This window comes from Euprymna scolopes, chromosome 19 (assembly GCF_053919585.1).
Source record: "Euprymna scolopes isolate OS-2025 chromosome 19, ASM5391958v1, whole genome shotgun sequence".
In the NCBI taxonomy this organism is placed as follows: Eukaryota; Metazoa; Mollusca; class Cephalopoda; order Sepiida; family Sepiolidae; genus Euprymna; species Euprymna scolopes.
The window spans coordinates 112,123,848-112,195,936 of record NC_136500.1 but is presented as its reverse complement, the minus strand read 5'-3'; positions in this window follow the sequence as shown (position 1 = coordinate 112,195,936).

Sequence of the window (72,089 nt, the reverse complement as noted above, 5' to 3'; positions counted from 1 at the left end):
CGTAATTAGTATTAAACGGGATCCTTTAGTCTTTGACAGACTATGGATACCAACGTAGGGGTGGCTGCGCATCAAGTACAGTTCAAACATTGATCTCTTCAATTTCTATTTTTCTGGATTATTTTACTTTAAGTTACTTTATACTATTAGTTTTGCTCTCTTATTATTTTTCTGTTCTTTTCTGATTAATGAAAAAAAAAAAAACAACGAATTACGACATACGTGTAAAATACTTGCAGTGTTGATCGAACATGGTTTCTCGACAACAACGAAACTGTTACATTTCACCATGTAACCACAAAATATAACGTTACATTTAATGTAATGTAATGTTACATTTCACCATGCAACCTCCTCACAAAAACATGCAGAAAAGACATATAAAATCACGAGAGGGTGACAGGGCATACACAATTTTTTTCATATTCAACTTTACATCTAAAATAGAGACACGACAGCTTGATACTGTCATGAGCCAGTATGGCGACTTTAATGCAATTTTATCTGTGTGTGGTTCCCATAATATCATGATGAAGAACTACGTCGACAGAATCAGGCTTGACCGCCTCACATTTGATTCAATTATGTTTTGGCTTAAATATGAGTTTTGGAACCTTTCAGTCATGACGGAATGACAGCGGTCGCATTATTTGCACTGTCAGCAGTAGAATTAAATAGCAAAACTTTACCCATAAGAACACCACTTCAGTGAAGTTCCCTTTTGCTGTTCCAATAGGAAAAAGCAGCAGAAGCTCCTCAGCTTTAAAATCAGAGAAGGAAGGAACCATCAAAGAGGACTGGAATGCATTCTTGAAATGCTTTTTCTTCGACACTGAAAGCCTAAGTAAAGAGCCAGCAATCCCAGGTCAACATGTTCACTTTGACTTATAAATTTCATCATGAGAGGCTGTTTAATTCTCTCCCACTGCAAGGAATTAGATACCAGGGTCGAAAAGTAGGATTGAGAAGCCAGCGCCCTCAGAGAGGGACACTCTGACCTGCAAAAACACTGCCTAGGTAGCCTAGTCGGTATTCTCCGATGAGGGCACCTCAAGCGATTAGCAATAAACTACCCCCTTCTCAAAGAGAGAAGGCAAATTCTGGGAAGGTGGACATCTTAGAACTGCACGGAACTACACTCCCACTGCAAAATCAACAGGAACTAGATCATTACAGGAATGATTTACTCTCTATTGATTTTGGGAGACCAGAATAAAAATCCCGGCAGTCATCATGAGAATGAGTCGAATAGAAGCTGTAGCATATAACATGAACAGCCACAATGAGGAGAAAACATTCAGTTATTTCTTTAGAATCTGAAGGTTTGTTCAAAAGTAAAGGTAAGGAACATTTGTTGTTATTAAAGACTCCGGCTCAGTCGAAGAAGAAGAAGAGAACAAGGTAAATAAATAAATAAAAAGTCAAAGAAAAACAAAAACGAAGGTTGAGCCTTACTCTCCTCGCGATGTTAATACGACAGAGAACTCTCTCCAGCCATCTAGACATTAAACACCGAATCCAGCCCTACCTGAAAAATTAACTTTTCCCCATTAGGGCCTCCTTACTTTGCATCGCTTTCAATTCTTAGACAGAGAAGTTGACAAAACCATACAAGACAATAAATTAATCGCCTAAAACGACAGCAAGAACTAAAAAAAACAAACGAAACTCCTATTTCTCTCTGGGGAATGGATGTGTGTATCAGACATTACTGACGCAATTGACTTATTAGTATAACGGAAAAGACATTTGAAGTCATTGCAGCTTCTGAGCCAAGTCAGACAAAGATTTGAAGTTGACAACATGATAAACTCTCTCAACGTTCGTTTACTAAGAACTTTAGTTCGATTTAAGAAATGCGACCGACATAAAGTGCATGTGGAAAATGACAGACTCGTTTAAAGGCGGGGAGTACCCTTCACTGTGAAAACCGGAAGTCATGTGAGAAGAGTGGATCTCCTTATGTGGCCATCCTCCTTTATAGGGACTTAAAACTAACGTTCCGTCTGTATGCCAAGAGTGTTGCTCAAGATCGATGGATTAACCCCTTACTTCTGATAGACTATCGATTATACCTGCGGTGTCCAGACCCCAGATGAATTTAGGTCAGATATACTTCGTATATTTAATGATTATGGCCTTGTAGAGGGCGAATTTGAATGTAAGAAGCATGAGGTTTCAAAGTCGTGCTGTTCGTGTTCGGTGAGATCTCATATTCCTTAAAGTAAATGTAACCGCGATCAACGAGATTCTCTATATATTTCATCTGATTTTGACTGGAAATTGATGCTTTTTAAGGTATATAGATTCCCGGAGTGGAGATACGAAATACGTTCTGTCTGTGACGGTGAATGTTGTTGTCATACATATCATAGTGAAGACCAATGGTCGTTGCCAGCAAGACATGTTGTCCGTATGTATGTGAACGCAGGCTGATTGTGACCGATGTTTCTATAAAATACTGATAGCTTCGGGTGATCGCGGTTCTTGCGCCCAACTCAGTTCGGGACGGAAATTTAATTTTTTAGCGGTTGGATGTGTTCGTCACGCTTCTGAAGTTTTATTTAATTATTGGAATACCATTTTTTGATCTCAAAATAGATAAGGCCGGAGGAACTAAAGGATCAGATAAGTGTGAGAGCAACTTCTAACTTGATCAGAAATGGGAGATTTAAGCATGTCTTCTTAAATACTTATTTGGATATGGCATGTAGATTTTATATCGTATCCAATGTTCCTCTGGTTATGGCAATTAGACCATAGGTTAGAACTTGGTTTAATTCAAGCAATACGCCTGGATTAGCTGAGTGGTGGAAGGTGATTACTTCTATGCTGGAAGTACACAACTTATGAGGAAAACTAAAAACCCTTATTCAGCGGGATCTAGTGAGATGGTTAGCAACCGTAATTAGTATTAAACGGGATTCTTCAGTCTTTGACAGACTATGGATACCAACGTAGGGGTGGCTGCGCATCAAGTACAGTTCAAACATTGATCTCTTCAATTTCTATTTTTCTGGATTATTTTACTTTTCTGTTCTTTTCTGATTAATGAAAAAGAAAACAACCTACGATACCTACGTAGGGATGCATGCGTGTGAAATTTCTGTGGCAGGAGGTGCGCAATTCCTAACCACGCCTCTCCTGAGTCAATATCGTTAAATACCAGTGACAAGTGAAGTGTATGTACAGGACAAGTGGAAACAAACGCCGAGATAAGCGGAGAACACATACAGCGCCTAGAATTTCCAAATGGCCACCCATCTGTTACTAATCAGACTTAACGTCGCTTTTCTTCGGTGATCTGACGAGAACCGGTGTGTCAACGCCATTATACCGTACATTAGTATTAAGACTTATGTAAAAACAAATAGAAAGTATATCTTGCTCTTCTTTTGTATTGAGCACTCTTGTATTAACCTTGTTAAACTTCATTGGTTACTTTACCTCTGGAAAATATTCACCTGGAATTAGATTAGCTTAAAAACAAAATTTACATATCTCCGTCAAGTATCACCGACATCTTGCATAAAAAGCTCAGAACACACAATAAAAAACGTTTGGAAGATAAACGTGTATAAGCGATGACTACGGTGAATTTGAGCCATAGAACTAGCAAAAAGAAGCCTTGCAACACGATGGTAGGGAGCGTTAATCGGCCGAAGTAGTATGTATCTATCGAAGCCGTGAACTTCGACGCATAGGAAGAGAGCTCTGTCACAGTTCGGCACGATGATGGTCTGCTCAACAAATTGTTCTTGAGAACAATTTGATTATACCGGTTCTGAAGGATGTGTTCAGTCATTTTTTTTTTTTATCAGGGATAGAACTATCATCATATGACGAAGGGTGTGATCACATTATTGAAGAAGTGAGACAGATCTGGTGTTCAGGAAATAGATAACTGTGATAAACGCAGAGTAAAAGATTTTGGCTAAGCTCCTACCAAACCGGTTTCAGGTTGTTGGTAAATTAGTCCATCCTGATAAGGAACTCAATTTAGCACAATTTGAATCAATTCAAATGGTTCGATACTGTCTATCATCGCTTTTTTCATCTGTTTTTAGAAACCGCCGGTTTTAATCCGAATTTCCGTAAATGCATCTTCACTCTGTATCACTCAACCGATGGCATTGATGCAGGAAAATGGAAAGCGTCCAAAGGTTTCGGCTGTCACTCCTATGCTACATTCCTATGTTGGAGCAGTTCTTTCGGATACTGGAAGACAACTTTGATCCTACGCAGAATCATCCTACCTTACTGTTTTTATGTCGTACTTTAGAGAAATGGAGGCAGTGACGAAGGTGCGGACACGTTACGGAATGATTACAAAATCCACCGTAGCAAGCCGATCACCCGATTGTTAGGTGCTTGGAGCGGTAATGCTTCACTTCCGGGCCATTTCTGCTGGATAGACAATCGAATTCAACTCCTCAGTGTGTAGTTTGGGTTTGATTGCCACTTTAAGAAGAATAACAAGCAGTCATTTTTTACCAATTATTATTATTATTATTATTATTATTATTATTATTATTATTACTATTACTATTATTATTATTATTACTATTACTATTATTATTATTATTATTATTACTATTACTATTATTATTATTATTATTATTACTATTACTATTATTATTATTATTATTATTACTATTATTACTATTACTATTATTATTATTATTACTATTATTATTACTATTATTATTATTATTATTATTATTATTATTATTATTATTATTATTATTATTGTTATTTATTTATTTATTTATTTATTCATTTATTTATTTATTAAGCCCGATAGCCAAATGTGACGCCATTTTAGATAGAATGAGACGGACATGCGCACGAAAATAATCATTTTCCAAAGAACAATAAGAAAAGAAAATATACTGCTACAGTAATTTGTATACATGTATTTTGATTGATTAGTTACCTTCTGCTTCAGAAGACAATGGCCACTTTCTGAAAGAATTCCTGCGCGATGGTATGTTCATAGTAAAACAATCGCTTTTATTCTATTTTACTAATTTATTCGATTTATTATTTTTTAAAATTTTTTCTGAGGCTCCGTTTTATTCTTCGCCATATCTTTTGAAAAGATGAAAATTTTACAAGTAAATTTAATGATTTTTCTTAAAATATACTTTAAAAAGAGATCCGTATAATTTATTTTGCAAAAAAATAAATAAATAAATAAATAAATAAAAACGAAGTAAAAAAGAAAAGAAATTATGGCAGCTCTAAAAAAAGAGCAAACAAATTTGAGAGAATTAATGATGTCATCAGAAAATGTTTAACTCAGGAAAACCAATTTCTCGGCGTGTTGATGACCTGCTAGGTCAGGCGTCCATCCAATTCCGCGCGTGGACGTTTAATGTCGATCTATCTGGGAATTCACACCTTTACTCAAATCCAAATAAGAGAGAAGAAAGAAAGACTATTAAACTACTCGCAGACAGAGTAAGTACAAAATTTTAAAACATAGGTTTTCCGATATGCTGAAAACGAATATTTAAATTTAAATTTTTACGCAAATAAGTAGTTTTCCGGATATTAAGCAATAGCATTTCTTATGTTAAACGCAACCCTGATAAACTATGAGCGCGCTCGCACGTACCAAGATGGCCACCAGCAATGTTTAGGCAAAGAACACAGGTCTGAATCAGTATATCCCCATAATTTTAGGTTGGTCGAATTCGGTAGAAGAGATACGTGCAAAATGAATGCCGATGCTCAAAATATATAAATATTTAGATCCTTTCATTAAAAATCTACCAAAAATCAAAAAATTAACCAATTTTAATGAAATTTTCAATATTTATCAAATAATGATCACGGAATATAATGAACTCATTAGGTTTATTTAAATCCTAGTAAAATGTATTATTTTTTAAACAAAAAATACCTTTACTAAAGTTATGGCTTTCAGTAGTAAAAACAAATGCATGAATTTTTTTTGAGGGGGGGGGGTTATGAAAATGAAGCATCGTAAATTATAAAAATTAAAAAAAAAAAAAAAATTTTTACAGAAACATTACGAAAAATGCCCCTAAAGTCCGTATTAACGAAATCGATATAACTCTAAGAAAAATTAATTTCTCGAACTACCGATATTATCATTGAATTAAGCATTGTTTATTTAATATTTTCACACACAAAAATTTTAATTGCAAAAAGTATTTCTTATTTTTTATGGTTACATTTTTTATATAATCTTTATATATAAGATTCTAATATTTTCATTGCACGCATCAACGTATAATCATCAATGTAAGATAATTTTTATATAATCTTGGGAGATAAGGTAAAACATTAAATTGAAAAACATACAAAAATAATTAAATTAAAAAATGGTAAAAATTATACGAACGTTCCATGTTGGTAAGTACGGATGCGCAGCCCTGAAAAGAAAAATGTTTTGCCCACTCACCCCCTTTCTCCAACTACCCGGCGTCACTTTCAGATACGCCCGTTTGTGTCAGTCAACTTCTCGTAAATATCCCGATAACTTAAAACGTAAGTTTGTACTTTTTTAAGTGTGTAATTTTTTCAATAATTATACATTTTCTTTCAACTTTGAATTCTGAATAAATATTAATAAATACTGGTGTTAACTTTTTTTCAATGAATTAATTGTCAATTAATGAATTTAATTAACATTTATGCAGTTTGTATTTCAAGTTTAAATTCTATTAATTGTTTAAAAAAAATTTAATGAATAAATTGTCATTCTAACTTAGTGAATTTGATTGACCTTTCAACACTTGAAATAAATTATGTTTTTATGCGCATCCATACTTTTTTGAATTTTGCCGCCATGATTTTTTTTGACACGATAAATAAACTTCGTGGCTACCACGGCCACATTTTTGGATAATTATGAGCTTTCTTAGCAAAAGTAAAGTACATTTATTGTATTAATTCATTACTTTAAGACTTTAACTTAATATTTCACTTGGAAATAATTCCAGAAGACTTATATTTCTCTTGACATAAAAATCTAAATACGATCTTTGTCATAATGAATTTTCACGTGAAATGTACGGTTTTTAAGATTTGAGATAAAATTATGCCATGTATTTTTAATTTCACACTCTATTTTTTCTTTGAGAAATTAACTTTAAGCTGTAATCTTTCAAACACAATAAAAAAATAATCGAAATTTTTAAAAATATTATGATTAGCCGACGTTCAAAAGCATGTCTCCTACCCAGTCAGCCATTCATTTTGCACGTAGCTAGAAAATATATACAGTAAACCTCCTTTAATTTGAACTTCCTCTCATTTGACTTCTCATTTGGACTTCTTCTAAACCTGGACTCTCTCTACTCTTGAACTGTCTCGTCATTGAAATTGTATCAGCATATTTGATGCGGAGTTGCAGTAAAACTGTTTACATGGTTTAGTCAGATATTGCGCAGAAATGTTAATATTGGTGCTATGTAATTAATGTAGATTAGCTAATTTTTTTTTTTAGATTGCTATATTTAAAATAGTGTAAAACAACCCATCACAATTGCTTGCAACTCTAAAGAAAACAAGTGACACTCACTTTACTCGAAAAACGTCAAATTATAGAAAAATTAGATGCTGGAGTTGAAAATAGCGTTATATTGAGAGATTATAAGATTGGAAGAAGTAAACTGTTTTACATCAAAAAGAAAAAGGAGGAAATATTGAAGGTGCTCCTTTCTCTCCAGATAAAAGACATGTCAAAAGAAGGACAGACACAAGCAAGTTGAATTCGATCGAATATTGCATAAGTGGTTTGTAGCAAAACGGAATGAAGGTGTATCTGGGCCCATGTTAATTGCTAAAGGAAGAGTTTAATGTCGCAGAAGATATCAAATTCAGTGAAGGCTGGTTTAGGAGCTTTAAGAGTAGACATGCTACAAGTGAACAACGGTCTGCTGATACACACGCAGCATCAAATTATTGTGACAAATTCAAGACGATAATTTCCGATTATGGTTTAACACCAGAGGATGCTTACAACACTGATGAAAATGGCGTAAATTGAAAGTGCTTACCTACAAAAACATTAGCCGGATCCGAGGAGCAAAAAATAAAAGGATTCAAATTAAATAAAGAAAGACAAACAGTGATGGTATGCGCCAATGTTTCTGGAACTCATAAACTTAACCTTCTTGGCATCGGCAAATCACAGTGTCCCCGAGCATTGTAAAGGAGTTCACCTTTGCCAGTATCCTATTATTCTTCACGAAATGGGTGGATGAATCAACAATTGTTCAAAAAATGTTTTTTGCAAGAATTTGTGCCAGTTGTCCAGGGGCGTTATCTTGAATTAGGTAAACCTGATTCAAAGTGCTTGCTTCTGTTGGACAATTGTAGAGCACATCCTCCTGAGTCAGAACTAGTGTCATCTTGCGGGAATATTTTTGTGTGCTACTTACCATCTAATGTGACTTCTCTCATCCAACCTATGGATCAAGGGATTATTTGGAACTTAAAATGTTTCTGCAGAAATGATTTCATGATGAATATGATAAATAGTACCGTGAGTATAAGCGATTTTCAGCGCCATTTTATTATCAAAGATGCTAAATTTTATCTCGCAAAAGCATGGAATCAAGTTCGAGCAAGCACATTGACAAAAGCATGGAGTAAATTATGCCTAGCGCCAAAGACTTCTGAACTGAAAGAATCAGAGAATACATCTGGTCTAGAAAAAATTCTTGAAATCAAACGGTTATCGATTAACCACGATGTTCTTAAATCACTTAATGCAAATGATGTTGAAATGTGGGTGCAACAAGATGAGGAAACTACTAATCAATATCCTGAAGGCAGTAATAGTGATGAAAATAGCGACAACTCCCATTCTCTTGACTTTAATGTAAATAATCAAGAACACTCTGATGAAGCAATATCATGGGATGACGCAGAAAAGCCTATGGAGAGTGTTATAAAATTTCTAGAAAAAGTCCTTACTTTAGTGACAACTATGTTTTGCAAGCAATGTCACTACGAAGAGATATAATCATAAAGAAGCTACAGAACCAAGAAATTGTAGATTTTCGTGATCGCTTAATTTACTATTTCTTAAGTCTTAGAAAATTAAAGTTAACTGCAGCACATTTTTTTATCACGGAACTTGAACAGCATCCTCTAATTTGAACGAAGGGGATGTTCAAATTATAGGAGTTATAGTATATATATATATATATATATATATATATATATATATATATATATATATATATATATATGACATATATATACATGACATATATATGATATATATATATATATATGATATATATATATATATATATATATATATATATATATATATATAATAACACACAGATACACAGACACGTTGTCTTTTATATATCTATGTGATTGGTTTTCGGCTAGAAATTTGTCGATTAAGGGGTCAAAATTCAACGATTTGACCTTTGAGAACTCTACCAAACTCCTCCGACAATTTTGGGTCTTAACACTTGAAAGTTTAGATATGGGTTCCTTGGACATGGATCTATCTTAATAACTTGATTTAGGCCCTAAACAATAAATTTTAAGGGGCATAATAGGGGTCAAAGTTAAAAAAATTGACCGCTTCTTTTTTTGCTCAACATTCACCTCCAAATACCCGGGCAACGCCGGGCACCCATGCTAGTATATCTATAAAAGTGAACGTGTTTGTGTGTCTGTCTGTGTGTTTGCGTGTCTGTCTGTGTACATTTCCCTACGCAATAACTCTGTCAATTTTCAGCCTACAGACTCGAAGTTTTATATACACGGTACTGAGATTTGGAAAAATCTATGTGATAGGTTTTCGCCCAGAAAGTTGGCTGTTAAGGGGTCAAAGTTCAACGATTTGACCTTTGAGAATTCTTCCAAACTCCTCCGACAATTTAGGGTCTAAACACTTGAAATTTTAGATATAGGTTCCTTGGACATGGATCTTACTTAATAACTTGATTTGAGCCCAAAATAATAAATGTTAAGAGGATATAATAGGGGTCAAAGTAAAAACAAATTGACCTTTTTTTTTCTTTTTTTTTTTTTTTTTTGCTCAGCATACACCTCCCTCCAAACACCTGAGCAATGCCGGGCACCCATGCTAGTATATATATATATATATATATATATATATATATATATATATATATATATATATATATATATATATATATATATATATATATATATATGACAGCGACAGTCATCTTATTGTTCTTTGAAAAATGGTTATTTTCGTGCACAGGTCGTCTCATTCTTTCTAAAATGGCGTCGCATTTGACTACCGGCTTTAAAAGTAAATAAATAAATAAATAAATAATAATAATAATAATAATAATAATAATAATAATAATAATAATAATAAATGGGTTGAGCAGCGGAGTTTGGGGTCGCACGGTATTGTCCAAGCGTGTAAATGTTTGGTTCAACTTTCAGTATCGGGATACCAGCACCCCCAGGGAGGGCACCTGTGTGTTAGGTTTGTGGCGACAGAAGGAGGGGGCAAGCAGACGTCGAAAATGACTAGCCAGAAAGGTTTGGCTTTTTTTTTTCTTTTGTTATTACATTTTGTTTTTAACATTATTATTTATATTTTGATTTTTTGTTTGGTGAGTTACCAGCCAGGAAAAAAAAAACAGTTAAATTGTAGATGTCTTTGATGGAGTTGATGGTTAGTGAGTGTCTGGGGGTTTGGCATGACTTGAGGCAGGGACAGGGAAGCAATCACTTCTGGTATGTTTATGAAAAGAGACTTACTTTTGGTGGAAGGACGAGAACAGGGGGCGGGGAAGAAGGAAATTAAAGGAGAGGGAGTGATAAGGGGAACGGGAGAAAGTAAAGATGACAAAGGAGAGGAAAGGGTGACGAATAAAAGAAAAAGGCGTGAATCAGTGAGAAGAAGAAGAAGAAGAAGAACAACAACAACAACAACCGTATCAAAGGAGAAAATAGTAGAGTAGCCATAGGTAAACTAGATGTTAGAATAGGTGGGGAGGTTAAATGGAGGGAGGGTCAAGGAGAGGGATAAAAGTCATAAAAAATCTCACAGTTTGCCTCTGATTTGAAAATGATTTGGGAGGAAAGAAGAAAGTAAACCATTTCAAAAGAATAAAAAAAAAAAAGATAACAAAAGAATTAAATAATCTCAAATATTTCAATAATGATATCGAGATGGAGACGCGTCTTTCCGTCTGATTACGATCCATATGACGTAACAGGTGACTTTGAAGGACTAATATGACGAAAAGTGGCGGGATGAAGGGAATAACGAGTAGTATTAAAGACAAATATAGACTAATGTAGTGAGATCGAGATTCGATTCGATTCAATTCAGACAAACGCAAAAATACAACTGGCTTGAATAGCCACCCTCTTTCTTTCTCCACTATTGCAATGTACTCTACTCTTCAAAAAAGCCTGTGCGTACATGGAAGCTCCTATAAAAAGAACGATGAAATAGTCAAAGTTCTGGCGAATATACCCGGCGCACAGGAACGTACGCCATTGAACGTATGTATAGTAAATAATTTTTTGGATTAGTATAGAAATGAGCATCTGTTGCCAATGAATTTGTACAATATATATATATATATATATATATATATATATATATATATATATATATATACAGAGGGGGACAGAGAGAGAGGGAGAGAGAGAGGGAGAGAGGGGGGTTAACTCACTGCACCATATAAATTATTAAATATAATAACACTAGCCAACTAAAAAATGGTCATGGTGCCTAAGATATTTCAACAGTTTTTATTTAAGTTGAGGGCGCTAATTGAAGAAATGCTCACTTTTTTTCTATTAGGTCTAGTTTTTCTGCTATGGTATACCCTCCCTCTATAGGAAACCGATAGCTACAATAAAAACAGGCAAATCAGAGAAACAATATTTTTATGTAAATTGAAGGCACATATTCATGAAATCACAACAAAATATTCACAATTAAAGTTTAAAGTTGTAAAAACTGCTAAGCATAGACATCATAATCCATGAATTGACGTTTTACTGAATGAGTGGCTCCAGCATCATCGCACTTGATAGACCAACAGTAGTCTGCAAGCATGGTTGCATCCCAACGAACTTGATAGCGAACTTCCGTGTCGCTGATGTCTTGATGGGAATGTCCACCTTGCTTGTCGCTCACATCACCTCTGGAAAACGATCAAGATGGCTGTGCATAAAATGTAAATTAATGCTCATATCTGCACCCAGTTGATGGAGACTTATGAGTAATGTTTGAACAAGCATTTTGTAGTTGGGCAACTTTTTTTCCCCCCCAAGAAGAATTTTACTACATTCGTAAACACCATCCGGGCACAATTCTGCAGGATTCATAAAATTACAGAAATTTGCGTCATTCATTAAATTTGGAATCTGGAGCCCATCAAAAAATTCCAGCTCTTAATTTAGCTATGGTTAGGCCTAGAAATTCCATGCAAATATATTGGAAACAGTTGCCATCTTTCTCAAGAGCCTTCACAAACTGTTTCATGATGCAAAGCTTTATGTGAAACACAATTTTGGAACGCTCCACCAAAGGAGAAGCCAGAACATTGACAGAATCAGTTCACTGCTCACAGGTCAATCTTTTTTTTTTGTGTGCTATTATTTAGTGCTCTGTTCTAAAAACACAAGAAGCAAGGAAATTTTGTGTAGCCACCTTGTAGCCCGACTAGAAATCCAACCATTTTTAAATCGACACATATGATCCATTGATGCTGTCCGTATGAAATCTTTTCCAGAAGAAATTTGATGTAATCATATTTTTCTTTGAGGGTCCTTGAATAGCCTAGAGGAACTGGTCCATATAAATTGCCATTCTGAAGAAAAACACATTTAAAACTTATTTTGGAACTGTCTATGAAAGGCGCCAATCTTGAGAATAATGCTGTTCGACACCAAACTGCTACAGCCGGCAATATCGTTGCAATATAGTGTGTTGTTTTACTGAATGAAATATGGCAAGAATTCAATATGGCGTTTTCTATAGAAGGTTTTGAGAGTTCAAGGTTGAAGTAAATTTTTTCTTTGAATATTGAAGCTAAAAGTTCAGAAGATTCTTTGGAAAAGTTGAGATTGCTAGTAAAATTATTAAGTTCTCCTTGAGAAAAAGCCGTGATAGTGAAGAAGGAGGAAAACCAACATCTGAAACAGTAGCTTCACTGCTGTCAGTGGACAAAAAAGGGCTTGGTCTTTTTCAGAACAAGACAATTCCAATTCGGGCAAGCCTTTAAACACTGGAACAGGAATTTCATTGCAGTGTGGAATTAATCTAATTGTAGACTTGAGATTTGGATAAACCAACTAATTCTTGTTCTTCCTGTTGATCCTCTTCGTTTTGACTGCACAGAAATAGCAGACATCGAAATTTTTTTTTTTTTTTGGTTCACGCCAGACCATTGGAATACCAAAGCGCAGTGACTTTCTACCCTTTCTTTGTCCACTGTCAAAGATGATCAACACATTGCTTGCATGTTTTATCTTGATCAGCCAGCATTACTTTGAAGTAAACAAGATAAGCACACTTCACAAATTCACTGATCTGTGTCCTGTTGGACTGCAATGCATATCCCCGCAAAGATAGCAAAACATATTTAGATTGTTTAAACAACGTCGCCTAGGAGATGATGTAGCCATGCTTAATTTTTGCTCCAAAAATATGCAACGAAAGTAAAATAATGCAGCTTAATTATTTCCTGTATAACTTATAAATCAATTCCTAACATTAAGAACATCTTACTTGGACCCAATAATAAAAATAAGGAGTCTGCGACTAGTACATAATCCACACGTACATATATTTAAATAGAAAAAGTAAAAACTGAAGGAGAAAAGATGACAGGTATGAGAAAGTAGAAACAATAACAACAAACAAGTTGAATAAGTTCATAAAAAAGCTGAATAAGTTCATAAAAAAATGGAACATGAAATGTCACATTGTATAAAGAGTAAACAAACACATTGTCCAGAAGTAGGAATAGGTAAAACATACCGTTGATGCCGGGGATGGGGACGTATAAAAAAGAAAGTGGTCACAAAAACGAAGTAAAGATCAACCGGAAGAGGAAATAAAGAAAAAAGTAATTTTTTTAGTAAAGAGTAACTTAAATGGAGTTCCAAATAGGGAGGCAGAACAACTAATTTTAAGTTAAAAATAGGTATAAAAAAGCAAATATCTCAACAAATGACCTGATGATGAAACATTAATATGATTTTCGGAATCAGCACCCCCAAATTAGTCTAATTCAGCTTATAACCTTGAGCGCCAAAAATCTGTTTTCCAGCATAATTAATACATCAAATCAATCATAAAGAACAAAACAAAGATGCACTTATTTCATTTTGATTACACACCACATTTGAATTATAACGTCTATATTTATTCCAAATAGAACATAAAATGCATCATATCTTTTAAAATATCGAAACGGCTACATGACGTAAAAACCCCCACTTCACAACATTATACACATTTTGAAATGCCAACGACTTTTAGTTGCTGAAATAGAACAAGGACATTCTTTTCACGGCACATATATTTTCAAATATTGTACTGTTATTTATTTTCTTGAATTTAATTACCTCGATGAAGTCTTGAAATAAAGATGAAACGTTGATGAACTTGGTTCGTTCCTTTTTCATCTCTCTCTCTCTCTCTCTCTCTCTCTCTCTCTCTCTCTCTATATATATATATATATATATATATATATATATATATATATATATATATATGTGTGTGTGTGTGTGTGTGTGTGTGTGTGTGTGTAGAGGACTACTATTGGGAACATAAGTTGCAAGGATGTTATGAAGGGAGATGAGCAGCAAGATGTCTGTTCACATTACACTTGGACTTCCGCATGTAAGTACAGCTGGGAAAGCGGAATCCTGTAAGGAAGTTCCAAAGTCTAGCAGTTCTGGAGAAGAAACTATTGGAGTAGAAGCAGGGCTATACATTGCGAGTGAAACAGTCGCATTTGCGAGTGATTTTTCAAAGTGGCGACTAGAAATAATTAAACGCTTATCTTTTGGCGATTGTATTTTTTTCACTGACAATCTTCCAAAGTTAACTACTGAGTGAAAAATATATTTTTAACTTTCTCTCTCTCTCTCTCTCTCTCTCTCTCTATATATATATATATATATATATATATATATATATATATATATATATATATATATATATATATAATGAACAAAGTTAAATTATTTAAACAATAAGAATTTAATAGGAACTATTTTTTAACGAAGGCTTTTTAAAAAAATATCTGAAGAAATTAGAATGTTTATACCTTCAAGTATCAACATAAAATTTGTTGTATATTTAGAATTACACTTATTAAAAAATACAGAAAAATAGTTATAATGTACATACTCGTCACAGAACGAAGATGTCATATTCTAAATTATTGAAGGGAACAAGCTTAGTCTTAACAGCATTGAATGTGACCATCCATTTATGTCCTCATTCCACTACAGATTGGAGTCTTCCTCTAGTGTTTCTGCCATTTCTTTAGATATGTGTTCATTTGTTTTTCCCACGTGTCTGTTATAGAACGTGATGTCATCAGCAAATATACCAATCTCATATATATATATATATATATATATATATATATATATATATATATATATATATATATATATATATATATATATATATTGATAAGTGTTTTCAGCTAGGTCTTCATTAAGTTTCCAGACTTTTTCGTGTGGGCACTTTTATAGATAGTACACACATGACACTCTGGTCTCCTTCAAAGTAATCTCCTCCGGTTGCAATGCTATTGTTGTTTTCATTAATCGCAGAAAGATATGCATTGTTCATTGGCATAGGAAAGTCCTCCGATAAGATCACTGCAGTACATGGTGTCCTTGAGAGATAGAGATGGTTTACTTTCCGACAGAAATATACATCTTGGATGGTTGATATACCATCAATTTCAAACCGAATACGGGTAGAGCCAAGACAGTGTAACTTAGAACCGCCAACAGTAATACGCTGCTTGCTACATGGCGATAATAATGAGATACTAAGTTTCAAAATCAGTAGATGACTCACGCGCAATGCAAATGAAGGCATCACTGTCTGGAAACAGTGTTATCATGAATGATTCTGTATCAGCGTGAGAATGACTGAGCTTAGCGTTGATCAGGCCCAATTTTCGTGAAAGTCCAGTGTTTTGGGGTTATACCTAATGTGGGCTACGAGTAGAACACTACCGATTATGGATGTCTTTCTCCTTCTCACCTTCATCAAACAGTACCGTTCAAAGTGTTTAGGAATACCACAATAATTACAGTTCGTTTCCCATGCTGGACACTTCTTCTCACGTTCATGTGTATGATGTTCAGCACTGTCACAGCCGAGACAGGGCTGCTTGGTACGATTGTTCTAACAACTTCTGGAAGGTCCCATGGAAGTTCTCTCGCGTGAGCGTGTCAATGACCCTCGTCAAAGCCTCTTTCATTTCTTCAATTGTCTTATAACGACAGCATCTAAGGTTTTCCAGAGAGCAAGGCCTGGTCTATAGGGTAAGGGTGAGGAACTGTCTTGATGCCCATCTTGGTCAAATAGTCTGTGATAAAGATGGAGTTGTGGACTGGCGCATACGCGCAAATCTTCTGCATCTTCAGTTCACGCGAATAATTGTGAGTACAGTTACTAAACTGACATCAAACGGCGCACTTATTATCTCTATAAATACACGATTATCCTTATCCATGAAATTCTCTATTTGGCTAATCAACTCTGGTGTTCTGATTGAAAAACTGATGCTCAATTCATGCAAGATGGTCCAAAAGCAGCCTGAAGCATTCCATACATTTCTGTGGTGTTTTTCCAAGTTTAAAACAGAATTTCATTGCATATCGTTCTTCTAAAGTGTCCTCACGTCCAGATTGCATTTTTGAAATTCACCAGCTGTGACAGTCAGGCTTTAGTAGGATGTAATCCAATTCCTGCTGTAGCTGTTCTTTTGAACCTGAAATCATAAAATTTGATCAGTCATCTCATAAGATGTATAGGAATAACATACTGCATTTTCGAGAGTCTACGACAATTTTAAGTCTGCACAATAAAAGTCTGGAAACTTATTGAAGGCACCTCGTATGTATATATATACGTTATTTGGCTGTTGAAATAATTACACACATACACCCACCCACCCACACACACACACACACACACACACACACACACATATATATATATATATATATATATATATATATATATAAGTCTTATTATTAAAAATTTATTCAAATTTTCCAAAACCATTATAAACCTGTAAAGAAGGTATACAAAATTTTAATTATCCAACAATAGTACAAATAAAGAAGAAAGACCTTTTTCCGCTTCGAAAAAATGCAATTCTTCTCATCAGAGGAAAGAGATTTGCAAAATATACAATAAATTTTGCAAGTTAATGCATTGAGAGAAACTACAAATATGAAATTAATCATATTTGCATAAAAAGTTTTTAAACAATTAATGACAGTTTATAGGGATTCAAAATGATTAAGAAACAGGAAACTGGAAAAAGGGAGAAAAGGGATATGGTAAAAAATCCATTTAATAAGAAGGGAAAATGCAGAACAGGATAAATCCAAAATGAGCCCATGTAAAATCCATTGGTAATCCATAAGGAACGGGAAAACAGAATTATAGATGTCCAGGGTAAATTAAAGTTTCTAGGAAAAAAACCATCAGATCATGGAGAAGTGAAGTTCCAGTTTTTATATTCACTGACACTCATCAGTATTGAATTTATAACTTGTTTATGTTCGCTATTTTACCTGCTATTTGGTAAATAATACTTTGTAAAGTTATTTTAATTGCATGTAGAATAAAAAGTAATAACTGATGCAAACGTACTGTATACGAAACACTTTTTTTCAAATTTCCAATCAAAACTTTGTATAATAATTCTTTTTTTTAAATATTCAAAGTTTCCATATATTGGAATATTATCGTTGTTAAGTAATTTTTTAGATTTTAATGCATTTTTGTTTTCAGTGTCATATATAGGTCTTGGTTCAGTTTTCTATCATATATAAGCCGTAAATATTTGATTTGCTGAACTGTTGGTATATTATTGGTTGCGGGTAGAATGTAGTGTTTTCTGTTACAGAGACGAATGCAAATTTTATTTAAATATATCTGAATCTATCTAGGTTTGCTCTTTTTTATTGTATCAATACAGTTTTGCATTTGTCATTATTTCAGCCTGGATATATGTGAGGTTGATTAGGCAGTAGAATAGTCATTCACGAATAATGATTTTTTTTTCGAATTTAGAATTAACAACTTTGGTAATATTGTTTATTTTTTATATAGAAAATGTTAGTGATAAAATACTACTTTGGGTATTTTCATCCCTTGTTAGTGACATTTAGACAGTGTCCATATATTTCTAACGTTGAAAGTACGATTTAAGAGAAATTTTTGTATAAATGTTGTTAGTCTGTCTTCTAGGCTTTATATGCTTTATGATTACATACTTTCATATAGTGTCGCAGGAAACTGCAATAGTGCGTACAGATGTGTGTATTTATATATTTAATAATCCAACCTATTGATATATAGATTTTACTAATGCTGCTGGGCGACTTTGACGCGAGAGTAAGGAAAGATCATAGACTCTAGAACGGTATAATTGGGAAGCATGAACTAGGTAAATGCAACGCAAACGGTCTCCTGCTGTTAGATCTTTGCTCAGAATATGAACTATTCATTACCAACACTTGGTTCCAGCTCCCAAATAGATTTAAAATTACGTGGAAACATTATCGCTCTGAGCATTAGTACCTTTTTGACTATGCCATCGTTTGCCAGAAGGATATCTACATTACTAAATCAGCACTATATGCAAATTACAGTTGGACTGACTACCGTCTGGTCATCACATGTGCTAAATATACCACCAGAAAGAAGCCCAATTTTGTGTCAATCAAGATTACGGGAGCTAGAAAACAAATGGTGGCTTATGAAAGCTTTAAAATTGGAAGGTTTTGCCGAAGCCTACGACCTTAGAAATTTTCATACTTGTGTAAAACATATTTTTGGCTCCATCAGATCCTCAACTGGAACACACCTTGCAGCAAACAATGCCACCACTCTTAACGATCTACAATCAATTCTGGATCGTTGGAAGGAACATTTCGCCATCTTACTCAATGAAAACTCTACTGCAGATGTGGATTTTCTCAGAATGGTCCCACAGTATCCAATTATGGGTGAATGCATCACTATCCTTTCTGGAATTCTAGATTGCCAAGAAGCAAATGAAAGTTGATAAAGCCCCCGGACCTGATAATATCCCTTTCCAGCTTATCTACAATGACGGACAACATCTGCAAACAAGACTGTTCACTCTCATCCTTAAAATGTGGGGAGAACGTCAAGTACCAAAAATCATAAAGATGCAGTAATAGCAATTATCTTCAAAAAGGATGACCAAAAATTATGTGGTAATTACCGTGGGGTTGCCCGTTTTTCCCTCATGGGAAAACTCTTTACCCGCATCCCTTGCTGCATGTCACTGAGTCGATTCTCCAAAATCTCGGCGCGGCTTCTGTGCCTCTCTCAGGTAACAATAATGAGTTTCTGCGCTAGACAGCTGCAGGAGAAAAGCAGGTAACAACAGAAACCTCCTTTCTCGTATTTTATAATCCACAAAAAGTATACGATAGTGTTCCAAAGGACACAACGTGGAAAGTTTTCAAGCAATTTGGGTGCACAGATCATTTTGTATCACTCATCAGACATTTCATAATGGTATGTTAGATTATGTGCAAATAATCAAGAGTGTTTCCAGTCACATGTGGACTAAAACAAAGATGTGTCCTTGCACCTATTTTTTCCTTATATCTTGCTGCGATCCGACGATGGATATCAAGTACCAATACGATGGAGGAGTCTTCAAGCCTGCCAAATTAAAATCTCAAAGTCTTGTGAACTTCGAACACATCGTAGATCTCCAATCCGTAGATGAGAACTCAGCCCTTTGCCACCCCAAGAAAGACATCCAGAGATCCGTAAACAATTTTCCAGCAGCCAACCACCGCTTCGGACTCACTATTAATATCGAGAAAACAAGAGTGCTAGTACAGCCAACACTTAGCACTATCTTACAAGACATAAATATTCACATAAATGTCACCCTCGTGGGCAAGTGCATCATTTTCCATATCAGAAAAGTGTCCAATTGAGAATGAAATTGAACGCCGAATATGCTTCACCTACAGATCATTCGGCAAACTAATAAAGAGCATATATTGTTTTTAATTGCAATTCATTATTGAGATGAGTATTATTTATTAACTTATTTATTGCGGACTATTATCCTCATCTTTTTAGTCGTTGTTTCACGACGTTTCGGTCAACTATACCTTTGGCATTCTTCAGGTGGTAACCGTGACGTGATAGGGACTCCGAATCTTCTAACTACATTCTCAGCAATTACTGTCATCTATAGTTGTTGTCGTCTCACCACGTTTATTGGGATGAAACGTCGTGAAACAACAACTAAGAAAGATGAGGATAATAGTCCGCAATAAATAAATTAATTAATAATACTCATCTCATTAATGAATTCTAATTAAATAATATATATACCATTCGGTACGGACCCGATCATTGAAAATCGGATAATAAATAAACGTGTATTAATAAGACCAAAAAATCCAACCATGATTGCTCTTCGGGACTCATGGCGCAGTGAATACAGACGTTGAATCTTTAGTTCCAAGTAAGAATTGTCTGAAGATAGCGGTTTCAATCCTACCCAAAGCCGGTCAGAGGTTTACTTGGCCAAAACGTATCAAATGGTATGACTGCGTAACCAACACAAACGTCCTTGAGAGAGGGCAAACAGTTGCAGTATTGAGGCCATCATCATGATGCACAGGCTTCGTTGGTTGTCCTCAGAATAGATGAGAGCAAGCTTCCTCGACAAACACTGTAGTCAGAGCTAGGAAAATGACATAACGGCTGCCCTCTACAGTATCATAAAAAAATGAAATAACATGATGCTATGTATAATGCCTTCCCTGATAACAGTTTCAAGTTGTACTAGTTGATCGGTGGTATTTCGTTTTGCCCTAAATTAATTAGGTATTTGGATATATACAAGAATAAAAAAGCATTGGAAATGCAAAAGGATATAGGGATAGTATGCCAAAAAGTATACAAGCAAGATAGCTATGAATGGCTAGACACATGGAAATAGAATTGAATCCAAAGTATAGCCCTATAGCTTTTCTCCAATCTTCATTCCGTGCCATCATTACGGTTGTAAAAAGCTATAGGGCTATACTTTGGATGCAATTCTATTTCCATGTGCCTAGCCATTCATAGCTATCTTGCTTGTATACTTTTTGGCATACCATCCCTATATCCTTTTGCATTTCCAATGCTTTTTTATTCTTGTTAATTAGTATTTTTACTTACAGTCTTATTTTTAAACTTACATTCATGATAGTATTGTCTTTTTTAGGAGGCGGCTCATTGCCGCCTCCATTAGTAGCAGGTCGCTTCCTGCTGGGTTTTAGGTCTTTTTATAATAGTTTGTGCATGAGGCAGCTTTTTTTCCCCTTGTTATACCGTGCTTTTGAGTCAGCACGTGAGGTAGCCTTCTTTTTTCTGGTTCTTTGTTATAAAGAGCACGTGAGGCAGCTTTTTTCCCTCGGAATCCCTGTTATACCGTGCTTTTGAGTCAGCACGTGAGGCAGCCTTCTTTTTTTCTGGTTCTTTGTTATAAAGAGCACGTGAGGCAGCCTTATTTTTTCTGGTTCTTTGTTATAAAGAGCACGTCAGGCAGCCTTCTTTTTTTCTGGTTCTTTGTTATAAAGAGCACGTGAGGCAGCTTTTTTCTCCTCAGAATCCCTGTTATACCGTGCTTTTGAGTCAGCACGTGAGGCAGCCTTCTTTTTTTCTGGTTCTTTGTTATAAAGAGCACGTGAGGCAGTTTTTTCCCCTCGGGATCCCTGTTATACCGTGCTTTTGAGTCAGCACGTGAGGCAGCCTTCTTTGCCTCAGGATTTGCATGATACTTAATTTTTATTATTTCAGCATTTTTCTGATAGTATTCTTTTTGCTCAGATAATACCTTGACTTTGTTTTTTTCATAGTCTATATTTCTCTGAGCTTTTTTACTACGTGCTGACTTTGGCATTTTTTATTAAATGTAAACATATAACACTTATGTGTATCTTACTATAATATCACTTATCTTATAGCAACACAACTCTCGTAGAATTGAGATACTGCCCCGTCACCAATAGTTAAAGTGTGGAACGGTATATACACCAATAGTGACGGTGTGAGGTTACTTATTTTAGAAAACTTACTTGTTTTTATTAGTAGATTGTATATAGTAGCCACAATATCTAGTTATTTTTGTGGCTAGGGCTTGGATTTTGATTCTTTTTGGTCAGCTTCCAGTGAATTCTTAGAAGATGACTTTCTTGCAGTTTCTTTTGCGGTTAATTTAACTTATTTCCTTTGGCGTTTGGTGAGTTCTTAGAAGAACTGGTCTGATCTACTTTTCTTAGCGAGCGAAGAGATTCAGCTGCATTTAACAATGGTTGCTATAGTGTATTTTTGCGCATGCGTGAGAATTTCAAGTTTCCTCCTTATTTTTCAATAGTTTGACAGTAGTCATGTGTCTTTCTGCCAAGAGCGACAGACGTCAGTGTTAGCCGTGATCGTCTAGAGGTTAGGACCCCACGTTGTGGGCGTGCTAACTTAGGTTCGAATCCTGGTCACAGCATTGACATTTTGTACATATTTTACAGTCCAAAATCTGAAGAATTATTTGTTTTTATAACATTGTTTTTTGACGTCGTACTTGCTGATAGGTTACTCTTATAACAATTTTGATCAACTGAGATAAAGATTTCGTGGTTTCATTAACGCTGGTGGGTTACTGTTTAAAGAAAAAACCTTAACGTTCACCTCAAATATTCAGCGTCCAAGAAATATAGGCCACTGGCAAACTGGAACGTCTGCGAGCATCCGGTGTATTATTTGGAGCTGTCCCTTTTGAGAGAAGTTCCGTGTTCAAAGTGGTCTGTCTACATTGGGTATATAGTGTTTAAAACTTGTTATTACACGTAATCTTATTTAATTATGGAGTTAGCTAAAAAGCGATGGGTCACTGCACTTCTCCGTGTAAAGAGCAGTCGATTGATGCTTGAACTGTTGTCAGAGACCGTTCGTACACCGAGATACATCGTCTCAAAAGAAAGAAGAATGAAGAAGAAAGAAGAACAATTGATCATTTTTGTACCCTTTTTTTTGCTCTCTTTTGACATTTTAACCGAAGTTCTGACACTCGCTGAATTCGTAAGACGCTTCTCTGTAAGAATATGTGCTTTTTGAAACTTATAAGTTGATTTTAGTTGAGATTTGGATAGTTTTGTTTTGAAGGCGTATATAGACGTGTACGGGCCATCCCTATATAGAGAGTGCTACCGCCTCTCTGATATATATATATATATATATATATATATATATATATATATATATATAGTCTAAAGAAGCTGTGTGTAAAAAATATAAAAATAAAAATAAAGAATGGAGTTTAAATTCCCGGGGTGAGGGACTAAATTTAACCTATCGCAGACTTAGCACTTACATAATCCGAGTTTTAAAATGTTTACAATTACAATATATAAGCGTGGTACAGAGAAGGAAGGGGTGGCTGGTTACTTTTAATGCATATAAAACCAAGCTCCTATCTTTACATCATCAACACACTGATCCCGATCTGACATCAATTGAAATAGATGGCTCTCGTCTTGGGGAGGCTCCATGTTTTGACAAGCTTCTGGGTTTGACCTTTACTCCTGATCTGAAATGGAAATCGTATATCAAGTCTGTTGTCAAGGTCGCTGGGAAACTGGTGAGATCCTTCTACCGTTCCAGAAGATATCTCACTACTGATGCAATTCTCTATCTGTATAAAAGCCAAGTACGTTCAAGGATGGAGTACTGCTGTCGCATATGGACTGGAGCTTCAAAAAGCAACCTATCCTGCCTTGACATAATACAAAATAGACTTCGTGGCTTAGTGGCGAATGCCCTTTTCTCTTCCCTGCAACCTCTCTCCCACAGAAGGGACGTTGCGAGCCTATCCTTGTTTTATCGTTATTTCCATGGCAAGAGCTCGTCCGAGCTCCAATCTCTGGTTCCCCCTCGCCAATCTTTCTCGAAAAACACCCGTCTAGCTAAAACCACTGTTAGTAATTTCCCCAACTCTTTATCTGTGCCTAAATCAAAACGTAGATTCCATGAACAAAGCTTCTTTCTGAGAAGTGAACGCCTGTGGACTTCTCATTCGTTTGCCTACTTCCCACCTGACTACAAGTTGGATGTCTTCAAGTCCAACATAAACAAATTCCTGATGAATCGCCCCCTTAAGTAAGACATTTATCAAATCTCCAATACTAACGATTACTACCATACTATCCCATTGATTACTGTACACGCAATAACCCTTATACTCAAGTGGCTTCCGGGCCTTGATAAGTGGTGACCTCCATGTAAAAAAAAAAACGTAATTAAGTATATTAGGATGAAAAAAAGAAAGCCTTAACAACAATTGTTAAATAGAAATAGACTTAGCTTTTACATAAGTCGACTTCTCTAAATTAATTATATAAGGAGAACAAAAAACCTTAACTAAAATGTTTTAAATAGAAAACGGGGATCTATAGCTGTTTCAGAGATTTAAAAACCGGACACACAAAAGACACTTCCCCAATAATAAAATGTAGAACAATACGGTTGCTACTTATACTAATATATAACAGATAATAAATAAATAAATAAATGAAATGTTAATAATAGATATAAAAGCAAATTTGATAATAATCAGAATACAAGATCCATTCTACGACATGTTAACCAGCATATAAATTCTATGAGAATAAATATGCATAAAAGTACCTTAGGTACCAGAAAGGCAAATAGATAAGAGGAAGGAAATCTAGCCATACATATCTAAAAACCCAATATATAGTATAAATAAGCTTTGAGTAAAAAAAATGTAAAAATAAATGATGCAGTTTAAATTTCCGAAAAGAAAAAATAAATTCAACCTATCACAGATTTAGCATCTACATAATCCGAGTTCTAAAAAGTTTATAATTACAATAGATAATTCAACTATATAAGGAGGGAAGAAAAGAAAGCCTTAACTAAAATTGTTAAATAGAAATAGATTTAGCTTTTACATAAGTCGACTTCTCAAAAGTATATATATATATATATATATATATATATATATATATATATATATTATTATTATTATTATTATTATTATTATTATTATTATTATTTAAAAACAGTAATCTACGGACACGCGTGTTTCGGAGTCCTACTCCTCTTCAGCGTAGCTTGACTGTTGGTAGGATTCTAACCTTGGATCTTATGTATTTCAGTCCAGCGCCCTAATCCTCTCCGCTATGTTTCCATAGACGATTTACTGCTTCGTTTTTATCGTTCATCTGTTTAAGTGGTTTTTGTTTTGATTTTTTGAACGATAGTAATGTTTATGTCTCCACCTCGGAGAACCGGTGTTTTTCTTAGAAAAGTCGCCCTTTATATATATATATATATATATATATATATATATATATATATATATATAGAGAGAGAGAGAGAGAGAGAGAGAGAGATAGACGTGTATATTTAATAATCCAACCTATTGATATACAGATTTATATGCCTTTATACTTCTCTTTTCTATTTGCGTTTTTGATATCAAATGTTCCATTTTTCATGCATCAGTATTCCTATAATTTTTTATATCACTTAAGTAACCATTCTTTCAATTGTCTTACATCGACAGCTTAGGAGTTTGTCCGTGTTTCTTGATTTATGAATTGGTATAATTATGGTTCTTGTCATGTTTTCGAAAAAGCTGTGTGTACGCATATTTTTTAAATTCCATTTTCACCCCAAACAAGACACAGTGTCACTTTGAAGTAGGAGCTACTATCGGGGACATAAGTTGCAGTGATACTATGTAGGGAGTTGAGCAGCAAGTGTATATCACATTACATGTCAGTACAGCTGGGAAATTAGAATCTCGGAAATGAAGTTCCAAAGTCTAGCAGTTCTAGGGAAGAAAACTATTGGAGTAGAAAGCTTTCTTACATCTAGGGATCTCTACTGTGTAGGGTGGAATTTTCTGCTTGTTGAATTTGTCGAAGGTATTTACACCGAAGGGGTACAAGGGCTTGTAGCTCGTCGGAGCATCCACCATTAAAATACTTGTAGAACAGGCAGAGGGATGCAACATTACGTCGATGGGACAGCTCAGGACCTATCAAGTTGGCGACTCTTTTTTAAACCCTGTCCAGGAGCGAGAGACGAGCAGCAGATACATCAGCCCAAATGTGAAAACAATACTCCATACATGGGCGAATGGTAGTTTTGTAGAGGTGTACCTCTACAAAGCCACCATTACGCCCCAAAGATAAGTAACTTACTAGCATAGTATTGAGAGCCCACCTACCTCGCATCGGTCTTGGCAATGTATCTGTTCCAACTCATGTTCCCTGTGAACGTTAAGCCGAGGAGTTTGAAAAAAGTACTTTCAGGTAACGTATCTTTAGCCATAGCTATTGGCGTTGAGAAGGAATCTTGTAATTATTGAAGAAAACAAGCTTAGTCTTGGTAGCATTGAACGTGATCATCCATCTTTGTCCCCATTCCACTACAGATTAGAGGTCATTCTCTAGTGTTTCTGCCATTTCCTTATACATGTGTTCATTTGTTTTTCACTCGTGCCTGTTACAGAGCATGGTGTCATCAGCAAGTATACCCATCTCAGAGACAATTTTATCAAGGAGGTCATTTATGAATATTAGAAATAATAAAGATCCAAGGATAGACCCCTGGGTTACTCCCGCATTTATATCATATTGTTTTTTATGTACCACCGTCGAAGACAACCTGGATTCTTCTTTTATTCAAGCAAGATTTAATTATGTTAAGCATTCGTCCAGTGATTCCATATAATCTGATTTTCATGAGAAAACCATTGTGCCAAACCCTGTTTAAAGACTTAGATATATCTAAGGTTATCGCTCTACTCTTCCCTGCTTTTTCCAATGTATGCTATATACTTTCAGAGATTACAGTTAGGAAATCTGATGCAGAACGGGTTTGTCTAAATCAATATTGTTGAGCAGCTGTAAGGTGATGGCTTGCTTAATTATGGACTCAAATATATAAAATATCTGATTAAAAATATTTAGTACTACTTTTAAAAAATATTGTTGGTAATTGTTTCAAAAATTGTTACTTAATATCGCCATGACGTCTTCTAAGTAAAAGTAAACGGGACATTTTAATTATCTGTATGGTCTGATGTGAAGTTTAGTTGTTGAGGTGTAGGGTCACCCTGTTTACTCAAGGAATGGTTTTCTAATTCTTTCACAAATAGGTTTGCAATATTTTTATTTTTTTTTTACATTTTTCGTGATTTATTTTTTTCTTTAATCCAATTTGGATTTAGTCATTTTTCCATTCAATTTCCTCATCATCTCCCAAACTTTCTCGCTGGCCTTCGTGGCCCGAGATCAAAGATCAAAGTGTAGTATCTGTTCCGGTAGATACTGCAAGCAAAGACCATATGTGGGGGAACCCCACATATAAGACCTTGATCAATGTAGAGGCAACCATTCACTATCTACTTGGTCAATGTAGAGGCAACCCTTCACAATTGTCACTATCCAGCTCCCCTACTCCCCGGGGAGTTGGTCCCCATTTCCCCTTCACTCCTCACTTTAAAAATCGGTCATGTGCCTAATTTGCTCAGTGGGGGAGCAAATAAATATCTCAAAGATCAAAGTGTAGTATCTGTTCCGGCAGATGCTGCACTAAAGATTATATGTGGAGGCAACTCAGACCATTGCTCTTGTAGCAATCAGTTTTGGTCAATGTAGGGGAAACTCTGCATACCAATTGTCACTATCCAGTTCCCTCTCTGGGGAGCTGGTCTCCTTCTCCCTCTCTCCACATTAAAAAACGGCCTTGTGCCTAATTTGCTCCGTCGGGAAGCAAATAAATACAATCATCTCCCAAACTTTCTTTATTAAAATAGTCACAAAAAAAAAAAAAAAACGAAAATCGGGGTCGTTCTCACTCTCACATTCAAAATCTACTACCACGTATACCGGGGAAGACATTTTCTAAGAGACATATTTTCGTAGCATCTTTATTATTATTTCGTATTTCATTGTTACCATTGCATGCTAAATGTGTTTTATTTTTATTATGAAACAATTTATTAGACACGCTTTCGTTAGATAATCCACATATTTTTTCATAGATATTTGACCAATCACTGCGTCTGCTAATCTCGCTTAACAGATTACCAGAATTACAGACCTTCTTTTATAATACTGAAATTCGATAGATTTTATCATAATATACTGTTTTGTTTTTCAGCAATATACATTGGCTAACTTTTTATCGCAACATAATAATGCAGTACAAATGCTGTAATAAAGGCGACACCATTATTGAATTTGCACTAATTGTTCGATTTCTGTTTGTATTTTAGATTATCGATCATTTCGTTTTGAATCCGTGCCTGTTTATTACTCTTATTTTATTTCTATACTTTTCGAGTCAAACTAAACACTCACGTGACTTACACATTATTTATTGAAATAAACTGGGCCTTTATAGAAACCCTATTTAAAAAATGTTCACAAAAAGTAATACAGAAATTTAATCTATTCAAATGCATTTTTTTTTCAGAAAAGCAATTCTCTTTTTTATTGAAATGATTAGGAAATTAATTTTTTACATATTAAAGCAAAAATAACCTGCCTTTTGGAATACGCTAGGTAGAGGTAACTAGTAATATTAATGGTTTAGTTTTCTTTAATGCCTAAACCACAGTAAAATATGAATTTTCGCATGCGCCACTGTCGTATGAAAGAACTGAAAAAAAAAGAAAATGATAAAATAGGGCTTAAAATAAGAAAGAGATAGCGACAGTCGTGGCGGTGGTCGGTTCTCTCAGTTTAATTGATGTATTGGCGTTTAAATAAAATAAATAACAAAAACGCTCAGGAAAGATGTTTAAAAAAATGAAAAGTTTGTTTTTCCTTTCTAATAAATGGACGTGTTTATCCGACAACTACTTTTATCTACGAATGTCATGTATGTGTGTGCGCGCAAACCTTTCTGTGTGAATAGACTCGCTTTGAATTCGTGTGATGTCCGTTGGTGGGCCTACTTCCCCACATCTCGAGTGTCTCTTAATTTCGTTGCCGTTTCGTTGTCCTTTCAGCTGCAAACCGTTCCCATTTTTGGCACAAGCCGACGGAAAAAAAAACTCTTTGATGCGATATCTTTGAAAAGATATTATGCAGTTGAACGAAACATTAGACGAACCAGTCAGCTCCGTGCGACTCCGCCTACTTAGAAAATAAATAAATAAAAAGGCATTGATGTCTAACTCGACCAATCAGATCACTTGCATGAAAAAACTATAAGTAAATAATTTTTTTTTAATGCAACCATCCGACCAATCAGATCACTTGCACGGAAAAGCGCTACTATACGACCACTTTTTCTTTATTTTCTTTTTTAGATTCTTTGTTTCTGCAATAACTCCCACTCCTCCTCCAAATCCCTCTTTATCTTTTCGAGTAGAAGCTTCTTTATTAATTAATTAATTAATTATAATGAATCCTTTTGTCATGAATTAGGAGTATATAGACAAAATATCAGGAATTGCTTATGACATTTTGAAGAAATGGATTTATTATGGGGCCATATGAGGCAAAAGTTGGTGCTTTTTAGGAATAGGTATCCAGAGATCTGCAGTCGTGACGTAAGCAGTTCCGAATACAAAGAGATAAAACCAAATCAAGTTTCGATGTACGCAACACGAACCGAACTAAATCGACATTTGTCAAAATAAACTTAAAACTTAGTTTAGGGATTGATTATGGTTACATTGGGGTTAAGGTAAAAAAGACAAAAAAAAAAAAAACAGTTCGGTTTATATTGTGTGTAAGTACCGAAACAACATTGCAGAATACAGTTAAATACAAGATAAAAACATGTTTCTTTCGTTAAATAACCTAACAAAATATTCAGTTTGTTTGGTGAAGTTCGTTAACGCCTTGAAAGTCTTTGGTAAACCTCGAAATTAGGAATATAAGTACTGGAATTTTCTGGGATAACTATTCCTAATTAGTAGGGCTATGATAACAGCGTATTCTTCTCCTTATTTAATTGGAATTCATTGAGATGAGTATTATTTATTAATTTTATTTATTTATTTTATTCATTAATTTTATTTATTAATTTAATTTATTAATTTTATTTATTTATTTTATTTATTTATTTTATTTATTTATTTTATTAATTTTATTTATTAATTTTATTTATTAATTTTATTTATTAATTTTTTATTTATTAATTTTATTTATTAATTTTATTTATTAATTTTATTTATTAATTTTATGTATTAATTTTTATTTATTAATTTTATTTATTAATTTTATTTATTAATTTTATTTATTAATTTTTATTTATTAATTTTATTTATTAATTTTATTTATTAATTTTATTTATTAAATTTTATTTATTAATTTTATTTATTAATTTTATTTATTAATTTTATTTATTACTTTTATTTATTAATAAGGCAGTATTATCGTTAGATCATAAAAAGCTACTGTGGTAGAGGCCAGATTTATAAGGAGTAAGTTCAGCAGCAAAATGTTTAAATTTCTGCTGATTGGTATTATTGGAGTAAATAGAGCAGAAAAGAAAATTCTAAGGGCAAGTGGAATGCCGTAAGTAAGAGGAGAAAATCCCCTATCATCAAAGGACCGCTATAATAAAGGGTGAATTTTGCAGTTAGTTGAAATGATCAGGGATATTTTCATTTAGGGGAACAAGTGCAGTAAGTTCATCGAAACACAGTCCGTGGAAGTACTAATAAAACAAGCACCGAGATAAATGCTGGAAATCGGTAGACCTTGCAGCATATATTTGTTCCAAACTATTTTTGACAGGTTTAATTAGTGGACCTGAAAATAGTGGTAACTAAAGGATGGTTCTACACCTACTAAATGTCCCAATTTGGGACTTCAACACTTCACGTAATTTTGTTTCATCCTCGGGTTGGGGAGATGGGCATGTGTTAGGGGCATGAAATGGAGTGGACACAAAAAAAATGTAAAAAAAACAAACAAAAAATGGCGAAGATGAGCTTCGTTGGCTTGTTTTACGGCATTTTTTTATTACATTTTCACCCAAAGCAAGGCACATTGCCACTTTGATGTAGGAGGCTACTATCAGGGACATAAGCTACAGTAGTACTATGTGGGGAGTTGGGCAGCAAGATATCGGTTCACGTTACACTTGAACTTCTGCATGTCAGTACAGTTGGGGAAGCAGGAACCTGGAAGGGAATTCCAAAGTCTAGCGGTTCTGGGGAAGAAACTACTGGAGTAGAAGGCTCTCTTACATCTAGGGATCTCTACTGTGAAGGGGTGGGATTTTGCTGCCTGTCGGGTTTGCCGGGGGTATTTACGTCGAGGGTTGATATGACACTATGTAACGGAAAAGCGCTAACCAGATCTCCACTAAAGATCAATGGCCGTTACCAGCGAGGAATCAATGGTACGCAATTGTTGCGATAACACCTGATCCTTATTTGCACAAGTTATCGAAAAAAGTGGAGAGTACTGGAAGTCTGAGGAGACTTGTTTTCACCCAGACTCCAGGGAACACCACCGATTGCTGTCAGTAAGTAATCTCTGGTGATGACCTGTCTAAAAACCCCTATTGAATACTACAACTACTACTACTACTAACAATAATAATAATTCACATGAACCTTTGTTATAATAATGTGAAGCGAACTGCGTATTATAGTGTCTATTCAATGTACATTTAAGGATGAATATGGATTAAGAGGAATTAGTCACCACAATGCTACATGGGAATGCCGTCGGAGCCAGTTGCTTTACTGGAATCAAGTTGTTTTTGTTTAGCGAAAAGCAACTGGCTCTGCCGGCATTCCAATTATAGTTCTGAAAAAGCTTTAACCAAAACTAACTCCCATACTTACAAAGCTGTTTAAGCGTTGCCTTCAGGAGAATTGCTTTCCAACACGCTGGAAAACCTCATCAATATGCCTTGTATTTTAACATTCAGGTAATCGGTCATCTCCCTTGTGCACCATGAGTAAGTTGATGGAATCTGTGTTAAATAGAGATGTAGCCAACTACCTAAGCAAAAATAACCACCTCCTTAGTGACATGCAATATGGTTTCCGTTCTGCTAAATCTACAGCAGATGTCCTAAAGGTTATATCTCATAGGATTAGCGAATCTCTTGATAGAAGCTTCCTTTCTAGCGCAGTTGCTCTTGACATATCAAAGGTCTACTCCATAGAATCTTTAATTTCAGTATAGCTGAAAATGTCTTCTAAATTATTAAATCATTTCTCTCTGATAGATTCATGAGTAGTGGTTGATAGGCAGAAATCAGAAGTTCACAGTATTAATGCTGGAGACCCTCAAAAGTCCATCCTGTGCCATACTCTCTTCCTGATCTACATCAATGATCTCCAAAATCACATCCTAAGATCATTCGTAGACATTTATGCTGACGATACTATCATGTATGGAAGCACTTCAAAAGTCGTAAATGACTAGGAGGAGTTCTCTCTGATTCTCTCTGATGTTCTCTCTGATGTTCTCTCTGATTCTCTCTCGTGTGATCTTGAGTACATGGTACAATGGGGAAGTAAGTGGCTGGTTATTTTTAATGCATCTAAAACCAAGCTTTTATCTATTCATCATCAATGCTCTGATCCTCGTTTGGCATAAATTGTAATGAATGGCTCTCATCTTGGGGAGGCTCCATGTTTTGACAAGCTTCTTGTCTGATCTTTACTCCTGATCTGAAATGGAACAAGTACATCAAATTCGTTGCTGCCCCCTTAAGTAAGACACTTTATCAAATCTCCAATACTAACGATTACTACGATACTGTCCCATTGATTACTGTACATGCAATGACCCTTATCCCCGAGTAGCCTCCAGGCCTTGATAAGTGGTGACTACCATATAAAAAAAAAACATTCGCTGGGAAAATGGTGGAATCATTCTACCGCTCCAGGAGATATCTCACTGCTGATGCAATTCTCTGCCTGTATAAGAGTCAGGTACGTCTTAGGATGGAGACTGTTGCCATGTGTGGGCAGAAGCTGCTAGAAACATCTGATCCTGCCCTGACAAATTTCAAAATAGACTTCGTAATCTAGTAGGGGATGCCCTTTTCTTTTCCCAGCAACTTCTTTTCCTAGAAGAAACCTTGGCGCCTGTCTATGCTTTATCGTTATTTTCATGGCAAGTGCTCGTCTGAGCTCCAATCTATGACCCCTCTTGCCAGACTTTCACGAAAAGCACTCGTTTAGCTGAAACCACTATCAATAATTCCCCCAACTCTTTATCTATGCTTAAAACTAAACGTAGATTCCATGAACAAAGCTTCTTTCTTAGAATTGAATTGTGAAACTCTGTTCTGTTTGTTTGCTTTCCAGCTGACTACAATATGGTCGTCTTCAAGTCCATTGTAAACAAGTTATTGATGAACCGTTCCCCTTAATCCAATTTACCAAATTTCCACTACTAACGATTACTACGATATTGTCTCATTGACTACTGTACACCCATTAACCTTTATCCTCGAGTGGTGACTCCTTTCTAAAAAAAAAAAAAAAAAAAAAACGATACACATTTACTCTAGAATTTTGGTATAAAGCACACATTCTAAGTCAATTGGCTAAAACTTTTGTCTGTCTTTTACGGACTACTACTACTACTTCTGCTACTACTACTACTGCTACTACTACTACTACTACTACTACTACTACTATCAATAATAATAATAATAATAATAATAATAATTATAATTTTACAATTGAATTCTAAATAAAAATAAAATTAAACCATTCTTCCATTTAGTAAATATATATCACATGATTAAATTGAGTTTACGTTTAGTTGCCGTGAAGACAAGAAAAATGTGTATTATTGAATTAATTTGGAATTCTTATAGAGATGAGTAATTTGTATAATTTATTTTATATGCTATAAAAATTTTGGAGAAACTTTACTGTAGTTCATCTAAACCACATTTCCTTTTATTTGATTATTTGTAATGCTCATCTTCTAGTTGTGGCCAACCACCTTACAAAGGCCAGAGGAATAATTGGCCGAAACATCGTGAAACAACAACAGGAAGATGAGGATAATAGTCCACGAATAATAAAATAAAATAAATTATAGAAATAATAAAATTTAATAAATTATAGAAATAATTAAATAAAATAAATTATACTAATAATTAAATAAAATAAATTATACAAATAATTAAATAAAATAAATTATACAAATAATTGAATAAAATAAATTATACAAACAATAAAATTAAATAAACTATAGAAATAATTAAATAAAATAAATAATATTAATAAAAAAATGAAATAAATTATAGGTACAATTAAATGAAATAAATTAAAGAAATTAAATTACATAAATTATATAAATAATTAACTAAAATAAAATATACAAAAATTAAATTACATAAATTATAGAAATAATTAAATGAAATAAATTATAGAAATAATTAAATTAAATAAATTGTAGAAATAATTAAATAAAATAAATTATACAAATAATAAAATTACATAAATTATAGAAATAAATAAATTATTTCTATAATTTATTTTATTTAATTATTTCTATAATTAAATTACATAAATTATAGAAATAAGTAAATAAAATAAATTATACAAATAATTAAATAAAATAAATTATACAAATAATTAAATTAACTAAATTATAGAAATAATGAAATAAAATAAATTACACAAATAATTAAATTACATAAATTATACTAATAATAAAATAAAATCAATTATAGAAAAAATAATATTAAATAAATCATAGAAATAATTAAATAAAATTAATTATAGAAATAATTAAATAAAATAAATTATACAAATAATTAAATTACAAAAATTATAGAAATACCTAAATAAAATAAGATATACAAATAATTAAATTACATTAATTATAGAAATAATTAAATAAAAAAATAGTACACATAATTTAACAAAATAAATTATTGAAATAATTAAATAAAATAAATTATACAAATAATAAAATTATAGAAATTATAGAAATAATTTAATTAAATAAATTATAGAAATAATTTAATTAATATTAATTATAGAAATAATGAAATAAAATAAATTACACAAATAATTAAATTTCATAAATTATAGAAATAATGAAATAAAATTAATTATAGAAATAATAAAATTAAATAAATCATAGAAATAATTAAATAAAATAAATTATAGAAATAATTAAATAAAATAAATCATACAAATAATTGAATAAAATAAATTATACAAATAATTAAATTAAATAAATAATACAAATGATTTAATCAAATAAATTATTGACATAATTAAACAAAATAAATTATACAAATAATTTAATTAAATAAATTAAAGAAAAAATTAAATAAAATAAGTTATAGAAATTATACAATAAAATAAATTATACGAATAATAAAATAAATCAATTATACAAATATTAAAATAAAATTAATTATACAAATAATAAAATTAAATAAATTATACAAAGAATAAAATAAATAAATTATACAAATAATTAAATAAAATAAATTATACAAATGATAAAATAAAATAAATTATACAAAAAATAAAATAAAATAAATTATACAAATAATAAAATAAAATAAATTATACAAATAATAAAATAAAATAAATTATACAAAAAATAAAATCAAATAAATTATAGAAATAATAAAATAAAATAAATTATACAAAAAATAAAATAAAATAAATTATACAAAAAATAAAATCAAATAAATTATACAAATAATAAAATAAAATAAATTATACAAAAAATAAAATAAAATAAATTATACAAAAAATAAAATAAAATAAATTATACAAAAAATAAAATAAAATAAATTATACAAATAATAAAATTAAATAAATTATACAAAAAATAAAATAAAATAAATTATACAAAAAATAAAATAAAATAAATTACACAAAAAAAAAATAAAATAAATTATACAAAAAATAAAAAAAATAAATTATACAAAAAATAAAATCAAATAAATTATACAAATAATAAAATAAAATAAATTATACAAAAAATAAAATAAAATAAATTATACAAATAATATAATAAAATAAATTATACAAAAAATAAAATAAAATAAATTATACAAGAAATAAAATAAAATAAATTATACAAAAAATAAAATAAAATAAATTATACAAATAATAAAATAAAATAAATTATACAAAAAATAAAATAAAATAAATTATACAAATAATAAAATAAAATAAATTATACAAAAAATAAAATAAAATAAATTATACAAAAAATAAAATAAAATAAATTATACAAATAATAAAATAAAATAAATTATGCAAATAATAAAATAAAATAAATTATGCAAATAATAAAATAAATAAATTATAGAAATAATTAAATAAAATAAATTATACAAATGATAAAATAAAATAAATTACACAAAAAATAAAATAAAATAAATTATACAAAAAAAAAATAAAATAAATTATACAAATAATTAAATAAAATAAATTATACAAATAATAAAATAAATTAAATTATACAAAAAATAAAATAAATAAATTATACAAATAATAAAATCAAATAAATTATACAAATAATAAAATAAAATAAATTATACAAAAAATAAAATCAAATAAATTATACAAAAAATAAAATAAAATAAATTATACAAATAATAAAATAAAATAAATTATACAAATAATAAAATAAAATAAATTATACAAAAAATAAAATAAAATAAATTATACAAAAAATAAAATAAAATAAATTATACAAATAATAAAATAAAATAAATTATACAAAAAATAAAATAAAATAAATCATACAAATAATAAAATAAAATAAATTATACAAATAATAAAATAAAATAATTTATACAAATAATAAAATAAAATAAATTATACAAAAAATAAAATTAAATAAATTATACAAACAATAAAATAAATAAATTATAGAAATAATTAAATAAAATAAATTATACAAATGATAAAATCAAATAAATTATACAAAAAATAAAATAAATTATACAAATAATAAAATAACATAAATTATACAAATAATAAAATAAAATAAATTATACAAATAATAAAATAAAATAAATTATACAAATAATAAAATAAAATAAATTATACAAACAATAAAATAAATAAATTATACAAATAATTAAATAAAATAAATTATACAAATGATAAAATAAAATAAATTATACAAAAAATAAAATAAAATAAATTATACAAATAATAAAATAAAATAAATTATACAAATAATAAAATAAAATAAATTATACAAATAATAAAATAAAATAAATTATACAAATAATAAAATAAAATAAATTATACAAATAATAAAATAAAATAAATTATACAAATAATAAAATAAAATAAATTATACAAATAATAAAATAAAATAAATTATACAAAAAATAAAATAAAATAAATTATACAAATAATAAAATAAAATAAATTATACAAATAATTAAATAAAATAAATTATACAAATAATAAAATAAAATAAATTATACAAATAATAAAATAAAATAAATTATACAAATAATAAAATAAAATAAATTATACAAATAATAAAATAAAATAAATTATACAAAAAATAAAATAAAATAAATTATACAAATAATAAAATAAAATAAATTATACAAATAATAAAATAAAATAAATTATACAAATAATAAAATAAAATAAATTATACAAATAATAAAATAAAATAAATTATACAAATAATAAAATAAAATAAATTATACAAATAATGAAATAAAATAAATTATACAAAAAATAAAATAAAATAAATTATACAAATAATAAAATAAAATAAATTATACAAATAATAAAATAAAATAAATTATACAAATAATAAAATAAAATAAATTATACAAATAATAAAATAAAATAAATTATACAAATAATAAAATAAAATAAATTATACAAATAATAAAATAAAATAAATTATACAAACAATAAAATAAATAAATTATACAAATAATTAAATAAAATAAATTATACAAATGATAAAATAAAATAAATTATACAAAAAATAAAATAAAATAAATTATACAAATAATAAAATAAAATAAATTATACAAATAATAAAATAACATAAATTATACAAATAATAAAATAAAATAAATTATACAAATAATAAAATAAAATAAATTATACAAATAATAAAATAAAATAAATTATACAAATAATAAAATAAAATAAATTATACAAATAATAAAATAAAATAAATTATACAAAAAATAAAATAAAATAAATTATACAAATAATAAAATAAAATAAATTATACAAATAATAAAATAAAATAAATTATACAAATAATAAAATAAAATAAATTATACAAATAATAAAATAAAATAAATTATACAAATAATAAAATAAAATAAATTATACAAATAATAAAATAAAATAAATTATACAAAAAATAAAATAAAATAAATTATACAAATAATAAAATAAAATAAATTATACAAATAATAAAATAAAATAAATTATACAAATAATAAAATAAAATAAATTATACAAATAATAAAATAAAATAAATTATACAAATAATAAAATAAAATAAATTATACAAATAATAAAATAAAATAAATTATACAAATAATAAAATAAATTATACAAATAATAAAATAAATTAAATCATACAAATAATAAAATAAAATAAATTATACAAATAATAAAATAAAATAAATTATACAAATAATAAAATAAAATAAATTATACAAATAATAAAATAAAATAAATTATACAAATAATAAAATAAAATAAATTATACAAATAATAAAATAAAATAAATTATACAAATAATAAAATAAAATAAATTATACAAAAAATTAAATAAAATAAATTATACAAATAATAAAATAAAATAAATTATACAAAAAATTAAATAAAATAAATTATACAAAAAATTAAATAAAATAAATTATACAGATTATAAAATAAAATAAATTATACAAAAAATTAAATAAAATAAATTATACAAATAATAAAATAAAATAAATTATACAAATAATAAAATAAAATAAATTATACAAAAAATTAAATAAAATAAATTATACAAATAATAAAATAAAATAAATTATACAAATAATAAAATAAAATAAATTATACAAAAAATTAAATAAAATAAATTATAGAAATAATTAAATAAAACAAATTATACAGATTATAAAATAAAATAAATTATACAAATAATAAAATAAATTATACAAATAATAAAATAAAATAAATTATACAAATAATAAAATAAAATAAATTATACAAATAATAAAATAAAATAAATTATACAAATTATAAAATAAAATAAATTATACAAAAAATTAAATAAAATAAATTATAGAAATAATTAAATAAAACAAATTATACAAACAATTTAATTACATAAAGTATAGAAATAATTAAATAAAATGAGTTATACAAATAATAAAATAAAATAAAATAAATTATACCAATAATAAAATAAAATATACAAAAAATAAAATTAAATAAATTATATAAATAATTAAATAAAATAAATTATATAAATAATTAAATTGCATAAATTATACAAAGAATTAAATTAAATGTATTATATAAATAATTAAATAAAATAAATCATACAAATAATTAAATTAAATAAAGTATACAAATAATTAAATGAAAGAAAATGTGCTTTAGATGAACTATGGTAAAGTTTCTCCAAAATTTTATAACATATGCAGCCATCAATCATTATTAGAATTAATCCGAGTTTTCTATCGATAGAAGATTTCATCAGGCGCACGGCACTTACATGTGCCGTAGAATAAACACATTATTTATTCAGCAACTTTAGTAACAGATTTAATGTAAGTATTCCATTTCAGGTCCACAGTGAACTTATCACATGTAGGTGCTCCCTCAATGACAGCCATTCATTTCAACAAAACAAGGATCTGAGCGTTGGTAGTGAAAAGAGGGAAGGTTAGTTTGAAAGGTGTTAAATCTAATTTTTCATCATTGCATCACGTGTTTCACATTAAAAGAGCAAAATCCTAATTAGTAATGTTCATCAGAGAGCTGCCGTAGACAGTTGTGGCGTCTGTATGGATATGAACAAATGATCTCAGAATACGGTTTGCAAGATTATTGAACAAGATAAGGAAGAGTGTTGTGCCCAGAATAGATTTTTGAGACACGAGTCATTGACGCTATGCGCTACAAACGTCTTACGATCAACAACTGTTTTTATAAACATATTCGAGAGAAATGATTTGATAGTTGAAAGGTTATTCTCATTTATTCCATAGCTAGCAAGCTTGTGAAGCAAACTTTTGTTTCAGTGTCCTGTATTTAATTCAGAAGCAAGTTCTTGAACAATTGTGCGTGGATTGGCTTTGACTAAGGCTCTTAATTGATTGTTGTCAACATCCGATGGCTGACCACAACGCTCATCATCTTCAAGACTCTAGTCGCCGCTACGAAATTTCTTAATCCACCATTGTGTTTTGCGTTCATTAGTGGCTCCTAGTCCAAACGCTTCAGCAGCTTTTCGGCCTAACTTGAATTGAAATACGAAAATTGTGCAAATTTGATTTTCTTCCATCTTGTATTCAACATTTTGAAAAGAAGGCATAATTTTTTTAAAGCGATTGTAATTTAAACGATTAGATAGAGCGAAAAACGCTTTTTAAAATGATATATAACGTAAAGGTATAATAACGAAAACTTATTTGAAAATACATCATTTGAAATCAAAATTAAAAATTCTGCAAAAACTTTCTTCTCAATCCAATAATACACTCTATCAAAGGACTTTTATATGTCAAGAGTTATTGCCTTAGAAATAAGGCCTTTATCATTCATTGATTCTACGCGATATTACAGTCAGTACGCCAGTTTTTTATTACGCGCGACGAAATCTATATTATCACTATTATTTATATATGTAACGTTACAGTGGGTGATACATCTGCAACATAGATTGGGTCAACAGTTTGCCCATTTAAATTTGGATATAACAACCATATGGCAGCAATAAGGAAAGCATGTAGGTTAGATACACACGAAAATACTATATCATTAGCATCCTATACAAAGGAGCTTAAACAATAAAGAATACTCCATGGAACGGACCATTTTAGTTAAGACTGATAAATACATCCCTAATAAAACGGAAGATATAAACTATGCATCACTGAGTCAGTAGAGAGACTAATATAGAAGGCTAATATTATAAATAAACGTAATGAGTAGGGCTATGACAACAGCATATTCTTTTCCTTGTTTTCATTCTCAGGTATATATCCATTGATATCTTATATGTTTTATGTAGAGTGATGTGGTTCTCGGCTGATTAATTGTATCTAACTGTGTCGGATATACACTCAAGAGTCAAAACAATGAAAAGAATATGCTGTTACGATAACCTTGATTATGACTAAGTAGATTGTCATTCTTTTTTATGTGTTTGTATGTGTGTGATAGTATATCATCATTTCTTACATATGTAAGAGATAAAAACTATCCCTTTGATACGATCGCAGATAAATAAAGATTAAATACTGTGTCCAGCAAGAAAACTATGAAATATGACATCAAATAAAAATAAGAGTCAAGCGTATCTGAAAAATGAATCCGAGCTTTATGATCGGCAAGTGCTCCAGTGATAGCTAATATGTGGATCCGGTTAACATACTGTGAAAATAGCTCCTCTTATTCCAGACAGCAGAATATCACTGACGAAATATATGTATCAACATAATTCTAAAGGAAATCCACCGGAAGAAATTAACCACAAAGTAAAATATGCTAGTAATAGAATGCTATTGCAAAAATCATCCCAACAGATAGGCTACGTGAATCACATAGAGAATCTATTGGACATAATTGCTGACTTTCATGCAAGATAACAAGGGATTGCGGATCAAGCAAGGCATACCTTTAAGAGTAGGTTATTCTTAGAACTAATGAAAATGACTATTGATCACGCGGCCGCAGAACTTGTCGGGGAAGAAACAGTAAAAGTTGAACGTACCAAAGAAAGTATGCAGGGGGACAAAATTAACCACAATCTCTAAGGAACGAAAACTGGAAGAAAGTAACATTACAAACATGAATGAACTCATTTAGCAAATACCGACAGTCAATATTATAGATCTGAAATGATTTAATTTTTGCTGCGGCATCTCTAGAAAAAGAAGGAAACTCAGAAGTTAAAGATACAAATCTTAACTGTGCAAACATAACAGAATTTTTACGAGTAATCTAAGACAATTTTACTCAAATTTAAATGGAAGAACGACAAAAGCAGACAACCTGGATCTGGCAAAAAAGGACTTTGGAAACGAAAACACAATAAGAGTACTGGAATACATAAGAAATCTTATTGTCATTCAAATTCCAGATAAAACTAATCGACTTTATAAAATAGCACTCACTGATAAACTGCTGTTGCGAGAACACTAATTGATTCACAATAGTGGTCGAAAGAAGCGAGTAATACTGGAAATCTAAAGAGACTTGTTGTCACTCGAATACTCCTTGTTTTTGACCGTGAGCGACCACTAGTAATGGCTCTTGCGAGAACTCCCAATGAGTAATCAATCATGATATAATATCCAATGCTGTAAAGTAAAGAACGCATTCATTCCGCCTTGAAAATCAGCATTCGCAACCTGGTATTATACTAAGGACCGAACACTGATCAGAACAAAAAGAAAAAACTTGTGTAAGCTCCTGGTTTTTTAGTTTAATTCCAATGTATATACTCACTTATTCAAAGTACTTCCTGCTAGCTCGTCTTTTTGTTATCCACAAATACATTTGCACGAGACATTCTCCGACAGTCTCCAGTATCTTCCGAAAATCTCTGGCATTTTTTTTTTGCTCTTTCCATTCTCCGACAATCTCCATTATTTACCAGCATTTTCTTACAATTTTCAAAATTCTTTGGTATTATCCGTCATTCTGCAGGACTTTCTGACAGTCACCAACATTCTTCAGCATTCTTCGACGATCTCCGGTATTTCTCAACATTTCCCGGTGTTCTCCGACATTCCTCAGGTTTATTTCACGTTTACTTACCGGGGAAATCCTCATCTGTGTTTTTCACTAAGTCTCAAGTAATCACAGTGTTCCGATCTATTTGAGAAGGTAGGAGATAGGCTTTTCTGCTAGTCTTTTCTTGCATGCCAGTTTATAAACTTGAAAATAAAATGAGATTCTCTTCTTTTCGCTATTTTCCCCTTTTCTTTTTCTCTTTCATAATGTCAACTTCGCAAAGTTTTTGAAATAACATTTTCACTAATTTCTGTTGAAGTATTTAAATAATAGAGACAAAATATTAGAAAAATTAATAGAAAATCCACTGTTTGAAAAACACTCGAAATTAAGAATTTAAGATTTAATGGCTGGAAGACCAGACGAGTGCAAAATTAATTTTCTTCCACTGCCAACCTCTGAGGACGTGCCGGGTGTTATCTCCGCCATCTCTCCTCTCTCTACCATGGCACGTAAGCAGAAGAAGAAGAAGAAGAAGAAGAAGAAGAAGAAGCTGTAGATTTTTCCCGAAGAAGAATATTTTATTATTCGGAAATTTGAAAAAAATTTATTTTATTTTAATAAATAGAAACGTTTATTAAAATCAATTTTGCCCTTTCCTGGCATTTTCAACTGTTAAATCTTACATTATTAAAAATTTTACCGTACGAATTAAACTTGATTGTATCGTTTTAGTCTATCTCGTTCTTATTCTCTCTACATTCAAACACACACACACACACACACACACACACACACACACATATATATATATATATATATATATATACATATATATATATATATATATAGTGAATTATGAAACTTTATATGACATTGTCATATATATTTTCATAATTTGCTATCAAGCTTTACTCGTGTATTGATCTCTGTTCAAGTAAATACTAAAAATCGATACATAAAATAATATATCCTACAATTTTATGTGCATATATGAAATAACTAAGATATATATATATATATATATATATATATATATATATATATATATATATATATATATATATATATATATATATATACATCCCAAAACCTCTGGCCTTGATGGAGAGGATAATAAAACTTGCTGCTATAGTTTCAAATGATCTTTTGGAAATACGGTACGATTATCAACATCTCCAGTATCAAATAATCTTTATACACTGAAATTTGTTTCATGTATAAAAACGAAGGAGGGGAAATATAACATGTGAGGATAATTTGGAATCAAGTCTCTCCTTACTGTTATTTTAGATCATTTGAAACCATAGCAAGTTTTCGTCTCTCCTCCATCAAATCCAGAGGATTTGGGAAAATATAAGATATTTTGTAATTCATGTGCAAAACTAGGGAAACAAATAACTATGATTGAAACATTTTATGGCATTAAAATAAATGTCCAAAATAGGCTCTGGATGATGGATCATTCCCTTAAAGTGCGACTTTAAAGGCAAATGTCACATGACACACTACTCAATTCAGGACATTACCTTTGGAACGAGCTTTCATTTGTTAGATTCTGATCAATAGTCGCTGAGATTTCGAACTTATAAAACTGTCAAAAAAGATGGTATATATTTTGTAGTCATCCACATCCAGTACTGTTTCGTTGTATAACAATTTATTAGTGCGGCTAGACTAACACCTCTTCCAAGCCGAGGATTGAACCTAGGACTATTGCGTTGACAGTCGGCAGTTCTAATCATCGACCTACGGGAGCGGTGCCCGTAAAAAAACTTCCACAAGTGTCTATTTCAAACAAACATTTGTCCGCCACTTTTTAGAGTGCTCAAACTATTTTGTTTATAAGTTGGTAAAAACGAACCTATGTTTTCAAACCAATAAAATACGCGAAAAGTTGCCTACATTTGTATATATATAGTGTCTTACAGGCTACTTTAGTTTTGCTGTTTCGGTTGTCTCCCTTGTGGCCTTATTAGGCCACTAATATATATATATATATATATATATATATATATATATATATATATATATATATAATATTTATTACGATACTATATATACATATTTCAAGGTCGTACCAGTGGTTTCATTGCGCTGAATCAACCATAAGAGGTTAGAAAGAATTAGTGCAAATTCATCAGAGACATTGAAAAACTGAAACAATGCAAAGTAAACAAACAGAGAAAAAAAAACCTTAAACGAGCGTTTAAAACTCAGAGTTTCAAAATTTAAAATATAACTTAGTAATCGTACGACCTTGAAATATGTATACATAGTGTCGCAATAAATATTGTATCTTGAGCTCTCATAACCACGATCGAGCACTTTCTTGGATTTTTTACATCGCCTACTGACACGCTATATATATATATATATATATATATATATATATATATATATATATATATATATATATATGTATATATATAATTTAAATTCCTTTAAGATCACATAATAATTCATAAACTATTGTTTCGTCGGTTTAAAACTCATTAGTGTAACTAACAAAATAAACTTCTAAAACATGTTTTTCACGTATCGAAATAAGCCAAGCCAGCAGACATGTGTACATCTAAAACGATCAATATATGTTTTACATATCATTAGAGCGATATTGTTTTACCAATCGGAATGATATAATATTGCTGTTATTCGAAGTAGTGTAATAAGACAACTAGACATGTATGGATCGATATTGCAGGTCTTTTCAAGATAAATGCGATGAGAAAGCATTGGGTAATATGAGTAATTGTTCCAATGCTTATAAAGGATGAGCAAAGTTTGGAAATAAAAGGACAGTGGTAGAAGAGTTACCACGAAACAGTCAAGCCGTAGGGAGATCGTCATAGAAAGACAAGTTGAACGATGTGCATATAAGTCTATGGGGGGTGGGTATGTAAAGAAAGAAAGCTAAGTTGTGAGTAAGGGTGGGAATAATGGCGCATGACGTACGTTGAATTATGTTTGTGTTGTTAATTGCCGTTGGGAAGAGAAGGCGTAAAGTATCGTGTGTTTAATGTGAGGTCGTGACCACAACATAGTTTAGTTGTGGTCGCTGGATATATAATTCTCCGATCGCTGGCAAGAGTGGTGCGTTCTTTAATTTTATTTTTAGATTATGCAATTTAAATTATTCTCAAATTTTGATGTTGTCCTTAACAAATGCATTTTCTATCCTAACGACGTTGCATTTGTAACGCCGGCAAAAACTTTAAATGTTAATGTTCACGAGTGTTCCTTTCATCTATATTTTCCGACCACGTGTTGCGTATCATTTGAATATTGTTGCCGCGTTCAGATAATAAATTAGTATTGATAAGGGAACAACACTTTATAAATTGTATATGACCATCTCTATATAAAGACGTGGAAAAAACCTGAATCATTTGCTAAACAATTGAATCCGAGGTATCGTGCTTTAAGCTGGAAAAATGAGTTTGCAAAGCCAGTAAAAAAAAAATCAAACGACAAGATTCAAAATTTATCTCTTTCTGTTAGCTATCTATCGCCCCACTCTCATCCTCTTTCTTTCTCTAACATCGGGTTAAGTAGTATTACTACTACCAATGATATTTACGTTTGTTTATAATGCACTAGTCCAACTTTTTAGTTTTTGTTTTAGTTGTAGTAGTCGACACCTTTGTCGTTACTACCCTTTTATCTGTTCACTGTGAACACGTTCTACAATAAAGTGAGTTTACAAAGCCAGTTAAAAATGCAAAATTACTCTCTGTCTGTCTGTCTGTCTGTCTGTTTCTCTCTCTCTCTCTCTCTATATATATATATATTATATTATATCATTATATATATGATATATTATTATTATATATATATATATTATATTAGTAGTAGTAGTAGCAGTAGTAGTCATATATATTATATAAGTAGTTGTAATGTAGTAGTAATAGTAATATATATATATTATATTACTAGTAGTATTAGTAGTAATATATATATATATTGCAGTAGTAGTAGTAGTAGTAGTAGTAGTAGTAGTAGTAGTAGTAGTAGTAATGGCACAAACAACCTCACCTTAAAGAAACAAAAATGTGTGCTCTCTCTGCTACCGGCACGAAGAAACTAGGAGAAAAATAAACACAAGAGTGGTGGCGTGTTTTGTAGAGGAAAACAAGATACTCCACGCGAAGAGGCGAGAGTTACTAAGCATAAAAGGCCAAACGCTAAGGGAAAGGAGGCCGTGTTTTACTCATGCTTGATCAGTAATCTATAATCTTCCAAACTCTAAACATATCTTTAACATCCCTGCAAAAGTTTGTACAGAATATAAATATAGAGCTGCAAGCCTGAATTGATAATAGGTGGTGGGTTCCTTAACTAGATGAGAAATTGCTCTCCCGAATGGCCTGATCCCATAAATGAGAGTCCTCCAGCAGAACAAACAAAAAGTGAGGCCGGTGCTCAACTATCCGGAATTAAATGACTCATTTACAGCACACGCGGACGTATAATCGAATGTATCTGTGTTAGACCTTCGCAAGGTATACCTTTAAGTACATGTGTACCATATCTATGTGGCTCAATTAAACTGTATTAATCAATGGACAAAGGCACTGCATAACTCGCATGGGGTTCGGAATGAACGTTTTGGTGCTATTTTGACGAAGAACAAGCGTATACAGCGGTAAATATCAGACTATTGACAACGTGTATGTAAACGAGAATGTTGTACCCGTGAGTTGTGTGAAGGAGCATCTCTACAGCTTCGACCTGCTCAGTAAAGAACTGTGAAATTTGCACGAGTGCTTGATTTGAAGATCCACGGAGAGGATAACTCTCTGTGTTGGAAAAGAGGAAACGGAATCTCAGACATGCCTCGTGTCGTCACGTGACGGAATTTTCGTTATGTGGCAAGTTGATTGGGCATCGTCTAGCTGGTTTGTTTCGTGATACCGTGTTGTTCATCCCTCTCAATACTATGATTAAAGAACTTCTCTACAGAATGCATAAGGAAAGGCCGAGGCAGGGTAAATGGTGCGTCGACGGCCGAGACTTTAGCGCATGGGTCGACGAAAACTCTTTTGCGTACAGACAACAGTTACAGGTAAGATGCTCATTTGACGGCGGCTAAGCACAAGAATTGATGAAGGAATACGCGCTGTCGATAGATGTATACTTGGTCAAATGTAGCCAAAATAAAGCCTATCAATTGACGAGAGTTCCTCAGAGGTGGTTTGATGCAATTAACAGAAATACTGAGCCTATACAATCTACCTACACTGTATCCGTGAGCTCAGTCAAGTTTGACCAGAGTAAGTTTGTTCAGTGACAAAGCGGTCATCCAGGTGTGAAGCGGACACTCTATTTTGCAAAACAGATTGACCCTGAGGTTTATAAGACCTCCGTGAAAACTGTCGTCAGAGAATCGGAAGAGTGTCAGTCGATCGATTCGTCATCCCTGCACTGGTCGGAGGGTGCTTTAAATGCTAAACAGATATGGCACCGAGTGGCGATGGTTATTATCCATTGCAATGAAGTCCATTTTTTTTTTTAGATTGATTGACTGTGGCCTCACTTGGATTGCCATCTGTAACCAAACAGCTAGTGACGCTATTTTATGAACGAGGTCCGCCGACAGAGATTCTGACGGATAATGACACTGCCTTTTGGAGCAGCTTGTTTAAAACCTTCCTAGATGAATGTAGAATCCGACTTCGATTCCATATGGAGTGGGACCTATCACCAGTACACAGAATATATCGGTCGAGGGAATGGCACGCCATGTGAAAGATCAGCAAACCATAGTGAGACCAGGCACACCGAGAGTTTGTTCTGACATGTCTTCACTGGATGCATGTGAAAGATTTGTGACGATTGGAGTGAGATCAAGTGAACAGGCACTCAGCATAAATGTAGGTGATACCTCTTCCAGTGACACTTTGAATGGGGACCTAGTAACTGTACAACCGTAAAGTAGTACACGGCACAAAAGACCACCTCCCGAATGTTTCATGTGTGATCATATGATCAGGGGGTGGGGTGTAGTAGTAATACTACAAAAAACATCACCTCAAAAAAACAAAAAGTGTTATCTCTCTGCTACCGGCGCGGGGAAACCAGGAGAAGAGAAAGACGCAAGAGCAGTACCAGATAAATCTCGTGAAGTAGTGAGATTTACTAAACATAAAGGAGGCAGTATTTCGCTCATGCTTGATCAGTAAGCAATAATGTTTTAAACTCTACAGAACACACACACACACACACACACACACACACACATACACACATGGGACAGTTAAAAGAATTTGAGAAATTCTTTAAAAGGAAACTTATCGAGATAATGCAAAGCTCAAAAATTGAGGCGAAGCTTATATATAAGACTAGCCTGGGTGCCCGACGTTGTCCGTTTGTTTGGAGGTGTGTGTGGAGCAAAAATAAAAGTGGAAGTAAGTAGGAAGGCTCGAACCCCTACCGCGAAGGAGGAAAAGAATGTGAAAAAAAACGTGACGTCTTTGCTGTTGCGTCCATCGTCAAACCGGAAGTAAGGTAGGTTTAAATTATGGCTTGTCAATCGAAAAGAGGGGTTGACTTTCGAAAATATCGGCGAAAAAAAGCGACCCCTCTCTGTAGAAAAGTGCCCAGTTGATAGTGAAAGAATTAAAAGCCGTCGCCTCTGTGGAAAGTTTTAACCAGACATACATACATACATACATACATTTAAACAGAGCGATAACTATATTAGGAGTTAAATAATGGGCGTGGGAGGAAAAGGGTAATACATTGAAACTGTGAAGGGAGGTAGATAGGAGAACTACAGTAATACATGCAATAGAGGAAGAAAATTGTTAATATCACATAGTGGATATAGATGGTAAACTGGTTAAGGAGGTTGCCATGGTAGGTTAATATATATATATATATATATATATATATATATATATATATATATATATATATATATATATATATATATATATACAGGGTGTCCACAAAGTTGGCTGCATAATCTACAGGGTACCCACAAAGTCCGGCTACATAATTCAGCCATATTTTGTGGACACCCTGTATATATGTATGTATGTATGTATGTATGTATATATATATATATATATATATATATATATATATATGCATACATATATATATATATATATATATATATACAGAGAGAGAGAGAGAGAGAGAGAGAGAGAGAGAGAGAGAGAGAGAGATTATTGAAATACGTATGATATACATTTGAAAGCCGACTTATAACGCAATAAAATAAGCAAGTATTTAAAACGTATTTCATACGTATGATTGGTTGGTTGTTTTTGTTTTACGGCATATCAACCTTTTTCGGGTTATTTAATGCCGAATCCAAAGATTTTGAAGAAAATTTTTTTAATAGAATATATTTGTTGCTTTGAAGTCGGTTTCTATTTAACTCACAGTTGGGACCCTAACAAGTACTACCACTCCGGGTCAGAGTGGACCTGGGAGCAATGACAATTAAAAGGTGGCTCCACGCTCCCCAACGCCCGTAAACTGGGGCCTCACCACTGGATATAGTTTATCCAGGACCTTCATGCGTATGAAATTTCAAATTCAAATTCAATCAACGTTTCTCACACGGAAAAAACTACCTATATATCCAACTACGATATAAATAGTAATAAAACTATTATTTTCTCGTTTTCTCTCTCCGTAAACCTAGGAAGAAAGGGGAGAAGATTAGTTAAAATGTAGAAACAAATCGGAGGTCACCATCTTTGTTACTAAACAGAGGGAATGAGGGCTACGAAAGGGATGATGAAAGCTACCTTTAAATTAAGCGTCGGTAAGGGAGTAAAATAACGCACAGTGGAAGTGCGTGAAAATAGGAGATATTATAAGAGATAGGTCACTTGGTGAGTTCATTCCAATTACGTTTAACTAGAACAATTAAAAATGGAAGGTTTTTTTTTCAAATCTGAAGCTATCCTCAAAGTAAGGGATATTTTAACATGTACTCTGTGCCATTAAACAATATGAGAAAGAGAAAAGCCTTCGGCAATCAAACGTTAATTAACTCAGATTTAATATAATAATAGAAGATGGATAATTTGCTGGACTTATCCGAAAATTAGTGTCCTTTTGTCTAAATTTTTGTGTAACTAGTCTATTATTACGATTGAATTGTCGCACTGTTTCTAAGTTGCGATATTATCTTTTTTCATCGCATTTCAAGCCTTTTCTTTATAACAATTAGAGACAATTATGTTTTTTGATAGTTTTCTTTCGATTCTTATTTCTGTGTTTTGAGTATTACTTTTTCTACTACTTTAGTCGATTTTATTCTTTTTCTGTGTTTTTTATTTTATTTTTTTTCAGATGGAGTACATGCTAATCTGGTTGTGCTTCCATTTCATGATTATGCAGCTTTACGTCTTTTCTCATAATTTTAATTTCAACTTTGCACGCGTTTCTATTTTTTCTAAACTCTGGTTTCCCGCCTTTTTTTGCGCATGCTTTAATGTATAATAACGTGACCCCCTTTTTTTTACAAAAGAATTCAACACTTATCAAGGCCTGGAGGCCACTCGAGGATAAGGGTTAATGAGTGTACAGTAGTCAATGGGACAATATCGTAGGAATCGTTAGTAATGGAAATTTGGTTCATTGGATTACTTAAGAGGACGGTTCAACAAGAATGTGTTTACGTTGGACTTGAAAATGACCATATTGTAGTCAGTTGGAAAGCAGGCAAACGGAAGAGAGTTCAACACGTGTGCAGTTCTAAGAGAGAAACTTTGTTCATGGAATCTATGTTTAGGTTTAGGCGCAGATAAAGAGTGGGGAACATTATTGATAGTGGGTTCAGTTAGACGGGTGTTTTTCGTGAACGTTTGACGAGGAGGAACCACAGCCTATTTTATATATATATATATACCCGTTCACATACACCTTTCACGATAAAGATAGAACCCAGAATTAGATAGAATCGAGCAATTGCATCGACAACGGACAACGCCAGACCCAAAGTGGGTTTCGATGTACTGCATCTCATCAGTGACGTGCTCCGACATAGGTGCGAACCCAGGTCGTCGCACTCATGAAGTGTGCAATACTGACGACCTAACCATATGGGCCACAGTGCAATCTATTGACTATGCCTCGATTTTTTTAAATTCTTATATATATATATATATTTATATATATCCATTTCTACATTCTACGATGTGACAAGCAACGCGTCATACAACTAAGATAGTTACTGCTGGTATGCAGGCGGTAGATATCACATCTACAAACATTAACTGAAATTAGTCGACTCCCCAGACACGATTTCGGAGCAACCTTATTTGTTGAGGGACATCACGTCCCTACGAAGGATGACTCGCTTTTTCTACCCGCGTTTTCCGTTGTCGATGCAATTGCTCGATTCTATCTAATTCTGGGTTCTATTTTTATCGTGAAAGGTGCATGTGAACGAATATTTATATATATATATATATATATATATATATATATATATATATATATATATATATATATATATAATCTCCTCTTAATGTCTAATATATATATATATATATATATATATATATATATATATATATATATATATATATGTGTGTGTGTGTGTGGGGGGGTGTATTATATGTAATTAATAAAGTGGAGTCAGTCAGATTGCAACTTTCGGTCATAGATAACTTTTGTCCTACAGCATTAATATTTGATAGTGGTTCGTCAGTTTTTTTTTGGGGGGGGGAGTTGTATGTGTGCAACGTTAGTGTATGTTTGAACAAGACAATAATGTAATTCCGACTGGAAAACTTTTCAAAATTACGCTATTTCAAGAAAGATGAATACCGAGTTACTTCCCTTTGTTTGATGAATACTTATAGTGATGAATACCGAGTTATTTCCCTTTGTTTGGTCTACTTTTCACTTCTAAAAGAAGAGGAAACAAAATGTAAATTAAAATTATTAATGAATCGAACAATTATTCCAGGCAAGACCATGTAAGGATAGATAATAACATGTAAATTTTAATAATACACAGAGAGAAATGTAATTAATTGATTTAGTCATGTGGTATGATAGAGATTTGAGGTTAAAATAGTTGCAGTTTAAAACTTAGAATAGACAGACTGGCATGTATAGTCCGGATAGAGAGGTGCACCCAATCAAAAGAAACTCATAGCTAAGAAAAATTACTTCATAGAAAAATTATATATCTCAATTCAAAATGGTTACCGGCTCTCTGTTCATGTATGAACGTGGTCCAGTTTGACAGCACTTGGCGACCCATAACATTATAACAATTCCAGATTTAACGTTATCTGGCACAATACCCCAATGCACTTTCTCGATTTTATATGTTCCAATATGCAGAAAGTTAAAGATAATATAAACAAACATCACAGTAGCAATGTGTCTTGTTTAGGATGAATGAAAGTAAATAAATAATCCTGTCGTGATTGAATTACAAAGTGATTTCCACGAACGCTAAAATTAAAAAAGCTACGATTGCTTACACCCTGTCCTTCTCCGCTCCGTTAGCATTTCGCTTTCCTCTTCACTTTTCAAAGCAAACTTTTTTTAAACATCAAGGTGTTAAAGCACAATATTTTCAGTTGTAATCTAACCAAGCTCCAGAAGATAACACCTATATGCGAAATTTATAATCCAATGCAAAATTGGAAATTTCTATCTGATAGAAACAAGCAAACAAAACTATTCAGATTCAATAGGCGATGCAGTCAACTCCAGACCTTCTTGGCGCGGGAGCAAAGATAAAGTAATTTGGTTTGGTCAATGTGTGTGTGAGAGCCTTCATATCAGACAGATTGCCCCCTTGGGGAGCTGGTTTTCTCCCACATTAAAAACGACCTTGTGTCTAATTTGCTCTCGTGAGGAAGCAAATAAATATCTTCAATTGGCGAACCGAATAAAAGGAATGTCTACTTAACACGGGATGGTGGGGGCGAAAACACTCAATTACTCACGTATTCAGCCTTTCGTCACTCGCGCAAACATATACACACACTACAAGAACGCACACATATATACAATGCTACGCTGACAAATAATCAAAGATGCATATACTCACACAACTGTGCTCATCCTCAGTTTTGTCTCCACTAGGATCTTCTCATCATGCAGTTGTCTCAATAAAGATAAAAATAAAGGGAAGTAAAACCCAAAGTCCCTCTCCATCGAACAGTGTCATTATACTTGATGGCTGACTGGGCGGTTTCCGAACGTTTATATCAGAACTACCCCAACACTCTACGTTTAAAAAGAATGCGTCCGCTATAGAATCCGACTTAACTGATTAGGGTGAAAATGCACTGGTGGACCACCCGAAGATTTACCTTAAAAAAGTTGAATTCTTTTTATATTCAACTGTTTACAGGTGTATTCGGGTCTGCTACGAACAAATATCACAGTTTATTTTGTCGCTAACACGAATTATTTACACATTCACTAACCCGTGGTTACTAGTATAGTTAGTTATGTCTGGCCGCTATTTTTTCAAAAACTTTCATGTACGACGGTGAAGTGGGCACGCATGCGCAGAAATTTGAAGATATTGTAGCAGAAAGAATAGACACTTCCAACCTTCCCATGTTAAGAACGGCTGTCGGAATAGACACCCCCACCTCTCCATGTTAAGAATGGCTGTCGGAATAGACACATCAAACCTCCCACGTTAAGAACGGCTGTCGGAATAGACACACCCAATAACCTCACCGATGTTAAGAACGGCAAATTTTACCAAGAAAAAAAAAAAAAGAAAAAATCGTTTCCTTTTTCGCTTGTTTAGAAAAAAACTACCATAACACTTTTTTCCTTGTAAAAAAAAAAAAAAAAAAAAATGGCGGCCATTGCACAAAAGCTATTCTAGAAAGCATTGGATTTTTACAGTGTTACTATTGTACGTTATTCTTGTCAGCGAGAATTTAAACTGTGAAAATTGTTTGCAGCAGACCCGAATACACCTGTAAACAGTTGAATATATATATATAAAAAAAAAACTTCTTAAGGGTAAATCTTCAGGTGGTCCCCCAGTGCATTTTAACCCTGATTAGTTAAGCTTCAGCATAGACAGCTACATACCTTCCAAGAAATTCTAACAGAAATCGAACCACCAATCATGGTTCACCCCTAAATGTGCTGCCTCTATTGCACACAGAGACCACTACTTCAATTTCTTTACACGGATTAGATGTTTTGAAACTAAAGGCAATTTAAAAGATGCCAACAATCACTGAAGGATGATAGAAAACGCGAGAGAGTCATATGCTTACTCCATCAAGTTCAAAGCAGAACAGAGGCTTGGTTCTCATGAGTTTTGGCAAATAAAAAAACAACGTCTTGAACAGATGCAAGTCCTCTATCCCGACTATCGTCAACGAGCCTGAGGTAAATTCGTCAACATTTATATATTAACTAGAAACATGAATGTAAAATACGCGAACATTATAAAATAAACAATACAAAAGAATGTTTGAATCAATTTGAATCAAACTCGCCTTTATCAAGATTTTTTTTACGCTGCATAGTGATACTGTTAAGTGGGATAAATCCGTTTGGCCTTGTTCAAGGTTTTATTCGGAAAGGAATATTTGGTCAGTTTCCTGCTTTTGAAACGTTGGTGAATTGGAAATTGAATAAGCTTCTGGACTTGACCTTTACTCGGGATCTAAAATGAAATACATACATCAAATCCGTTGCGAAGGTCGCTGACAAAATTACGGGATCCTTCTATCGATCAAGTAGATATCTACCTGCTGATGCAATTCTCTACCTATATAAGAGCCAGGTAAATCCAAGGATGGAGTATTGCTGTCACATCTGGGCTGTCACATCAATAGCTATTGGGAAGATCTTATCCTGCCTTGACAAAGTTCAAAATAGACTTCGTAGCCTAGTGGGGGATGCCCTTTTCTCTTCCCTTCAAATTCTTTCCCACAGAAGAGACGTTGCGAGCCTGTCTCTGTTTTATCGTTATTTTCATGGCAAGTGCTCGTCTGAGCTCCAATCTATGGTCTCCGCCCCTTCGCTTAACATTCACGAGAAACACCCAGTTAGCCGTAAACACTATCGATAATTTCTCCTACTCTTTATTTGACGGCGGCTTAGCACGAGAATTCATGAAAGAATACGCGCTGTCGATAGATGTATCCTTGGTTAAATGTAGCCAAAACAAGGCGGATCAATTGACGAGAGTGCCTCAGAGGTGGTTTGATGGAATTAAGAGAAATACTGAACCTGTGCAATCTACCTGCACTCTATCCCTGAGCTCAGTCGAGTTTGATCAGAGTAAGTTTATTTACTGATAAAGCGGTCATCCAGGTGTGAAGCGGACACTCTATTTTGAGAAAAAAATTGACCCTGAGGTTTCTAAGAGCTCCGTGAAAACTGCCTAAAGCTAAACGTAGATTCCATGAACAAAGCTTCTTTCTAAGAACTGCACACCTGTGGAAATCTCTTCCGTTTACATGCTTTCCAACTGACTACAATATGGCCGTATTCAAGTTCAATGTAAACAAGTTCTTGATGAGCCGTTCCCCTTAAGTAATTCAATTTACCAAATTTACACTTCTAACGATTACTATGATATTGTGCTTTTGACCACTGTGCATACTTTAACCCTTATCCTCGAGTGGTCTCTATGCATTGATAAGTGGTGATTCCTTTGTAAAAAAAACACGTATGTAAAATACGTTTAGCAAGCCATCTATGTGTTTCTGTTTAATTTCCAATTCATCAATGTTTCAAAATCAGGAAACTAACTAAGTACACACACACACACACACACACACACACACACACACACACACACACACAAACATATATATATATATATATATATGTATATATATATGTATATATATATATATATCAGTGTTTAGACCACAATACATTATAGTGTACATTGCACTGTAGAGAGTCTACTGTTGATTCTATAAGATTATATGTGAATAATAAGTCAAAAATGCAAAAGTAAAATATCATGATTCAATTTTGCTTTAAACAAAAACATTCATTTCGAATGCGCCCCTGTCTTATCAAAGAACCAACTGTTGATTTTATGAAATTATTTTTACATAATCACTTGAATTGAAGTTAAACGTACAAAAGTCAAGTGGCATGGTTCAATTGTGTTCTAAATAGAAACATTCATTTCAAACGCGCCTCTGTCTTATAAAAGAATCTACAGTTGATTTTATAGGCTAGGCCTTTCTGCTTGTGCGATGATAAAACTTCTCAAATGCACTTGTGATTTTAGTTTGTATAAAAGCGTTAACTTTGGTCAAAATCGGACTTGCTTTTTTAATCGGATTCTTTTGATTATCAATTTTCGATATTTATAAGGTGAATTCAGTTAGAAAAACAGTCCAGCTTCATCTACACAAGCACTCCAGGATTAAGGGAACACACACAAATACACAATGCCATACTGCCAAAAAAACAAACAAACAAATATGCATATAATCACACAATGATCATTTTATATTAATTCATTTATTGCGGACTATTATTCTCATCTTTATTAATTGTTGTTTGTGAAACAACAACTAATAAAGATGAGAAAAATAGTCCGCAACTTTTTTTTATTGGAAGCCATTAATGGTTTTGTATTATATACAACACGAACATTTGAAGCAAAATAACATCCTTCAACAGTTGAACTAATTTGTTTGGTGAATTTTTCACTTACTTTCCCCAACCACGGCAATCAAATATAAACCGGACATTTCTCCACCATATTGGGTTTTGTTCGTAAAAAATCTGCTCTTTTCCTTTTAATGGTGGTTTCAATTACATCTAAAGGATACCCATTATTGGACAAAGCATCTGTAATTGTATTTAAATCCTCATCCAATTTTTCTGGCGAGCAGATCATTAGGGCACGATGTGTTAATGTCCAAATTAAATGATATTTGCGCTTGTTAGGGTAGAATGAATCCCAGCGTGTATACAGCCCAGTGAATGCTGGTTTGCGATAAATCAATGTAAGGTAACTAGATGGAGTTTTCGTTACCAAAACATCGAGAAAAGATGTTCTATCCCCCCTCATCATATTAGTAATGTCATTTATTCATTTAAATGTGGTTGCGGTGCCAACTACGTAGGTCGAATGTCTTTAAAATTGGTAAGTCGCATACAACAACATGTACCGAGCAAAATCAGGAATGGAACATTCCTACCTACCGACGCTGTAAACAACACATATGGATCCTCAATAACGGAGCACTTTATTAAATACCGGGATTGTGCAACGAACTTCAGCATCGACTCTTTCTCCGTATTGAGTCGAACTCATTCTGTATATCATCTAAAAGTCTTGGAGACTGTACACGTTTGCCTTAGGAAGCCTTCCCTTTGTAAGTAAAAGGACTGCTTGTTAGGTTTGAACGTGATCAGCCTCTAAAATTCATCCCCATACGATTGCTCTTGCTCCCGTCTCTTTTTTTAGATTTTATCATTAAGGAAAACAAATTACTAAAAAATAAATCCCTCGATTCCAATTTTGATGAGTGAGGGCGAAACATGTCAATTGACTTGTTTTGATTTTTTTTTCTATTTCCCTACTTTTATTTTTTAGTCGCTATCCATTTTCCTTTTCTCCTTTTTTTAAATATAAAATAAATACGTCTTCCCTTCATGATTGCCTTAATAATGTTTTGCACCCCCCCCAAAAAAAACAATCATGAAATATATATATATATATATATATATATATATATATATATATATATATATGGACTCCTCCCCCCCCCGTCGATTTTGACGTAGGAACTTCCGCCATAACAATTAAGTTGCTCGGAAATCAACATAGATGATTTGTTGATAGTGGTGAAGGCTTTGTGTAGAACCAACCACACGTTTTGGTATTAATGCTAACCTTTGTCGATGCAGATGACTACCACGGCGTAATCACGTTGACACGCCGGTTCTCGCCAGATTACCAAAGTTAAGCAACGTTGAGCCTGGCCAGTACCAGATGGGTGACTATTTGTGAAATCTAGGCGCGGTATATATCGCGCCGAGTCGTACAAATTTCCGGGTTGGTATCTGAGGGCGCATTAATTCACTTGGAGAGATGCGCTCTCACTCTTCGTTAAGACATGTATCTAGGAGAAAAAATTCTGATGTAAAAACATGCTGTTTACTGTACACTCTCTCCTCAGTCATCTGCACCGACAAAGGTTAGCAGTAATACCAAAACGTTGGTTCTACAGAAAGCCTCACCACTATAAACAAATCCCCTGTATGGATTTCCGAACAACTTAACTGTTGTGGCGGAAGCTCATAGTTCAAAATCGACCGGGATATTATATATATATATATATATATATATATATATATATATATATATATATATATATATATATAGTCTTGGAAGTTTTTTAACCTTTAAAACTATATAAAAAAACTTATTTAATTTTATATTTTAATCATTCGTTGGAAAACTATTTAGTCGGTAAGTCATTTAATTACCTGCAATCAATGCATCAACTTGTCTCTCTCGAATTCACTATAGTACTAATGTTAATTGAAGGGATCATCAGTTGTTTACCATGACACACTGTTTCGGGGATTTAAACACAAAACAGTATACTAAATCATTGCTCCCCAGTAGTGTTGATAAAACACCACCTCCCTTAATCACAAGAACAAAAAATGTTCCAGATATTGGATCTAGTTAGCTGCTCATGATTAACTTGGCTAACCTATTCATGTTACAAAAATATCTACCTTACCTGTGAGATTCGTCACTGTCTCTAAATTCAAAATGTATATATTTTTATTGTTGTATTTATGAGATTCGGATTAATCCATTATACTACTTATCACCCTCTACTATTATTAGTTCTTTATATGTTTACATTCTTATTTATTTCTATATCTATAAAAGTGAAATTATCTGTGTGTGTGTGTGTGTGTTTGTCTGTGTGTGTGTACATTTCCCGACCAAATTACTCTGTCAATTTTCAGTCTACAGACTCGAGATTGGACATAAGGATTTGGGAAAATCTTTTTAATCGATTTTCGGCCAGAAATTTGGCTGTAAGGGGGTCAAAGTTCAACGATTTGATCTTTGAAAACTCTACCAAACTCAATTTTGAGTCTAGACTTAAAAAAATGTTAGATATAGGTTCCTTAGGCATGGATCAAACTTTTTAACTTGATTTGAGCCCCAAATAATAAATGTTTAGGGGTCAAAAGTCAAAGTTTTAAAAATTTGATCTCTCAGCTAATTTTAGGTCTAAACATTTGAACTTTTACATGAAGTGTATTCAGACATAAGGCAACCTTTTTAATCGGCTTTTGGACGAAAATTTGGCTACTAAGAGATTTGACTTCTGCGGTCTCTAGCAAACTATTCAGCAAATGTTGGGTTAAACATTTGAAATTTTACATAATGGATATTCAGACATGAAGCAAGCTTTTTAATCAGTTTTGGGGCAAACATTTGGCTGCTAAGAGGTCAAAGTTGAAAGAGTTGACCTTTGCAGACTCTACCAAACCTCCACTAACTGTTGGTCTAAACACTTGAAATTTTAGATGTAGGTTACCTGGACATGAGTCAAACTTTTAAATATATACATATACATACGTATACACATAAAATTATGAACAGTAAATAGGGCCCGAACAAAGCTGGGCTGAACTGCTAATTTATCAAAAACTATATAAAAATTTATATATATATATATATATATATATATATATATATATATATATATATATATATATATATATATATATATATGGTGCCCGGGAAACTCATCTCCGGACACTCGTCTTCGGAAAACTCGTACTCGGAAAACTCATACCCGTAAAACTCGTCCCTTTTAATTAGGTAGGAAAACTGGTCCCTTATTGAATAAATATCGATTGAAAACGCAATTTATAACCTTTTTTGAAGGAGATATTGTTTTTAAAGGCGACTACGCACCCGCATAATATTTAAAAACATCCCATAATATTTAAAAACATTATTTTTAACTCTTGTTTTAAAAAAAAAAAACTTGATCACGGAGTCCAAGACACGAAAAACGAAACCATATATTTATTTTAAAAAATACTTTAGTTTTAACACTTTCTGTGTTATTATGAAACAAAAATAAAAGAGAGAAAACACTTACGTATTATCAAAGAAAGCAAATATTTTATTTAGAAGAATTAATTTATTTTAAACAATTATTGTGTTATTACGAAACAACAAAAAAGAAAACATGGTACTTATGTATTTTTGGTACCGTGCTTAAATAATTACGTTATTATTTCGAAAGCCATTCTTAACATGGGAGGGGAATGTATCGTTTAAAAGTCATTTCGGAGAAACTTCTGCAGTATGCAGACGGCGGCTATTATTAGGTGGTGATATTGGTCAAATAACGCGGCAAATAAGTAACAAACAAGTTTTTTTTCCCGACCAGAAAAATATTTGAAAACCAAAACATTTATTGTATAAAAATGTATCAATATATAATTGTAAAAACATTTATTGTATAAAAATGTATCAATATATAATTGTAAAAACATTTATTTAAAACTCTGCGTAAGAAAATATAATTTTAATAAAACAATTCTGTAATAAAAACAACATTGGATTTTTATAAAGTAAAATAGCTTTTTTTTTCGAACAAATAAATAATTTTAATGAAACTTGTTTTTAATTAAAGCAACTTTGAATGGTCAACAACAAATTAATAATTTAAATGTTGGGCTTGTATTACTACACACATAGGTTCGAAAAAAGTTGTCAAAAACAAAACAAAAACAAATATATATATATATATATATATATATATATATATATATATATATATATATATATATATATATATATAACAAATAAATGTTATCAAAGGCAAGATAAGTTACTTTTCTATCTAACTGGATATTTTTTAGTGCTTTTATTCAATGTAAATGTTTATTCAGCTAGAAAGACATACAGTGTTTACCGATGTATTTGAAAATTACAAATGGCGCCGCACTCTCTGTTGAACACAGTAAGTTTGGGAAAATGAGTTTAAAATAAAAAACTATTCAAAATACTGTTAGAAACTCGCTCAATATATTTTACCGTGACATAAGCTGATATATAATCGATGGATTTTAGAAGTATATTTAGTATATTTTAAAAAAATTTTTAACTCCTTTGTTATATATTTGTTATCTGACAACTTTTTCGAATCTCTATGTATAGTAATAAAAACCCTAAATGTTTTTTGACGGGGAATCACCACCTGGCGACAGTTTAGTGAAACGAATCAAGAAAAGATGGCCGCCGTTCGCATACTGCACAAGTGCTTTTTGTTGTTTCGTGAATACAAAAAGTGTTAAAACTAAATTATTTTTTAAATAAAATATTTGGTTCATTAATTGATAATACAAGAAGTGTTTTGTCTTTTTTTGTTTGTTTGTTTGTTCCGTAATAACACAAGAAATGTTAAAAAAGAAAGTATTTTTTTTTAATAAATATATGGTTTCGTTTTTCGTGTCTTCTGTTCGGTTTCGTTATATAATCAACCGTATCCACTTCCAGTACCTTGATTTTTTTCCGAGCAGTGATCTTGGACATTACTTAAAGTATACAAATTTATTTTCTTTTGGAGGAGGAGCGAGGGATCGTTTTAAAACTATATTTATATCAGTATGTTCTTTAATTTTTTAGCGATTATCAAGACCCCTAAGATGTGATCCCCTCATGTCGGAAAGTATTTCTCATTCTCACGTTACACTCGACGCTGGTTTTCTTTTTTGCTCAATAATCGCTTCCAAATAAATTAAACCACTATCAACTTAGCCAGCTAGGTAGAAAAATCGATTTTGCGCTTTTAAGAACAACAGTAAATAAGTATCAATATTTTTAAAATATGCGGTTTTTAGTCTTGTTTTTGAACAGAATAAACGCTTTAAAATAAGTCAAACCACTAACAACTTAGCCACTTAGGTAGAAAACGGACACTTAGAAAATCGATTTTATTTTTCAAAAAAATGGCAGTTACCTCCCTTCCTAAATTAATTATAATTTGAAGTTTAAAAATAGCGTTTCTAACGATAATAAACTGGTAATTATAAATTTATCAGCGTTTCATTTAAAGTAATATTAATAATTATTTCAACCATTCAGAGACAACTTTTAACAACATGCCAAGAAATAGATGGTCTAAAATAATAACTAACTTTAAAAACAGGTGGAAAAAAGGGATATATTTTTTATTAGAAATATTAAAACTATTTTCTCTTAACCTTACTTTTCCACCCTGCTTTATTTTTATTTTATTTATGAACATAAAAATTAGTAACCTCTTTTTCTTTATTTTTTAAAAATATTTTCAGGAATATCTGCCTTAATACAAAAATGCTAGTTTATTTTGGTGTCTTTACCACACACCCTACATTTTTTTTTTTGCTGATGAGGAGACTTTGTTTAAATATATATAAAAAAAATCTTTTTATCAAATTATTGTTCAAGACATATTGTCTATTTCAATAAATCTCCGTTTCCGAAACGATCGTACAAACTATTGACTTTGTTTGTTTTTTTCCTATTGAAACTGATTTTCGATTGAAAAATTATGAATCAATTTATATATATATATATATATATATATATATATATATATATATATATATATATATATATATATGTACGCACACATTTTTTTTTTTAATTTATACATTTTTATACATTACTAATATAGCTTAGGATTTCCTTTATTAATATAGTCTGGTTAATTTAATACGATTTCAAAGCACCAGGAGAACGAACAAATGCATTATTACGCTGTTAGAAGAATGTTAGAAGAGACGAACGATAAAATTGTCGCCCTAAATAAAACAACACAACAGCTTTATTTTAAAACTTTTATTTAAAAAAAATGAATCCAGGTAACTTGATTATGTAGTATAGCTAACATCTAGTCAATATAGCTGTCTTCAGTCTCAATCGCCGCCTCGATACGGGTCCGGAACTGGGAGCATGCCTTTTCCAAAAACTCCGGCGAGAGTTCGGCGAAAACTCGGCGAATACTCGACGGATGGCGGAAATCAGGTTGGCTTATTGTTGTGAGAGGTCATGTTGGTGATGTTCTCGGCATATGATTAAACGAAGTAGTCCAGCGGGTTAAGGTCGGGGTGGAGGGGGGATAGTGATAGAAGAGTACAAAGTCCTAGCACTCCTTCTGAAGCCAAGCCTGGGTCTCTGTGAACTTGTGGGCCGGTGCCGTGTCCTGATGACACACACAGGGTTTGCCAGCGGGTACCTGATTGCACCAGGGGATCATCACACTCTTCAACACATCCAGGTACATTTTGGTGTTGACTTTCAAGCCGACTTCCAAGATATGACGTGGCATGATGCGGCCCTCACTTGAAACCAAAAGACCATAACCGTGGGTCGTCCGATGCGCTGAGCTGCACTCTCAAACGTTTAACCGTCTGAATTTGCATTTTTAGGGTGCTGGCAAGGGTCCTGTTGTCATAACTTGGATCGGTAGAGAGCATGAGTTGTACAGCGGCGCATCTTCAATCTCGCTCGTTGAACATTGTGTCACTTTCATACACGATATAAGGCTCCTATCGCTATTTTGGATTTGTACACCACTGGATAACTAGTAGATGGTCTGCAACAAAAAAAAAAAAAAAAAAAGAAAAAAGAAAGAAAGAAAGAAAACCGGTTTTCATCAAACGGAAATGAAATCGTGTCGTGTTTTCTACAACGACAACTTTATTGTTTCACCCTGTATATACGTTCATTTTCTTCCTACCTTAAAACAATAACATTTTTACTCCATTTCATAATAATTCAATTTTGGTGTGGTTCTTGGCTCTAGTTAAGTATGCTCTAAAATGGTCTCAACCAAGGCCAGGGTACAGTTCGATATTTTATGATTTTATCAACGTACGCCTAATATGTAACTATATAAAAATGATAAGGCGTGTTTTCACGCTTTCCGGATCAGCTTGCTAAATTAACCTGCTATAGTTTGATCCGAATGAAGAGCCGTGAAAAACATACCAAAGGGAACTGAAAATTGAAAACGAAAAGAAAGCAAGAAAAATCAGCATTTATTTATTTACTTATTTTAATTACCGAAAATGATAATCTTGTTTAAGATACCGCCTTTCTTTGTCGGCATTTTTGAGCGAGTTCAAAGGCGGGCAGAGGGAGCTGCAGACCACTCGGTTCATCTGCACCCTGCCCAGTACTTAGTAGCAACAGATTAAAACACCCACCAACTGTCCCTCTAAATACTGTAAACCCTCCACAACCTCCAATTTTATTTTTCTAACTTTTTTCTTTTTTTATATTTAAACCCCGCCTATTCGATCTGTATGGACCCCAATTAAATCTTCCCTTTTTCTCTTTATTTTTTACACACACACATATATATATGTGTGTGTGTGTGTGTGTGTGTGTGTGTGTGTGTGTGTGTGTGTGTTCTCTCCGGTACCGCCTTTGAGGTTGGAATGGACGTAACTGTTTCACCTCTGATTGCAATAAGCTGGAAAGAAGAAAGGGAAAGAGGTGTAGGGGAAAGCCACGCAGTTCACACGGGTACTTAGCACCCCTTTAACTGCTCTTTCTTCTTTCTTCCACCCACCGAAAATAACAGCATTGGATAAGGATTATTGACCGACTCGCGCCAGCCCTTCCACTTAAAACGACCTCAGCTGATATAAACACCCTTTGATGGGGTCAGCAGGTGCAGATACTATCGGAGGAGACAACACGTGAATCAATAATCACGTGGACACACACATACATATACATAAACATGTATATACATATACACATTTATATATATACACATATACACACACACATATATATATACATATACACACGTATACACACACGTATACACACACGTATACACACACAAACACGCAGTATGGTACCTATTTACTATGCCTCCCCACGGGACAGAGTTAGACACCAGGGTCGTTTTTTAACGTGGAGAAAAGGTACAAAAATAAAAATTGTCTCAGTCGTGAAGGATTTCTCCTCCACCGAAAGAGAACAAGAAATAGAAGTGCAGCATCTGAAGAACAGATACTACACTTTGATCTTGTCCCGAAGGCCAAGAATTTGTAGTACTCGTATTGTGTGTTAATCCAATGAAACTCAAACGTATATATATATATATATATATATATATATATATATATATATATATATATATATGTATGTATGTATGTGTGTGTGTGTGTGTGTGTGTGTGTGTGTGTGTGTGTGTGTGTGAGTGTGTGTGTGGAGAGAGAGAGGGGGACGAGAAAGAGAGAAGTAGGAGGGAGTGTAAGTTAAAGAAAGAGAGAGATGTAGAGAAAAAGAGAGACAGAGGAGAATGTAGTTAATTATTCTAAAGGTAATTTACAGAAGGCAATGCAATGTAGATGTTTAACATATAAACATGAAGCAAATTAAAACATACAATGCTAGTACGAATTTTGAAGTTTCCAACTTCCTAGCTACATATCTCTTTTTACATTACAATCTTTATAACTATACATAATAGGGAAATGGCGGTTCCGTATGACATACTCTTTCGATAAAAATTCCTTTTCTTGAAATGTGTTCAAATTTCATTCAAACAGGAGAAAACAAAACCCGTGGCCGGTGGAAAGTGTCTACAGAATATGAGATGCATTAAATTCAAAATTAAAAAAAAAAATTGTTTTAAATGTTTTACTTGTCTTAAACATTTTGTGTTAAATTCAATTAATTTAAATTTATTTCAAAGCAAAAGAAACACCTCCTTCATCCGTGACGTGAGGTTCACGATTAATTATGTTTGAGACACCGGGAATACAATCAACATTTTATTTAGTTATTATTTTTTCCTTATTTAGCATTTAATGTTGAAGTATAGTGTTACTCTCTGTCAACAATCTGTGGTGTTCCGTGGGGTCTGGAAAACTTGGTGTCTCCCCAGATTTCCAGTAATCTCCACTCCATGCGATAACTTTCGGAAATGAATTTGCGTTATCGTAACATTGATTTGAGTGATAACAAGCCTTCAGAAAATTATTATTATTATTATTATTATTATAGGCACCGCCAAAAATGGCCGCAAAATCAAGTTGTTGTTGTTTTTTAAAACTAAATTACATTTATTAAAATTCATTATTTCTGAGAAACTTTTTTTTTCCAGAAAGATAAAACCCTGAATTTTATCATATAGAAAACAGAATAATGTAAAACTTTTTCTACTATTTTTAATTCAATTTTAAATGTTAAATTTTCCCAAAAAGTTAACAATTGACATTTTTTGTCTTGCACAAAAAACGTACTTAAATATTAAAAAAAAAGGGTTTTTGAAATAATTAATTTATTTATTTATTGTCTAACTAAGATTTAGGATGATTTTCTAAGAGAATATGCAAAAATATTATAATATAAGTACCTGAATTTCAAATAATTCCACTTATTCATATAGGTAACCAAATATTTCGCGTCGACGTAGAGTTCAGATCGACTCTGTTTACGTTTTCTTTTGAAGATAAGAAAACTATGGAAGACCAAACAGGCCAAAAAAACTTTTTTTTCAGTGACGAAAATTTCAATGTATTATTAAGCTGAGGCTGGCCAGTACCAGATGGGTGACCATTTGTATGAGTTTGGTTTTTAATGTGTATGTGTGTGGGGGCCAGGCTCCCCAAAATGGGGGGGGGGCAATTTAAAGCAGAATAAAAAAAATTATTTCAGCGCGTTTGGTCCACCGTAGTCGAAAGGCGGCAAACGTTTTCAAACGAGATCGAAAAAAAATGATGCTATTTTTAACACAAAGGGCACAATATTTATCGAATTTTTTTTTTTTTGCATCGATTATTCAAAGCATGCCCTGTTTAATAATGGTCATGCATTATTCGGCTGGCTAAAAAAAATTGTTAATTTATTTATCAAAAATTTTAAAATGGCTTTTTTCGTATAAATATTAAAAAAATTTTTTTTTTGTTTTGCTTAACTTAAATTAATTATTTTACTTAACATATTCACCGAATTTCACACTTCAAAACTCAAAAGCGGGATAATTAAACACAATCGAAGTTCTGATATTCAGACGTCAAAATAAGGTATGCAAACAATTTTCTTTTTTTTTTTTTTTTTATCTATAATTCTGTCCCTTACAACAACACAATATGTTTTGTTCAGTTTCAGATGATTATTTTAAGCATATTTGTTCCCACTTCAAAACAAGGGGGGGTTTTGTAAGCAAAAAAAAATATATATATAAATATCGTTTATGAAAAATAAGTACACTGTTATAAAGCTCATTCTTCTCTTAATAATCGCTGAAAATTTCGTATTGATCGGATAATTACCTGATTTTTGGTAGATTTTTAAAAAGACGGTCCGTCAAAAAGTACTGACCTGCCCCCCCAGTTTTGGCGGTGCCTATATTATTATTATTATTATTATTATTATTATTATTATTATTATTATTATTATTGTTGTTGTTGTTGTTGTTGTTGCTTTGGTTGTTGTTAGGTTGACAAGAAAGTTTTTGGGGAATTTATTTTCAAATAAGGTTATAATAACAAGCTTTCAAACACCCGGGTATCCAGGCTAGTCTATAATAAATCTCACCTGTTTAAATGCGTGTATGTATGTTTGTATGTATGCCTAAAACTTTCGACAGAGGCGATGAATTTTCACAAGATCAGTATCGTTTTGAAGCTCGGCCATTCAGACGACAAATATCCAAAAATTGGTTAAATACATTAATTCTTCCACCTTCAACTGGGCACTTTTCTACAAGGAGGGGTCGCTTTTTTTCGCCGATATTTTCGAAAGTCATCCCCTCTTTTCGATTGACGATCCTTAATTTAAGCCTTCGCCACTTCCGGTTTGACGATGGGCAAAGACGTCACGTATTTTTTTTCACGTTCTTTTCCTCCTTTGCGGTATGGGTTCGAACCTGCCTGCCTACTAGTACTTTTTCTTTTTTGCTCAACACACACCTCCGAACACCCGAATAACGCCGGCCACCCAGGCTAGTCTATTATATAAATATCACCTGTCTGTTCAAATGTGTATTTATGCTTGTATATCTGCCTAAAACTTTCGACAGAGGTGATAGATTTTCACAAGATCGGTATCGTTTTGAAGCTCGACCTTTCGGGCGACAAATATTGAAAAATTGGCTAAAAACATTAATTCCTTCATCCTCAAGCGGGCAGTTTTCTACAAGGAGAGATAATTTTTTCGCTGACATTTTTGCAATTCTTTGAAGCCTTGCGTCAACTATGTCGCATAAAAGATGTTATTTCGACCACCCGTGACGTCACAATCGCGGTGACCGCATCGATAAGACCGTTTGTTTTGTTGTTTTTTTCCTCTGGCTCGTTACGAGTTCGAGCCTGACTAATACTCGTACTTTTTTTTTTTATTGCGCTCGCAATTTTCTTTTTTTTTCCTTCATTTTTTTTGCTCAACCAACACCCTTACACACACCTCTCATTTCCTATCTACCTTCTCGTCACGGGTTCGAGCCTGCCTACTTCCTACAACATTTTTTTTTTTTTGCTCAACATACACTTTTAAACACCTTGGCAACGACGGGCGCCCAGGCTAGACTATTATATAAATCTCACCTGTCTGTTTATATGTATGTATGTATATTTCGCTAAAACTGTGGACGGAACGACGGATCCTAATAAGATCGGTATCGTTTTGAAGCTCGACATCTCGGACGACAAGTATGGGAAAATTGGGCAAAAACATTAATTTCTTCACCTTCAACTCGGCTATTTTCTACGAGGAGGGGTCGATTTTTTTCGCCGATATTTTAGCAAGTCATCGTCACCGTTGGGTTGCCTTCACTTAATTTAATCGCTCTTGACTTCCGCGTGACCCATGGAGACATCTGGTAAAACGTCACGTTGTTTTTAAACCTTTATTTCTTCTGCGCTTTACGGGTTCGTGCCTGCCTGCCTACTACCACTTATTTTTAACACCTCTGCCTACTGTTGTTTTGATATCCCTACTACCGCTTTTTTCGGGGATCCTTACTACACCAGCTAAACACCCTGGCAACGCCGGGCACCCTGCTAGTATTATATATATATTATATTATATTATATTATATTATAGTCATCCACATAGATCAGAGCTCTTTAGTCGAAATTTCATCATCTAGATTGCAGTTGGCACTTTTAACTACTGTACACACACACAAATACACACGCACACACACACACACACACACACACACACACACACACACATATATATATATATATATATATATATATATATATATATATATATATATATATATATATATATATATATATATTAGGTTGAGAAGGAACTTCTTGCGGAATTTTTAATTTCGTGAAAAGAAACCAAGGAGAAGATGACGTATACATATAGAAGACTATATAGAAAAGTCGAAAAAGATTTAGAAAAATATCTAAACCAGAACACAGACTGATCACTGCAGCAAGATACACCGTCAAAATAAACAATACAGGAAGCATCGAAACCAGAAACAGAAAAGACAAGAAAAGAAAAGTGTGAAGAAAAACAGCCACGTAAACAAAGAAACTCAATCTCTACTCACAACTGAAAAGGACAATGCGATTAGTACTGAATAAATCAAAGCTTAAATGTGTGAAACCAGGGAAAACAATAATGGTAAACTTTGTGGGCAAACAGATTAAACGGTGAATCATATATTAGGAGAAATGCAGTAAAGTAACCAAAAAAAATAAGAATAGGAGAAAATTACACAATTGCGTAGGCAAAGCATGCACTCAAACAATTTCATCTTGAACACCCATACGTATGGATAAAATACAGACTGATAGCAATACTTTAAAATGGAAATCATAAAATCATTTGGGACATGGGGGTACGAACTTGTCCAAGCAAGGAAACCAGACATCATAATAGTTAAGAATTTAAAAAAAGCTGCAAAATTATAGATTTTGCCGACCCACAAACCATAAAGTACAAGAATAAGAAAATAAATAAATAAATAAACAAATACACGGAAATTTCTGAAAAATTGAAAAAGATATGGAACATGAAAAATATGGAAAAATACCAATAATCGTAAGTGTAATAAAAACGGTTCCAAAAAATGTGGGGGGAAAGACTAGGTCAAATTGGAATCAAAGGGAAACAGCTGCAACAATATTTTAAATCTTAAGAAAAATCCTTAAATGTGGAAACCAACCCACTCCTAACAGTATGGGAGGTTCCACAGAAATAGAACAAAAACGAGGACGGAACACCACTTAAGTCCGAGAGAACAGAAACTGGAAGAAATTATATAAATTCTCCTTCCCCAAAGATTTAGACAGACAGCTTTAACTATATCCCCACTAGAAGAATATGGAGACTACTGGGACCTCACGGAACATTATTACCACCCAAATTCCAGAGAAACCCAATGGGAACTCAATGGTAAGCGTCTGTTGTGGTAATGCAAATTTATTTGTAATAGTTATCAAAATATTACTGCAAATATGATGAAACTCGCCACTCAGGGAACACTTCCGGTTATTGTGGGAGAGCAATCACTGACGATGTGTGAGAACTCCTAGTGATGTAGTGGTGGTGGTGGTGGTGGTGGTGGTGGTGGTGGTGATGATGATGATGATGATGATGATGATGATGATGATGATGATGATGATGATGAATAATTTTCTGGAGAAAGAATATTCTAGTAAAAGTGGCCATTTAAAAATGTTAGAGTGGACTTTTTATTGTATCGGAGAAATTTAAGTCTTGCAAGTAAGAACGTGGGGGGAAAATCTTATTTGGGTATCTCATTCCATTTTATTTTTTTATTTACTTTATTTTTTTTTTCTTTTGCTGTTTTTTCTAAAATTTCAAGTGCCCTGAACATCTTAAAACTATGGAAAAGTAACCAACAGCGCCATGTTGACCTAACATTAAAAATTCATGAAGAACTATCTTCAAATATCCTCTTTAAT